The sequence below is a fragment of the Dreissena polymorpha genome, chromosome 11 (genome assembly GCF_020536995.1).
Source record: "Dreissena polymorpha isolate Duluth1 chromosome 11, UMN_Dpol_1.0, whole genome shotgun sequence".
Classification (NCBI taxonomy): Eukaryota; Metazoa; Mollusca; class Bivalvia; order Myida; family Dreissenidae; genus Dreissena; species Dreissena polymorpha.
In genome coordinates, this window is record NC_068365.1 from 58,259,518 (window position 1) to 58,331,606 (window position 72,089).

At 35.8% G+C, this 72,089-nt stretch overlaps 2 protein-coding genes across 10 annotated transcripts; both read left to right on the forward strand.

The window, feature by feature from the left end:
* Positions 1-15,779: 15,779 nt before the first annotated feature.
* On the forward strand, positions 15,780-37,755 carry LOC127850371 (cytadherence high molecular weight protein 1-like). Of its 8 annotated transcripts, XM_052383351.1 has the most exons (11): positions 15,780-16,007; positions 17,975-18,112; positions 18,342-18,479; positions 19,094-19,231; positions 19,800-19,937; positions 20,627-20,764; positions 23,802-23,931; positions 24,184-24,295; positions 24,548-24,667; positions 24,924-25,043; positions 26,069-26,199. In XM_052383351.1, exons 2-8 carry the CDS (start codon positions 17,983-17,985, stop codon positions 24,188-24,190), a joined length of 819 nt encoding a protein of 272 aa, XP_052239311.1. In that variant the 5' UTR covers positions 15,780-16,007; positions 17,975-17,982; the 3' UTR covers positions 24,191-24,295; positions 24,548-24,667; positions 24,924-25,043; positions 26,069-26,199. The 8 variants fall into 8 exon arrangements, 2 of the variants coding, with proteins under 2 accessions (XP_052239311.1, XP_052239312.1); XR_008035265.1 differs by lacking the exons at positions 15,780-16,007; positions 17,975-18,112; positions 20,627-20,764; ... (2 more) ...; positions 24,548-24,667; positions 24,924-25,043 and adding exons at positions 18,712-18,847; positions 19,464-19,599; positions 26,598-26,735; ... (1 more) ...; positions 31,765-31,907; positions 33,889-37,755 and having other exon boundaries at positions 18,341-18,479; XR_008035266.1 differs by lacking the exons at positions 15,780-16,007; positions 17,975-18,112; positions 19,094-19,231; ... (3 more) ...; positions 24,548-24,667; positions 24,924-25,043 and adding exons at positions 18,712-18,847; positions 26,598-26,735; positions 31,222-31,288; positions 31,765-31,907; positions 33,889-37,755 and having other exon boundaries at positions 18,341-18,479.
* A 21,789-nt stretch (positions 37,756-59,544) lies between these two features.
* Positions 59,545-68,018, forward strand: LOC127850932 (solute carrier family 22 member 13-like). Of its 2 annotated transcripts, none has more exons than XM_052384333.1 (9): positions 59,545-60,288; positions 60,648-60,853; positions 61,097-61,306; positions 61,582-61,824; positions 63,276-63,410; positions 65,597-65,679; positions 66,080-66,197; positions 66,518-66,590; positions 67,728-68,018. In XM_052384333.1, exons 1-9 carry the CDS (start codon positions 59,977-59,979, stop codon positions 67,878-67,880), a joined length of 1,533 nt encoding a protein of 510 aa, XP_052240293.1. In that variant the 5' UTR covers positions 59,545-59,976; the 3' UTR covers positions 67,881-68,018. The 2 variants fall into 2 exon arrangements, with proteins under 2 accessions (XP_052240293.1, XP_052240294.1); XM_052384334.1 differs by lacking the exon at positions 59,545-60,288 and adding an exon at positions 60,401-60,546.
* Positions 68,019-72,089: the final 4,071 nt, after the last annotated feature.

Consider the following 72,089-nt stretch of genomic DNA (forward strand, 5'->3'; position numbering starts at 1 on the left):
TAATTCTACACGATGATGAATTATTAGATATATTTCTAAATTCCATTTCCACCAACAATTCGGTTATTCCACTACCAGTTCACATGCTTCATACACAGTTGAAAACAACACTATTTCACTCAACAACCGTGACACATGTACTCAATTTTTCAACTTGTCTTCTACTGTTATTGTTGTTGTTGTACTTTTGAAAGTAGTTCGAAAGATGGCGACCATTAACCCAGAGATTGATTTATGAAATAAATCGTCTGCTGATCCAGAGTGAAGATTTATTTACTTATACCTTTAATATACGGTGTTGCTTTATATCAATAGAAAGGTTACACTCCACTAATACACACTTATGTTCGGTCGTCTGAAATCGATTTTATTTTTAAATGAAATATCATCAAATCGAACAAACTAACATTATACTAGAATGAAAATCCTTATCCTTATTTGAAGACGCAACTGTTAATATTCACAATTTTTTTAGTATATATGAAATTATTCATCGTGAAGTTAGGCATTTAACTGTTCATCCGTTTTCACAGACACTCGTTTCATTCAACAATCTTGAACTTGAACAAAAATTGAGTTTATATTTTGATGCTGCATTTTTGTTGCATTTCTAACAATAAACATATCATATTCTCGATTCATTTTTAGCTCACCTGAACTGGTGAGCTTTTGTGATCACTTTTTGTCCGTCGTCCGTCGTGCGTCGACCGTCGTGTGCCGTCAACATTTGCCTTGTTAACTCTCTAGAGGCCACATTTATTGTCCAATCTTAATTAAATTTGGTCAGAAATTGGTCTCAATGATATCTTGGATGAGTTTGAAAATGGATACGTTTGCTTGAAAAACATGTCTGCCAAGGGGCGGGGCATTTTTCCTTATATGGCTATATATGGCTATAGTAAAATATTGTTAACACTCTAGAGGCCACATTTATTTCTGATCTTCATGAAACTTGGTCAAAAGATTCATCCCAATAATATCTTGGACGAGTTCGAAAATGATGCCGGTTGGTTGAAAAACATGGCCGCCAGGGGGCGGGACATTTTTCCTTATATGGCTATAGTAAAACCTTGTTTACTCTCTAGAGGCCACATTTATTTTCTGATCTTCATGAATCTTGCTCAGAAGATTTGTCCCAATGATCTCTTGGATGAGTTCAAAAATGGTAACCTTGCTTGAAACACATGGCTGTCAAGGGGAGGGACATTTTTCCTTATATGGCTATATATGTCTATGGTAAAATCTTGTTACCGCTCTAGAGTCCACATTGTTTGTCTGATCTTAATGAAACTTGGTCTGAAGATTCATCAGAATAATATCTTGGACGAGTTCGAAAATGATGCCGGTTGGTTGAAACACATGGCCGCCAAGGGGCGGGGAATTTTTCCATATGGCTATGCTTAAACCTTGTTAACACTCTAAAGGCCACATTTATTATCAGATCTTCATGAAACTTTTTTTTTTTTTTTTTTTTTTTTTAACTGTTTTTTTTTTATTCAATATCATACATACAATGTAAACATGTATATGATCATACAACATAGTGATTGTACAAAGCAATAAAAATCCGACATGTTATACAAGATATGCTAATATAGTATTTATTTTTTTAGAGAGAAAAGAAAAGAACAACAGAGGAATAGTTATGAAAAATGATGAGGTGTATAAAGGCGGAAGAAAGCATACTGGGCTTGTGTGTTTTGTTGTATATTCACAATGGTCTTGTTAGATTTAAAAAAAAAACTAATAATAAAAATAAACAAAACTATTTTAGAGAGATAAACTAACATTAGAGTGAAATGTATATAAGTCATGAGAATTAAATCCGATTCCATTTTTGTTCAAAGATTTGTAATGAGTCATTTCTGAGGGCTATTTCTTTCTCAATCTGGATTTTTAGTTTAAGACTATGGACAAAACAATTAAAATTTGGTACTTGTTTTTGTACTTCATGTTTAAGATAAAATATTTCATCAATATAACCATAAAATTCACAATATTATTACAGTCTATTGATTTCAATGAGTTAATTCCGAAACTTACATTTAAGAAAGATAGTTTAACGTTTAGTTGATGTTGTTCAAGAAAAGATATTAATTGATTCCAAATAGGCTGGATGTGTTTGCACTCCCAGAAAAGATGTTCTATAGTTTCAATATTTTCACTGCAGAAGTCACACAGATTTGAGTTAGATAATTTGCATTTAAAGAGATATTTATTTGTAGCTATAATTCTACGGATGTATTTATATTGAAAATTTCTCAGTGTGCTTTCAATAGTTGCTTTATATGGCATGGTAAATATGTCTTTCCAATTAAGTTCATTTTCTCCATAAAGGACTTGCCATTTATTTTGGGTTTTGGAGTTTTCTGTAGGGTTTTTAATTTGTAGTGTGTAAAATATTTTATTTGTTTTGTTTTTTCTTCCAAGTATGTTTTCTACAAATGTTGTTTGAGTACATGGTGTATTATTTGTATTGATTTCAGATTTAATATGTATGGGTATGCTCTTGATTAGTGTGTAGTATTTCAGAAAATTATTTGAAGGTATTCCGTATATGTAGCATACATTATCAAAAAAGTAGAAATCCTTAATTCTGTAGTCATATAATTGGTCGACATATTTAATGCTTCGTTCAAACCAATCTTTATAGAAAAACGTCTTATTGTTTGAAGTTATGTCTTTATTGTTCCATAAAATATTTTTACTGCTGTTTTGGGTTTCTAGATTATGAGTGACATCACTCCATGCTGATAGAACATCAGACAGAAATATGTTTTCGTTTGCAATTTCATGTAGGATAGTATTGTTGATGTTACATTCAAAGAGTAAAGAGTCACCATATTTTTTGAGGATTTTCTGGTAGAATAATTTCCATTTACTCGTATTGGTACTATCTAGGTATCTTTTAACCCAGCTGCATTTGATTGCATTCAAGAATGAGTCAATGTTCGTTAATTGGATACCTCCATTTTCTACAGATTGAATTAACTGAGTTCGTTTTATTTTATCAGGCTTACCGTCCCATATGAAATTAAATATTGCTGATTTTATATCGTTAATAATATCATTTGGTGGATTTGGGAGGACTGTTAATACATAAATTAGTTTAGGAATTGCAAACGTTTTCAATACTGTGTTTTTTCCGATAAGTGTAAGTTTACGGTGATGCCATGATTTTAAGCAGTTTTTAAAATTTTGTAATTTAGGTAGTATGTTTTTAAGAACTGTATCTTTTTCATTATTTGTGAAAGTAATTCCTAACGTTGTGGCTTCATCGGATGTCCAATGAAATTTCATTTCTTTTTTATATTGGACATTACTTTGTTTTAATTTACCTACTCGTAGCACAGTACATTTAATTCTGTTTAGTTTAAGACCCGATGTCATTCCGTACAGGGTTAGCGATTCTATTAGGTTATGGAAAGAATCGTAATTGTCGTTTAAAAAATAAGTTGCATCGTCAGCAAATAGGGACTGTTTGATTTCTTCGTCAGGTTCTAGTGATATGCCTTTTATGTGTTTATTTGATTGGATGTGATGTGATAGATACTCGATGCAAATAATAAATAGCGATGATGAGAGTGGACATCCTTGTCGAACCCCTCGTTCGATGTTAAAACTGTTTGAAAAGAAGCCATTGTTAATGATTAAACTGTTAATATCCGTATAGAATAGTTTGACCCATTGAATGAGACTTTCACCAAAGTTCATATTTTCTAAGCAAGAGAAAATAAATGAATGATCAAGCGAATCGAATGCCTTTTCGAAGTCTGCAAAGAATATTAGACCAGGATCATTTGAATTGTTGAAATAGTTTATGCATTCTTGGATAAGACGAACGTTTTCACCAATGTAACGTCCTTTTATGAAACCAGATTGAGATTTTGAAATGATTGATGGTAATATTTTTTTTATTCTGTTTGCTATACTTTTAGTTGCAATTTTATAATCATTGTTGAGTAAACTAATTGGGCGCCAGTTCGATAAGGATTCTAAGTTTTTTCCAGGTTTTGGAATGAGTGATATTATACCTTGTTTTTGAAGCGTAGTTAGGTTTTCATTATTATATGAATAGTTTAGTGATTTAATTAAATGTGTTTTGATATCATTCCAAAATATTTTATAAAACTCAATGGTGATGCCATCAGATTCTGGACTTTTGTTATTTTGCATTTCTTTTAGTGCTAATCCACATTCATATTCATTTAGTAATCCGTCACACAATAGTTTTTCTTCTTGATTTAAAGCGTGATGTGTATTTTTAAAAAGGGTGTTATTTGCAACATTTTTTCGTTTATGGAGGGCTTCAAAAAATAAACGTTGTTCTTCTAGTATTTGAGTTCTGTTTGTTATATCTTTGCCATCGACTACTAATTTGTGTACAGTTTTTTGTTCACTTCTACGTTTTTCAATGTTTGCGAAGTATTTTGTATTTTTTTCATTGTGTTCAACATGCTGTGCACGCGCTCTTAGTATTATTCCATTGAGATGTGTATGATAAATTTCATCTAATATTTGTTTTTTTAACGTTATTTCATTTTCAATGTCGGTGGTATCGTTTGTGTTTGTTTGATGCAATTGTTTTTCAAGGGTTTCAATGGTTTTGATGGTTTCAGTTTCAAGTTTGTGTGTTTCTTTTTGTTTAAATGATGTGTATCTAATTGTTGTGTTACGTATATTTCCTTTAATTACTTCCCATAAGGTATTTGGGTTTGCATCTTTATTATTTTGAACTGTATTTAATATTTCCTGTTTTATTTGTGTTTGATATTGTGTATCTAATAAGATGCTGTTGTTAATTTTAAAGTATCCAGGGCCTCTTTCAGGTTGTATATTGTGCAGTTTAAGTTCAACTAGAGAGTGGTCAGTCATAAAACATGGTTTTATGTTACATGTTTCAATAATGTTGCAAAGAGACTCAGATATTAAAAAATAGTCTAATCTTCAAAATATTGTTGGTTTTGTGTTTGAGTGCCAGGTGAATTTGCTTTCGTTTGGATATATTGTACGCCAGATGTCTATCATATTGTAGTTTTCAATTATGTTATTTAAAATGTTTCTATTTTTAGGATGAGTATAAAGGTTGCCCTTCTTTTTATCTAATAATGGGTTAAGAACAGTATTGAAATCACCACCGACTATAATATTTTTATCTTGATTATTAGTTATAAAGGATTGTAATGTTTCGTAAAAAGTGGAATCATCTATGTTAGGGCCGTAAACGTTGATTAATGTTAATTGTGTTTCGTGTATTTTGATATCTAGTCTCGCTTGTCTGCCAATTATTATTTTGTTAAAATTATCGACTGTGATCCCAATATTATTTTTTATCAGAAAGGCCACGCCTTGTTTATTAGAATGTTGACCACTAAGATAGATGTCTCCGTCCCATTCATCTTTTAAGGTTTGTGTTAAAGTATGTGTCAAGTGACTTTCTTGTAATAGGATTATACTCTTTTTTTTCGTCTAACCATTTGAAGATTTTTATGCGTTTGTCTTTATTATTTAGCCCTTTTACATTTAAAGTACATATCTTAATCATTTAAAGGAGTGGAGGGTGATGTAAATGATGATAATTTGTGTATGCTTGTCCAGTTGGTCCCTATTTAAAAAAATGCCCAGTTGGTTTCTAGTATAAGACATAAGATATCATTACATACAAACGAAAAAAGAAAACAAAAAATATGGATAGAAACAGCTGAATAGTCCATAAAAAAAAGAAGCAAACAGAAATAATCACAAAAGTGAGAAGAAAACAACAATAAACGATTTGTCTCCAATAGAGACATACATAAGCGCACTTCGGTACACTGGAAATGCACAAAATAATTGAAATAGTGATCTGAGTATAAAAGTATATATATAACATCGTAGATTGTATGGTAACTTATAATAATAATAATAATATACCAATACAAAAACTACTAAATTGTGTGTGGAGGGTGGTTCGGTGCGTGTGGGTGTGTGTTTGTGTGTGTGTGCGCGCGTGTGTTATGCGCCTGTGTTGTGCATGTTCGTGGAAAGGAGTGTGCGCGCCGGTTCAGTTATGTGTGTGAATGCGCGCGTGTGTGTGTGTGCGAGTGTGTGTGCGTGTTTGTGTATGGTTTGTGTGTGCGCGGCTGCGTGTGTGTGCGTGCACGTATTCGTTTGTGCGTGCTCGTGTGTGTGTGTGTGTGTGTGTGTGTGTGTGTGTGTGTGTGTGTGTGTGTGTGTGTTGTGTGTGTGTGTGTGTGTGTGTGTGTGTGTGTGTGTGTGTGTGTGTGTGTGTTGTGGTGTGTGTGTGTGTGTGTGTGTGTGTGTGTGTGTGTGTGGAAGTGTAAACCCTACATTTGTAGCACTCAACACTCAACACTCACTCACGTATGTAGCACAACACTTTTATGTAGCACGCCAACTGCGTGCTACAATTGTTTTATGCTTTCTAGTGCTCAGAAAACTTTCAAAATACTAGAATATGTATACTTCGACATCGCCTCTGTCTGGCCTTAGGCCAATGCTACGAAGCATTGCACATATCGAACATATCGAAGCTTTATGAGTATGTTACTGTGCTACAAAAATGTGTGTGTCTTAACACACACAAACACGTATATGGCGTGTTATGTAGCGATTCTTAAAGTGTAAATTACCTGACTTTGTTTCTATTTGTTTGATGCCAGTTGATGTACTGAAAACTTACACAGATAGGAAAAAGAATAATCTTTTTGGCATTTACTTGTATTATTGTTATTGTGATACACAAAGAGCTACATTTGAATGTGTGTGTCCGTTTAAAACAAGCTACAAACGCGGTTCGACATACGTGTATACTGTCTACTCCATAGACCGGCTTAAGTACCACACTGGTTTCCCCACGTACTACCGCGGTAAGACTTATGGAAAAAGTTCAATGTAGATATATGAAACACAAACAGGACAAGATATGAAGGCAGAAAGCATTTCCTTCCAATACACAAAACCTCGAATTTTACTGCAGCAAGTAGCACCAGTGTGCAGGTGCTACATAGAACTAAATACTTGTAAACAAATTAGTATCAAAACAAAAAATCACCTTTAGTGGCCATAAGCAACATGCAAACTTAACAATGACACCTACACTAGCACACACGGGAGATATCTGGTGTCGTTACTGCTTTGGCTAAATTTTTCAGAATTCGTCAGTTGCAAATCAATAATCAGGTTTTGCTACTTCGACATACTTCGTGTTTTTGGTGTTTACACTTAGATATTAAAATGCTTGAAATAGTAAATACTTATCGGACGAACAAAGCGCTGAAATCGCAGTGTCTGTCTATTTACCGAAAACACCATAAACAGCATAGAAGAAACACCGAACACGCAATTAACATTGTTTTAATGAATATGGCGATCGTCGTAATGTTGACAAAAGATTTAGACTGTCAAAACAAAATCGATTACATTGTAATAAGAATTTCATAGACATGAGATATGGTTTTTGACAATAAGCCAGTCAACGTTTTCGACTGTAGTGAGTTCCGAAAACGATCGATGGCGTACTTTGTGTTCCCGAGCGTCTCTTCGTTATCACCGCTACCACATGAGAATGGTACAGTAACAATTCGCGGTAATTTAAGAACGCGGTTGAAACCTCAGCGCCTTGTTCGACGGATATAAACTTGTTTCTTAAATTAATGTAATCTTATACAAGCATACACGGTAAGAACTAAAACGCACTTGAAATGTTATCAACGGCGTATTACTATACTCGGATAATAGGTTTCGCAATTGTTACTTCTTAAGAGTTCACTGTTATATTGTTAAAAAATATTACTTTTCAAAATGATAAACATTCGCGTGCGGTAATGGATGGCGTAACGACATATTGCATTAATGTTTTTAAGCGGTCTTCAGAGTCAATACAATAACACTTCGATACACGAACTTAAATAACCATATGTAAATAAGCTTGACAAGTGGGCATTGTCGTACAAAATGCGTAAGTTTAATGAAAGTTATAGTTTCATGTGAATTAATGTCCAATCGCATGAATACCGTAATAAATATAAGAGTCGTTAAAATTTAAAAGTCTCGCGAACGCTACATTTGTAATTGTTAAGGTTCAACAAAATAAAAATGCTTAAATTTGATGTTTAAACTCACTTTCAAGTCTTCATTGCATCACAATTGTTTAATATTCGCACGGAATGGATGTGACGCATTCTCAACATTGTTTAGAAACGTTTTTTGTAAGCCGCTGAATATTCAAATACATTTTATAAACTATAAACGAAGCTCATTTTAAGTTGTCAGTGTTCGAAATCGATCGATAGAAATTCAATTTTGAACACGGTAAACAATCAATAAAATTATTTGTAATAAATAAAGCGCATTAATTATATATAACATAAGATGGTGTTTTATATTTCAACATGGTGTTTGAGATAAACGACTGCATTAGTCAAGCAGTAACTGTGCCTGCAGATTTTAATCAAATGCAGCAGCCGCGATTGGCATACACAAGAAGTGCGAATCAATGTTACAAAACCTGATATATTTCTTTAAATTTAAGTGCGCTTTTGCTTTGTGGTCTGTTCTATGCTCGTTGAAGATTACCGCATACTGTGTAAATAGTTCTTGACTGCTGTTTAATGTTTTAAGATTCGTTCTAAATGGTTGTATGGTTCTACCAACCCGACCGACTTTTGTTCTTGTTTGTTACCCTGAACTTGTTTCTAGTTATCCAGGTTGAGTTTCCGGTCGAGCTACGTTGCATTCGATCATATTTGTCGCGTTCTGAGAAAACTGGGCATAATGCATGTGCGTACAGTGCCGTTACAGATTAGCATGTGCAGACACATATTTACATCATTTTGTTTTTATACGAAACTCTTTATAACTTATGCCACACTATTGTCCATTAGCAAACAGGTCACTGTATCGTATCACTGGTAGTCTTTACCATATATCACATGAAACCGCAACGTACAAGTGAGGTGCTTTACGTTGGCGGTTCGAGCGCGTATGGGTACGCTTCCATCGTCATAAATGTCACGTGTGTCTGACCGTCGTTGTGGTATAACGTACCTCGGAGCTTTTTGCTCTTTATGTTGATGCTGTTCCGTTATTCCTAACGGCAGCAACATTTTTCTGTGGACACAACGTATACGTTTAGAACTTGGTTGGTCTTTCTTGACGTCATACACGGGAATTTCAGTGTTCGGCTGGTCGATTACCACATATGGCACATCTTCCCACTTGTCTGCGATTTTCTGCTTCCCGCGTTGAGTCACATTTCTTACTAAAACCAAATTACCTGGTACGATTTTAGCGGCTCTAGCTTTTGCGTCATAGACCATAGGCCCCACGTTGGGCGCCATTGTTGCCGGCCTAGCTACGCGCAATTTGCGTAGTTTGGGTTCGACGACAAACTATCGAATCAATCGATGTTTAAAGTTTTAATATATCGATAAAGGTATCTGCAGGAATATAAAATGTCCTGCACAAATAATATAATGTATCAATCAAAATAGAATGGCTGCAGTCCAGGTACATGTTAGTATACTTATAAGTACCCGGGGTACATGTAAGTAGTACCCGAGCCGACAATGACCAATCGAGCATTGAGCACTACTAAGTACTACTACTACTGCATACACATGTATAAATTTGTATCAATGCCGTATTTATGGAAATAAAATATTATTAAAGTAAGGCGAATGAACGTCATACGTTCTTTTTCTAAACGGCGTGAAAATGATCAAAAAAACGGCATCGACGTTCTTTTTGAGCATGAGTTTCGATAATATAGATGTCATTTTACAGAAAATTGACAAAAAATTTGAATAAATTGATTTACAAAAAAAGCCGACAACGACCGATATAGCGGTAAATTTCCCGGGTACGTTATATTTTATTTACCGTACCCGGGGTACATGTAAGTATACTTATGAGTACCCGGGGTACATGCAAGTCGTACCCGAGCCGACAATGACCAATCGAGCATTGAGCACTACTAAGTACTACTACTACTATTACTACTACTACTGCATACACATGTATAAATTTGTATCAATGCCATATTTATGGAAATAAAATATTACTAAAGTTAGGCGAATGAACGTCATACTGTTGTGTTTTTAATCCGGTTAGCTTTCGGTTCGGGGACATTACTGGTAGTCTACACAGAAATATATAATAAAGGGTGACTTACAACAATTATACGTTTCCTGGCTTCTTTAATGATCAAAGCAGTTCCACACGTCCGCTCGCATCAACGTCTCGTCTAGGAAGGGTCGTCTGGCTGCACTCTCACATACAAGAGAATCACGGACCCGCTTCTCGAGGAGCTCGGCCAACATCCACTAACATCCAAGCGTAGTCCAATAGAAGTTGGTTCCTTTGCACATAGACGACTCGTGCCCGGCACTACACTCCTCCCACTTTTCTCCTCTTGGGCCGCCGCCCCCCATGGTAATCGTACGGTCGCACCCAAGGCAGAAGAGACTGAGACTCAAATGGGACCATGATTTCCCCCTTCCCGCAGGCACAGGAGTGCCTTTGCCCAACGGGGTACATACAGGCCGCTGCATTCTAGCGGTTAGTGACCAATATGTTTCTTGCATATTTAAAATTCCATCACATTAGTTAATAAAAAAAAATTCTTGTCGGCTATCGTCCGACAATTACTTAATCAAGAAAAAACATTCTTGTTGGCTTCCGTCCAACAAGTACAGTCACTTATGTATTAGAATGTGGAGAACACACTGAGAAATAATGTACTTTACAAAAATAAAAACAAAATAAAAGTGTACATGCACCGGGTAACATCTCCGGTCATTCAAAAAATCAAAGTGAAGCTACCAGACAGTTGCCGTCAAGCACGGTCACATAAAAATTTAAAAAGACAAGCAAATATTGTTTAAAAGAAAAACTCCGGGAAATACCACTTCCGGCCCTTTTTAAAAAAACAGTGTGGAGTGTGACTGTGGTCGTCAAGCACTGTCACCTATAAAAAACAAACTCATGCGACAAACTTCTAGGACATTGCTTTAGCATATTGTTGGTAAAAAAGAAGTTCATTTATAGAAGTTACTGAAATAAATGACATGATACAGAAATGACGAAGTGATTAAAGTAAGATCGATTCACGAATCTTAACATGGAAGGATAAAAGATGACGGAATTGCCAAGACTAGTATATTGCAGGGAAAACCAAAGTATTTGTGTACAAATTTCCCGAATTTTCGCGGACCACAACAATAGTTACTACATCCGGTGGTGCGGTGTAACAGTGGCCGCTAGGCACTGTCACATACGACCACAAGGAAACATCCGTGAATGTACGAGAACATCTCAAAAAGAAGGAAGAGCTGTACCGGAACAAATCGGGGCAGATGTGCTTCGACATGAAATTCATGGCATAGCACATTGGCACTAAGACTTCCACGAAAACATTTCCAAGAGAAGGAAGAGCTGTTTTTCTGCACTCGAACATTCACGAGAATCACGGATCCACTTCTCGGTGAAATAGTTTTTTGTTTAATTTTAGTTGTCTTTCCCTCCAGATGTCAATGAAGTGATTATTCTGCAAAATGTACTTAATCTGTATACATGTAAAGTAATTATAGGTATTACACTTGGACAAAAATAAGATTATTTTTATTCTTATACTTTTAACCCTTTTGACAGGGTTGATAGTGATCGTCATGCACTATAACACCCTACCACAAGGAAAAAACCAGACTTAATAAGAACATACAAAAAAACATCGGTGAATGTGCGAGAACACTTTCACGGGAAACCACATCCGGCGGTGCGGGCTGATAGTGCTCGTCAGGCACCATCACAACCTACCACAAAGAAAAAAACAACTCATCTGCCACAGCATGAATCTTCCCTTGGCCTTTTAATGGAAAAAAACCCACTTCACGGGAAATAAACACATCCGTGAATGTGCAAAGCACTTTAAAGCGCTGTCATATAATGGAAATTACATGAAGTTTAATGCGGACGGCACCAGCTAATCTGGGACGACGCCTCACGCTCATGCATTAAAACCCCTTTTCGCAGAGCACTGCTCAGATTAATTTCAATTTCGTAATTCCGACAATATTGCAATAAAAACCCGAGTTAACAATAAGAAAATAGGACATATACCTATTCAAAACAATTAAATTAATTTACTCAAAATGTTTAAGAGAACTATTACTTTTATACTCCGCGTACACCGTAATACATGTACATTATCAACACCGCGAATAGGATAGAGTTTTCCAGTAAAGAAACATCAGAGTAGTAAAGAGGATCACAAATATTTTTAATTGTCTTCCAATAGTAGGCTATGTAGCCTATGCTAGACGTCTGATGCGCTACAAGCCGTCTAGACGTGAATTTACATTGTCTGCAGTCGAGGTCGCGTGATCAGTGGTGCGGATTTAAGTGCACCAGATGACCTGATGACCTGAATGTTTACAATGTCTGCGTCGCTGATAAAAATGTAAACAATGTGCCAAGAAATTGGGGTTTAAAGGGGCCTTTTCACAGATTTTGGCATTTTTTTAAATTATTCATTAAATGCTTTATATTGATAAATGTAAACATTGGATCATAAAAGCTCCAGTAAAAAATCAAGAAAAAAATTAAAAAAGGAAAAGAACATTGCCCGGAGCAGGTTTCGAACCAGTGACCCCTGGGGTCCTGCCAGAGTCCTGAAGTAAAAACGCTTAAGCCTACTGAGCTATTCCGCCGAGTACACATTTTTGATGTATTTTATACCTTATATAAGCAATCTTCGTAGTTTCACAAAATTTAACGACAAAAACAGAACTCTCCAAATTATTCAATTGTTTCGCGTTGCAACGCTTTATAATTTTTAGGTTTTAAAATCGTCAAAAGATGCATATAATGGCTATATTAGAGCATGGTTAATGTTCAGTATTACTGTTTCCTCACAAATATCATAACTAAAACGAAAACTTACGAATCTGAAACAATTTTTTTCAATTTTGTCAATTTACCAAAGCGTGAAAAGATCCCTTTAACGTCATATAGTTCAATGAACAAGATAAAGTGGTTTGTGACCCAAATTGTTCAGCTCTTGAAACAGACATAACTCAATGGATTATTATTATTATATTTATTTATTGCTTATTAATGGACAAACAATATGTAATTGTTGCACTGAATTAAATTGATTGATTGACGCACGAAAATGTCAAGAGACACTATTGATTGACGTATTTTGTTTTGTTTGTTTTGCACTTATTAATTAAAATGTCGCGTAAGCCGTAAAAAATTGCTTACCGGGTATACAATTAATTCGCCGGCCAGGAAATTCGAGTAATATTTCAATTGAAAATAGTTTACTCGTTTTTCGGGGCCAGGGAACAGAGAAAAGCCTGAACAGCCAGGACGAAAAAACCGGGAAGATGAAGTTCTAGAAGCGTTTATGAAGACAAAGTTTGGAAATGGCCTTGAAAAACAGCAGTGATGAATTTAGAGCGAAAGACGACGCATTTATTAATGTCTGCAAACAGCGATACCACAGAAGGGAAAGTGAACTTGGCAGTATCGCAGTCTTGGTGGTAAAAAAGCTAACATTTGCAACCTACAACAAAGGGTTGATGTGATGGTGAATACCTGCCCTGGCAGTCTCGACCTCACCATGTTGGCGACATCCAAGACTCTGCTAGCTCGAGGTTGTTTATGTGAGTATTATATTTAATGTCGTTGCTAGTGATTGCTGTAGTTGTAGACGAACCTCACGGAAAGCTAATCGTGAAAACCCTACAGAAAAGAAGTCGATGTTTATCAATAATGAAGTCAGATCGAATCACGAATCAAAGACGAACTTATGCGAACCATGTTTGTATAACACAAGGGAAAGGCCCATAACCGGCTCTCCACACTCAAATTTTTACAAATTAACTGCGCAAGCAATGTGAGACATTTGTCGATGTGCACATTGAATCACAATTTAACAAATTAACAAAGGTCTTTAAGATACAGTTAGATACTTTGAGGAGGAATACATTGAGCAGGAGCCTCCATGTAGCTTCGGCACAATTCCAACACCGGAGAGGAACTCCAGTTGGGGCGAGTGTCTGGATTTCGTTGGTTATACAACTTGAAAAAGGAAACATTAGAAATAATTAATTGTTCTTAAATCGGTTATCCACACAATCCACGAAAATTAATGTCACACGAGTAATAATGATTTTGCAGCAAGAGCTTAGCTAGCTCATTAATGCGCCCGTTGCACTGAAGGAAAAGCCCATTCTTTTGCTGGAAAAAGCTGCAGTTTGTAGTTTTTTGCTCAGATGGCAGAAGGTTAGTGGAGGTCCTACACAAGGAAGAACAGAGGCTGTTCTGCGTTCTCTTCGTCCGACCATTGATTCAGTTTGGAATACCGCTCAAACTCAAGGCGCGGAAATAGCTCAGTCGGTTAAATAGCAGGGTTTGGAGACAGAGACTGTTTTTGTGCTCTGAACGTCAACCTGCGAAACAGGAAGATGTCAGTCTCCGTGGAATAAAGCCATATCATCTGTAATAAATATAAACAAAGAAGCTGTTTCGTTCTGAAACTAGAGGGCGAACTCTATGTCAACAACTTCTCCCGAAAAGGAAAAACCAAAGGCTGTAGTCCTTCTGAAACTAGAGGAAGAGTTCTATGTATTATATAATAACCTAACCTTTATTATCTAAATAGTTAATGATGAATACTTAATATATAATAGTTTTATTTATTATTTTTATTTTAACTGGGGTCACTAACATGTTTTGGCATACAGAATTACATTATTGTTTACATTATTTTTACATTACATTATTCTCAGCAATGACACTTTAACAGAGGCAGAGTTCTACAGTGAGGGTTGTTTTGTGACCAGTGTGTAAATCTGCACAGTCTGCTGTTTACAAAGCACATCACCTATAACAAAAAGGGATACGTTCAAGTGGCCGGTGTCGTAGGCGACGGAAGAATTTCTATTTATTTGTGATAGTCAACACTGCTGGGACAGGAGGGATACTTATGGCCGGAGGGTTATTAGTGGCTAAGGGGTTATTTGTGGCCTGACAAGACACAACAGGGTAATTGCTTGGAACCACGGGGTCCGGCTGCAACAACAGACGCCCGGGGAACAAAGGCCCGGCAAACTGGGGAAGTAAATCGTTAATTTGGAGATATCCTCAACAACTCCAACCTGGGAGGGACGATAGCCGGTCCCCAATGTGAGGAACATAAAGGAAAGATAATTAATCCATGTATTATTGACAGGAGGCGCATATTTACTTTTCCTGCCCAGAAAAATGACTAAATAACTTAGGTAAATAACAGGTATACATACATTATTAAATAATTATTTATTTATGGACTTTTGTTTTCCTCCATTTACTTTTTGATATACTATTAATATGTCGTGTTATATGTATAATTTTAAATTGTATGAGTCTCTATCTTTGTGTGAGTCTTTATATTTGTATGAATCTTAACATTTGTATGATTTGGCAGAAATGGGTATTTCCCAGAGGAATTAGATATATGTATATACTGTACGACAATATGAATGTTTACAATTGGTAAAATTGCGCAAATTCTGCAATAACAATACTTCCACCCTCACTGCCAAATTTTTAGGCGGTACAGATTCTGGAAGTTAGACAATGTCTGTTAGCACATGCTTTGTGCATAATTTTTAATTGTATGAGTCTTTATATTACATTATTAAGAAAATGATCAAAATAACAGCGAATCCGATGCTTTAAGTGTGTTTTGTAACCCACAAACAAAGTGATTTATAGCCATTTCCAGAATGGCCGCTAAAAGAAATGTGGAGTTGGGCTTTGTCGAAGAAAAAGATATATTCCTTCTGAAAAGTAGATTCTTTCCTTCTGAAAAGTATGCGGTTTGCCCTCATGGCTGTCATTGAATCTACTTCCAAGCGCAGAGGAGCTGACATGTCGTGTTTGTTCGAAACCAACCGTGTTTCTTCTACAGTACAGGTCTACGCACCAGATTCTTCAAAAAGTTTCGCTTTCCATTGGTCAGTTTTCATATGTATATGCTGCAATCATAACTGTTGCAAATCGAATTACGCAGACAATTTGATTGTGTTCAGGTCTCAGCTGCCAAAAGTAAACGATTTTTTTAGTTGCCAGCCTCCTGCAGAGTTTCCCATCGAAAATGAGATAGATGCCTCTAAATATGCCAAGCTGTACAGGGTAGATGCATCTGTTACGATGCAACTAAATTTTCACAACTAAATTTTCACGACTAAAAAGTGGACAGACTGTTGTAATTAGAGAATTTATCTGGAAAAAGGAAGATCAACCTTGCATAGTTGCTACAAGAAACACTAAAATATTCACTACATCTAGTTAGTTCTTCTTGAATGCTCTGAGCTCTTTTTGAATGCTCTGAGCTGTTCTTGATTAGACCAAATTCAATGTCAAAATAATAAGTCTCAAGTTTGTCTATAAATTCGAATTCAATCAACCTAAAACAGCGTAACAAACACAATACCTGTTACCATCGATATAAATTTGCGTGTTGTTTGTTGATAAATGCTAAAAAGATTTTTTTTATAAAAACTGTCGTTAAACCGAAAGTCCAAGTTTTGAATTGACCATTATCTATCTTACGGAGGTTCCGTAGAAAGTCAGTGTATTACAATTGGTTGGTTAGACACAAGATCTGTCTAGCAGAGGATTCCGGTGATAAACAATAGCGTATTTTTGAATTCAGAATTTTCGGAGTACTCGGCTTTTTCAATTTAAAAAACGTAAACATTTTTATAAACTGTTGACATGTTTTAAACATTAGGGATTAATATGATTATTATTCGAACACACCACATCACGTAACAGGGCCCTAGTTTGGCCGTTTTTGGGGCCGAAATTCGGCCCCATTCCCCCCTTAAAATAGTATACTTTTTTCCCCTATTTCAACTAAAAATTCCCCCTCCAAAAAAAAAATATTATTTTTTTTTTTTTTACTTTTATACCTATGTTGCCAGCTGGTATTGTGCTATGAACCTTTGATAACATGTATATTTATGTAAATTACATTAAAATATAGCAATTTTAAGTGTTGAATGGTTGGTGATAAGATCTTCTAAAAGTCCCCTTTTCGCCCAAAACGACTCAAAAAAAACCCCTCTAAGGGCCCGGCCCCAATCCCCCAAAGTGTAGAAAGGGCCCTGCGTAAGTTGTTTTAATTTGTGCATTTGTAATATATATATGATCTGTTTGTGTTTATTTATGCCAGAAAATAGATCATGTTGCTAATATTACAGAATAAAGTAGCGCCCAGATTTCGGGGAGGAGACTTGACATGGAATATTCAAATAACCAGTTGCAACTCCCAGCGACCCGGAGTTTAGTGTTTTCATTGATCAGTCAATTTTATAATAAAGTGAACGTGCATGCAACTGGAGCAGGCCAAAAACATCACTAATTCTTATGTGTTGACAAGCAACTTTGCTTTGCCATTGTTTGAGGGATTGTTTAATTTTAATATTTTTAAATTTTTGACTTGTAGAGTTTCCCTTAAGGTTGACCGCTATGGGGCTTTGGGACTTGATGGCTATGCCATACCTTCCAATGAACCAATACAATACTAACCTCCCATGCATGTTGACATTATTTATTCCACATCACAATGTGCAAGTTATCAACAGCTTGTTTTATAAATGACCATGCTGTGCATGGTTATAAACCTTTATTGGAAGCAAAAATTACAAAAATACTGACTTCTTTAGAAATAGTTGCAGTTTTGGTAGTTTGAATGTATATACCAGTATGTAGATATGGTACATACATTAATTAAGCTGTGTTGTAGTAAATCACCTGATGAAATCAGTTTTCTGGCTTATAGCTGTTTAATTTAAATCAAATTCATTTAAAGAAAACTGCAGCAACAGCCCATAGATATTTAAAAATGAACATATCTGCTTGTTGTTTAAGATCAAATAGTTGTTTCAGATTGTTAAGTCAAGCTGTTATCTTTCAGAAAATGATATGCCACAAGCGATTGAGCAGCCATCAATGGACATTAGTGCTGAGCTGTCGACAGAAACTGTCAGTCATCATTTGCAGCCTCCTGACAGGCCTTTGGCTCAAAGAGACTCTGATATGGCATCAGACAATGGTATGTTTGTGTGTGTGTGTGTGTGTGTGTGTGTTAATGTAGCACACCAAATGTGCTACATAATAAGCAATCTTTTAGTTAATCACCTGATGGAATCCATTTTCCGGCTTATAGTTGTTTAAGTTTAAATTGATGTAAAGAATGCTGCAGCAACAGCCCATTGATATCTGCTTGTTGTGAAAGATCAAATAGATCTTTCAGATTGTAAAGTCGAGCTGTTATCTTTCAGAAAATGATTTGCCTCAAGCGATTGAGCAGCCATCAATGGACAGTAGTGCCAAGCTGTTGACAGAAACTGTCGGTCATCATTTTCAGCCTCCAGACAGGCCTTCAGGTCAAAGAGACTATGACATGAAATCAGCCAATGGTATGTTTGTGTGTGTGTGTGTTTATGTAGCACACCAAACATGCTACATATTAAGCTATCTTGTAGTTAATCATCTGATGGAATCAGTTTACTGGCTGATAGCTGTTTAATTTTAAATTCATGTGAAGAATGCTGTAGCAAAAGCCCATTGATAATTATGTTGAACACATCTGCTTGTTGTAAAAGATCAAATAGATGTTTCAGATGGTAAAATCGAGCTGTTATCTTTCAGAAAATGATTTGCCTCCAGGGATAGATCAGCAATCAATGGACTAGTGCTGAGCTGTCGACAGAAACCATCAGTCATCATTTGCAGACTCCTGACCGGCTTTCGGCTAAAAGAGACTCTGATATGGAATCAGAAAATGGTATGTTTGTGTGTGTGTGTGTGTGTGTGTGTGTTTATGTAGCACACCAAAAGTGCTACATGTTAAGTAATCTTGAAGTTAATCACCTGATGGAATCAGTTTTCCGGCTTATAGCTGTTTAAGTTTAATCAAATTCATTTCAAGAATGCTGCAGCAACAGCCCATTGATATTTATATTGAACATCTGCTTGTTGTGAAAGATCAAATAGATCTTTCAGATTGTAAAGTCGAGCTATTATCTTTCAGAAAATGATTTGCCTCAAGCGATTGAGCAGCCATCAATGGACAGTAGTGCCGAGCTGTTGACAGAAACTGTATGTCATCATTTTCAGCCTCCAGACAGGCCTTCAGGTCGAAGAGACTCTGACATGAAATCAGCCAATGGTATGTTTGTGTGTGTGTGTGTTTATGTAGCACACCAAACATGCTACATATTAAGCTATCTTGTAGTTAATCATCTGATGGAATCAGTTTTCTGGCTAATAGCTGTTTAATTTTAAATTCATGTAAAGAATGCTGTAGCAAAAGCCCATTGATGATTATGTTGAACACATCTGCTTGTTGTGAAAGATCAAATAGATGTTTCAGATGGTAAAAGTGAGCTGTTATCTTTCAGAAAATGATTTGCCTCCAGGGATAGATCAGCAATCAATGGACTAGTGCTGAGCTGTCGACAGTAACCATCAGTCATCATTTGCAGACTCCTGACCGGCCTTCGGCTAAAAGAGACTCTTATATGGAATCAGAAAATGGTATTTGTGTGTGTGTGTGTGTTTATGTAGCACACCAAAAGTGCTACATATTAAGTAATATTGAAGTTAATTAAGTTTAATCAAATTCATTTGAAGAATGCTGCAGCAACAACCCATTGATATTTATATTGAACACATCTGCTTGTTGTGAATGATCCAATAGATGTTTCAGATGGTAAAGTCAAACTGTTATCTTTCAGAAAATGATTTGCCTCCAGCGATTGATCAGCCATCAATGGACAGTAGTGCCGAGCTGTCGACAGAAACCATCAGTCATCATTTGCAGCCTCCTGAAAGGTCTTCAGCTCAAAGAGACTCTGATATGGAATCAGGCAATGGTATGTTTGTGTGTGTGTGTGCTTTTGTAGCACACCAAATGTGCTACATATTAAAGTGATATTATGTGCATTTTTCACTGTTGAATTGAGCTGAAAATAATTAACACGTCAAAAGAGTTAGTTAAAATGTGGTTACTGACCAATTATCTGCAACTCATCTTTCTACCAGTTGATTATAAAAAGTATATATTTTGTTCGATATTTTACATGACTCACCCAGTCCTCTAAGCCGAAATAATTCGTAAAACAAAGTAGTGTCTTTGTGTCGTATGAATGAATCTGCACTAACACTAGATTGAGATTCACATCGTAAATCGAATCTTGTGTGTCATCAGTTGTCAAAACGAAAGTACTGTTGATGTTTAAATGCATTATTTTTCTCTTTCTGGGATATTGTTTTAGTATGTTGATGCTGCATTAACAAATATAAGTGTATATGAAGTGAAAACACCAAAAATAAACAACGGTTGCGATAGACACCTATAAATGGTAATATGCCTATAATATCACTAAGCAATGTTGTAGTTAATCACTAATGGAATCCGGTTTCTGGCTTATAGTTGTTTTAGTTTAAATAAATGTAAAGAATGCTGCAGCAACAGCCCATTGATATTTATATTGAGCACGTCGCTAGTTGTGAAAGATCAAATAGTTGTTTCCGATTGTCAAGTCGAGCTGTTATCTTTCAGAAAATGATTTGCCTCCAGCGATTAAGAAGCCATCAATGGACAGTACTGCTGAGCTGTTGATAGAAACTGTCAGTCATCATTTGAAGCCTTCTGACAGGCCTTCGGCTCAAAAGGACTCTGACATGGAATCAGACAATGGTATGTTTGTGTGTGTGTGTGTGTGTTTATGTAGCACACCAAACGTGCTACATATTAAACAATCTTGTAGTTAATCACCTGATGGAATCAGATTTCTGGCTTATAGCTGTTTAAGTTTAAATTCATGTAAAGAATGCTGCAGCAACAGCCCATTGATATTTATATTGAACACATCTGCTAGTTGTGAAAGATCAAATACAGTCGAAACACGATGGCTCGAACTCTTTTGGCTCGAATTTCCGGTAGGCTCAAACTCTCATTAAAGCACCGAATTTTTGTTACTGTATATCCATATAAAATTTTGTCGAATGGCTCGAATTCGCAAGGCTCGAATTATCGGATGGCTCAAACTGTTGTAACAGTCCCGATCGCAATTTTCACACGTTCTTTTGTTCGGATGGCTCGAACTCGCTTCGGGTCGCATAAACTTTTAATCGAATAGGACTGCTTGATTAAAGGAACACAATATTTAGTATAACACCGGTTTCAAACATGTCATCGACTCAATCGTTAATTGATTTGAGTAAAAGATGACATTGAATAAAATAAAATATTGGTACATACAAGTTTTAAATATATATTTGTATTTTATGCTCCCCGAAAATTTTCGGGGATCATATAGTTGCCAGTTTGAAGTTCCTTCCTTACTTCCGTACTTCCTTCCGTCACACTTTTGTTACCATTTCTCATAGCACCTTCAATACTTTACCGATCTCTTTCATAGTTGGCATGTAGGTACCTTGCATTGACCTCTACCTTTTGATGAGGTTTGAGGTCACTCGGTCATAGTCAAGGTCACAGAGGCTAATAATAAAATACTTTTTCTGTCACACTTTTGCTACCGTTTCTCATAGCACCTTCAATACTTTACTGATCTCTTTCATATTTGGCATGTATGTACCTTGCATGGACCTCTACCTTTTGATGAGGTTTTAGGTCACTGGGGTCTAGGTCAAGGTCACCGAGGCTAATAATATACTTTTTCCATCACACTTTGTTTACAGTTTCTCATAGCACCTTCAATACTTTACCGATATCTTTCATATTTGGCATGTAGGTACCTTGAATGGAACTCTACCTTTTGATGAGGTTTGAGGTCACTGGATCAAGGTCACCGAGGCTAATAATAATATACTTTTTCCATCACACTTTTGTTACAGTTTCTCATGTCACCTTCAATACTTTACTGATCTCTTTCATATGTGGCATGTAGGTACCTTGCATGGACCTTTACCTTTTGATGAGGTTTGAGGTCACTGGGGTCATGGTCACTGAGGCTATTAATATACTTTTTCTGTCACACTTTTTTTTACAGTTTCTCATAGCACCTTCAATACTTTACCGATCTCTGTCATATTTGGCATGTAGGTACCTTGCATGGACCTCTACCTTTTGATGAGGTTTGAGGTCACTGGGGTCAAGGTCACCGAGGCTAATAATAGAATTTTCTGTCACACTTTTTTTTAATACAGTTTTTCATAGTACACGTACCTTCAATACTTTACCGATCTCTTTTATATTTGGCATGTATGTACCTTGCATGGACCTCTACCTTTTGATGAGGTTTGATGTCACTGGGGTCAAGGTCACAGAGGCTAATAATAGATTTTGCCTTCACACTTTTGTTACAGTTTCTCGTAGCGCCTTCAATACTTTACCGATCTCTTTCATATTTGGCATTAGGTGCCTTGCATGGACCTCTACCTTTTGATGAGGTTTTAGGTCACTGGATCAAGGTCAAGGTCACAGAGGCTAATAATAGATTTTCCCGTCACACTTTTGTTACAGTTTCTCATATCACCTTCAATACTTTACCAATCTCTTCCATATTTGGCATGTAGGTACCTTGCATGGACCTCTACCTTTTGATGAGGTTTGATGTCACTGGGGTCAAGGTCACAGAGGCTAATAATAGATTTTGCCTTCACACTTTTGTTACAGTTTCTCGTAGCACCTTCAATACTTTACCGATCTCTTTCATATTTGGCATTAGGTGCCTTGCATGGACCTTTACCTTTTGATGAGGTTTTAGGTCACTGGGGTCAAGGTCAAGGTCACAGAGGCTAATAATTGATTTTCCCGTCACACTTTTGTTACAGTTTCTCATATCACCTTCAATACTTTACCAATCTCTTCCATATTTGGCATGTAGGTACCTTGCATGGACCTCTACCTTTTGATGAGGTTTGAGGTCACTGGGGTGGGTCAAGGTCACAGAGGCTAATAGTAGATTTTTTTAGGTGGTTATTAACACATAGATTGACAAAGCGCATCATCTGGGAGCATCCATCAGTTTCACTGATATTCTTGTTATTAATTCAAAAGCAGAAAGTAGAACGAAGTGGTACAGAGTTTAAGCACTATGCGTACTCGTCAACTGAAGGTAAAAATGTTCGTAAACAACACTTTATTAGAAATTGGATGGGTCGAATTCCGGATGGCTCGAATTTTTGTTGCCGGTCCCGACAAATTCGAGCCATCGAGTTTCGACTGCAGATATGTCAGATGGTTAAGTCCAGCTGTTATCTTTCAGCAAATGATATGCCTTCAGCGATTGAGCAGTCATCAATGGACAGCTATCGACAGAAACTGTCAGTCATCATTTGCAGCCTCCTGACAGGCCTTCGGCTCAAAAGGACTCTGACATGAAATCAGACAATGGTATGTTTGTGTGTGTGTGTGTGTTTATGTAGCACACCAAAAGTGCTACATATTAAGCAATCATGTAGTTAATCACCTGATGTTATCAGTTTTCTGGCCTATAGCTGTTTTTAAGTCGTGCGTATTTTCTTTTTTGTCATGCATACTTTACGCAAATACGCATCTTATCTGGCCCTCTGGCCTATAATATCACTTTAAGCAATCTTGTAGTTAATCACCTAATGAAATCCGTTTCCTGGATTACAGTAGTTTAAGTTTAAATTCATGTAAAGAACACTGCAGCAACAGCCCATTGATATTTATATTGAACACATCTGCCAGTTGTGAAAGATAAAATAGATGTTTCAGATTGTAAAATCCAGCTGTTATCTTTCAGAAAATGATTTGCCTCCAGCGATTGAGCAGCCATCAATGGACAGTAGTGCTGAGCTATCGACAGAAACTGTCAGTTATCATTTGCAGCCTCTTGACAGGCCTTCGGCTCAAAAGGACTCTGATATGGAATGGTATGTTTGTATGTGTGTGTTTATGTAGCACACCAATCGTGCTACATTTTAAACCGTTTTATAATAAAACACCATATGAAATCAGTTTTCTTGCTTATAGCTGTTTAAGTTTAAATAAACTCAATTTAATAACACTGCAGCAACAGCCAATTGATATTTATATTGAACACATCTGCTAGTTGTGAAAGATAAAATAGATGTTTCAGCTGGTAAAGTCGAGCTGTTATCTTTCAAAAAATGATTTTCCTCCAGCGATTGATCAGCCATCAATGGACAGTAGTGCTGAGCTGTCGACAGAAACTGTCAGTTATCATTTGCAGCCTCTTGACAGGCCTTCGGCTCAAAAGGACTCTGATATGGAATGGTATGTTTGTATGTGTGTGTTTATGTAGCACACCAATCGTGCTACATTTTAAACCGTTTTATAATAAAACACCATATGAAATCAGTTTTCTTGCTTATAGCTGTTTAAGTTTAAATAAATTCAATTTAATAACACTGCAGCAACAGCCAATTGATATTTATATTGAACACATCTGCTAGTTGTGAAAGATAAAATAGATGTTTCAGCTGGTAAAGTCGAGCTGTTATCTTTCAAAAAATGATTTGCCTCCAGCGATTGATCAGCCATCAATGGACAGTAGTGCTGAGCTGTCGACAGAAACTGTCAGTCATCATTTGCAGCCTCTTGACAGACCTTCGGCTCAAAAGGACTCTCATATGGAATCAGCCAATGGTATGTTTGTGTGTGTGTGTGTGTTTATGTAGCACATAAAACGTGCTACATTTTAAGCCGTCTTTTAATAAATCACCATATGAAATCAATTTTCCAGCTTATAGCTGTTTAAGTTTAATTAAATTCATTTGAAGAATACTGCAGCAACAGCCCATTGATATGTATATGGAACACAACTGCTTGTTGTGAAAGATCAAATAGATGTTTCAGATGGTAAAGTCAAACTGTTATCTTTCAAAAAATGATTTGCCTCCAGCGATTGATCAGCCATCAATGGACAGTAGTGCCGAGCTGTCGACAGAAACCATCAGTCATCATTTGCAGCCTCCTGAAAGGTCTTCAGCTCAAAGAGACTCTGATATGGAATCAGGCAATGGTATGTTTGTGTGTGTGTGTGCTTTTGTAGCACACCAAATGTGCTACATATTAAAGTGATATTATATGCATTTTTCACTGTTGAATTGAGCTGAAAATAATGAACAGGTCAAAAGAGTTAGTTAAAATGTGGTTACTGACCAATTATCTGCCATTCATCTTTCTACCAGTTGTTTATAAAAAGTTTATATTTTATTCGATATTTTACATGACTCACCCAGTCCTCTAAGCCGAAATAATCCGTAAAACAAAATAGTGTCTTTGTGTCGAATGAATGAATCTGCACTAACACTAGATTTAGATTCACATCGTAAATCGAATCTTGTGTGTCATCAGTTGTCAAAACGAAAGTACTGTTGATGTTTAAATGCATTATTTTTCTCTTTCTGGGATATTGTTTTAGTATGTTGATGCTGCATTAACAAATATAAGTGTATATGAAGTGAAAACACCAAAAATAAACAACGGTTGTGATAGCCACCTATAAACTGTAATATGCCTATAATACAGCACCAGATAATTTTTTCAGCCGAGGGGTATTTCACTCATGAAATTTTTAATTGATGAGTAAAAATCAAAATCTGATAATTTTAAGGAGTAACTTTGTTCAAAGGATCAGAATTAATAATACACTGTACATGTAATGTTAACTCGCTATAACAAGCAGTTTGTACACAATAAAGCAATCACTTTTGTTTTATTTAACAGTTTTTCTGATTTTTTTTTGCCCTTGGCTTATAAGCAGCCATTAATCCCTTTTTTCCGTCTTGATTTGGCAAGCCACTGTTTAGCACACACTGTACAGCCACGATCAAAATCTAAGCTTGGCCCACAAAACTTGTTCATTATATGTGTATTTTGGCGCCATTTAAAAAGGTGCTTGAAGGTAAAAGTTTTTTCCATAGTGCCACACAAGAGATCAACTGATAGCAAAAATTATATGCTTGAAGTTGGGCGATTCGGGTTTTATCGAATGTAATGTCAAATGTTTTCACCATGAGCGTATATCGATGCTCAACATTGCAGCGGGGAGCCCGTTGTATCAACATCGGCCTCTATCGTGGGCCAACATGAAATGATACTGTTCTGACTGAGGAGTAAATGAGGTCGGGAACCACATTCTATACATAGATGGTGATATCACTACATTTTTACCGGTGAGGACACAGTATCGGAAACCAGTCATGTTTACATAAATTTAACTGCATGTATAAACGGTTAATACGCATTGAAATTGCACACGATGCGTTATCCGAATTTAGTCAGGAGTTTTTTTACTCAACAAAATTTTAAGTCGTGCGTATTTTCTTTTTTGTCATGCATACTTTACGCAAATACGCATCTTATCTGGCCCTCTGGCCTATAATATCACTTTAAGCAATCTTGTAGTTAATCACCTAATGAAATCCGTTTCCTGGATTACAGTAGTTTAAGTTTAAATTAATGTAAAGAATGCTGCAGCAACAGCCCATTGATATTTATATTAAACACATCTGCTAGTTGTGAAAGATCAAATAGATGTTTTCGATTGTAAAGTTGAGCTGTTATCTTTCAGAAAAAGATTTGCCTCCAGCGATTAAGAGGCCATCAATGGACAGTCGTGCAGAGCTGTCGACAGAAACTGTCAGTCATCATTTGCAGCCTCTTGACAGGCCTTCGGCTCAAAAAGACTCTGATATGGAATTAGACAATGGTATGATTGTGTGTGGGTGTTAATGTAGCACACCAAACGTGCTACATATTAAGCCTTCATGTTTTTTGTTAGCTCTATTTTATAGCCGAATCACAAAAAGTATACTTTTTCCCAAAATTTGCTTTAAAAATTCCCCATTGGGAAAAAAGCGCTTATGACATAGTCTATTTCGATTTTTAACAAAGCGTAGCCTGATCCAGTCTTGCACAGTTTTTAGCTCGACTATTATATATAAAATATACATAGTGGAGCTATCCTACTCACCCTGGCGTCGGTGTGAGTGTTAGCATGAGCGTAAGCGTGAGCGTGCAAATGTTAAAGTTTGCGTACCACCCCAAATATTTCCTATGTCCCTTGACATATTGCTTGAATATTTTGCAAACTTCTTTACCAACTTGACCCCAATTTATAAACAAGAGAAGACAACTGTATCAAGCATTTTTTAAGAATTATGGCCCTTTTTCCATTTAGAGTATGCATATTATTGATAAATCTAAGCTAAATTTAGCGTACCACCTGCAATATTTTCAATGTCCCTTGACATTTTGCTTTCATATTTTGCAAACTTCTTAAACAACATGACCCCAATATATAAACAAGAGCAGACAAATGTATCAAGCATTTTGTAAGAATTATGGCCCTTTTTATGCCCCCTTTCAAAGTAAAGGGTTCATGTAGTGATCGGACTGTCCATCTGTCTGTCAGTCCTTCCGTCACACTTTGCGGTTAGGTTTTGAAAAATGCTAATAACTTTTATGTCCCTTGAGATATAACCTTCAAATTTGGTATGCATGTGTATATAGACAAGGCCTTTCCATATGCAATTTTTTTTTTACCCCTGAGACCTTGACCTGGAACTTAGGGTCCGCGTTTAGGTTTCGAAATCTGCGTTTAGGTTTAAAAAATTGCTCATAACTTCTATGTCCCTTCAGATATAACACCTGCAATATTTTCAATGTCCCTGGACATTTTGCTTTCATATTATGCAAACTTCTTAACCAACATGACCCCAATATATAAACAAGAGCAGACAAATGTATCAAGCATTTTGTAAGAATTATGGCCCTTTTTATGCCCCCTTTCAAAGAAAAGGGTTCATGTAGTGATCGGACTGTCCATCCGTCTGTCAGTCCCTCCGTCACACTTTGCGGTTAGGTTTTGAAAAATGCTAATAACTTTTATGTCCCTTGAGATATAACCTTCAAATTTGGTATGCATGTGTATATAGACAAGGCCTTTCCATACGCAAATTTTTTTTTACCCCTGTGACCTTGACCTGGAACCTAGGGTCCGCGTTTAGGTTTCGAAATCTGCGTTTAGGTTTAAAAAATTGCTCATAACTTCTATGTCCCTTCAGATATAACCTTCATATTTGGTATGCATGTGTATATGGACAAGGCCTTTCCATACGAACACACATTTTTAGCCCTGTGACCTTGACCTTGAACTTAGGGTCCACGTTTAGGTTTCAAAATCTGCGTTTCTGTTTCGAAAAATGCTCATAACTTCATCAAAGAGTTTATAGGGGGCATATGTCATCCTATGGTGACAGCTCTTGTTGTCTTTGTAACTGAATATTTTGTAAAATTTTGTGTTTAGATCCACTTAACTTCTAAAGTATCAAAGCTATTGCTTTCAAACTTCAAATATTTTCTTACTATCATTAGGGTACTGTATCTGGCAAGTTCAATTGGACCTTGACCTTTGAATGACCTTTACTCTCAAGGTCAAAAGAATAAATTTTAGTTAAATTTCCATTTCTTCTTCATTTATGATCACCCCAAAAAAAATTATTTTGAAAGATTGTCCAATAAATGACCACACCCCACATTATACCCCCTCACACCCCCCCCTACCCTACCCAAAAAGATTTTTTTTCTATAAAACATGGTTAAAGAAAAATAATATTTATTTACTTTATTTTTGAACGACCGTCCAAACTTCCCACCCAAGCTATTGCTATCAAACTTAAAATTAAATCTTATTAGTTTGTTTTATGTCTTTACAAATGTTCAATAGATTGTGGAAAATATACCTGATCTATTATCTTGACCCTATTGAATAATTTGAACAATTTCCCTATGATGGCTTACGTTATGCTGTCAAGCACTGGAACAGTTGACCGCGCTGTCCTCTGACAGTAAGATTTTACCATGATTTGCATAACGTCTGCATTATTCCTGTGCCCGATATTATCTGTGTTGTTCAGGCTCTTATTATATTTCTGATAAAATTTAAGTGTTTTGTGATTCGGCTGAGTGGAAAACAAGTATGTTACACAATTTGAAATGTTACGTGAAAAAGATTCCAAAGCAAAAAAGTGGCCAAACAAAAACTGTTGATTTTTTTAAGCAAGCATCATTAAATAAAGTAACATTCAAACAATGCAAAGCGCTGACTGATATTCAACATGTTGAAACTAGGGAAATTAGTTTGTGACTGAAGACTTTGTGTGAGCTCTCTATGTGGAAAACTTTAGCATGATGGTGTTTGTGGTGTTTGGGATTAAAGATGTTGAAATCTTTCATGTAATTTTAAATCACAATTTATTTTCCCAATTTCTTGAAATGCTAATAAAATTCCCAATTTCAAAGCCATGGGCTATCTTCCCAAAATGCTTAATAAAACCCTGGCCTTCTTGTAACAAATCACCTGGTGAAATCAGTTTTCTGGCCCATAGCTCACCAAACGTTCTATATTTTAAGTTGTCTTGTAGTTAATAACCTGATGAAATCAGTTTTCTGGCTTATAAGCTTTGCTGTTAAAGTTTAATGAAATTCATTTCAAGAATACTGCAGCCCATTGATAAAATATCAAAACAACTGCTTGGTGTTAAAGATCAAATAAATAGATTTATTAGATAGATAAGTTGATTTTAACATGAAATGCATAGATTTGCATGGCAGCATGTTATATACATGCAATAAATAATAAAAACAATCTGCATGTATAAACAAAGCCATGTCAATCAACAGCATATGTTAAGGATTGCACAAAAAGGGGTTAGCCATTAAACCCTTATTTACATAGATGTTCCAAATGGTATAGTAAAGCTGTTATTTTTCAGAAAATGATGTGTGTGTGTGTGTGTTTATGTAGCTCATCAAACGTGCTACATTTGAAGCCGTCTTATAGTTAATCACCTGATGAAATCAATGTCTGGTTTATAGCTGTTTAAGTTTAACTAAATTCATTTAAAGAATGCTGCAGCAACAGCCCATTGATATTTAATAGGGATGGCAAAACTATTTGAATATTCGAAAATTCAATTGAATCGTCTGTATTGGAATTGCAGAGTTGGCATTTGAATATTTGCAACCTATTATTTCAATCGATTTTGTGCTTTTTAATTAATTACCCACAAGCTGCTAATTAATGACCCACAAGTTGCTTACTGAATACATCAACAATAACAACTAATTGCGAACCAAAATTAAAAGGGATTAACATGTTTGATAAGACACTCTTCCTGTCAAACTGACAACATGCTGTTATCAGAAGAAGGGGTATATTGTTTTGCTGGATGTTGGTCGGTCTGTCTGTCGTTGGTTGGTCTGTCAGTCTGTCTGTTTGTTGGTAGACCATTGTGGAACACGTGTGTTTGTTTATGTAGCACACCAAACGTGCTACATATTGAGCCTCCTTGTAATCAATTGCCTGATGACATCTGTTTTCTGGCTTATAGATGTTAATTTGAATTCATTTTAAGAGTACTGCAGCTACAGCCCATTGATATCAAATATGACCCCATCTGTATGGGAAATGGCATTAGACTGTTGTATGTTTTAGCTCACATGGTTAGCTTTTGTTATACCAAGATGTCCATAGACTTAAAAACTCCAGGCTGAATTTAATTTTAATCTTCATATTCATACAAAGCCCATGTAATATTATCTCATTTCTGTATGTACCTCCATTAAAGTCTACATTGTAGGTATATTAGTTTGAATACTCTATAGTCGAGCATTATCTATTAAATGGACAGCTCTTCTATAACATTTGAATTAATTGTCTTCATGTGATAAAATCGTGAGTCATTCCATACATAAAAAGCTGAGGAAATCAGTTGCCTAACCAAAAGCAGAAGATTGAGAGAACATTTATGAAGAATACTGAAAGGGCTTATTTTTGTTAATTGATTTTGGCATTCTCTAGTGTCCTCTACTGTAGCAGATAACTTTATCTGCAAGTGACAGTAGGGTTGTGCCTCAGATAAATGTCCTATGGCCTTCTTGTTAAATAAGTGTGTGTCTGTATCTGTCTGTGGTTATGTAGCACATAAAAAGTGCTACGTGTTAAGCATCCTGTTATGAATTAATTTTTTTGGCTTAAAGCAGATAAAGTTTGTATATAGAATGTTCCTGTAGAATACTGAAGCTTCAGACAATACATATTTGATACATGCATTACATCTGTTTGTTTGAAAGATAAAGACATTGCTTTCTCTTTATCAAGCTCATTCCATTATACATAACATCTGTTTTAGGCAATGAAGTTGTTGATGATTCAGAGTCTGATGTGGGATCAGAAATTTGGCCATTTCCATTTCTAAGGTAAGTCAGCTCTCCTATCATTTATTGGGAACATTGTGTGCTGATGGCTTAGTCTGTTGTAATTACCATAATCTGAAAGGCTCTGTTTGAGCTATAGTGTGTTTTTTATGTCATCCAATTTGTCATTGATTGCTCTAAATGAAAACTCCTCGGCAACCGCTTTGCCAACTTTATAGTAACGACATGAATAATCCTTGTGTGGTCTGTCACCCAAATAGCAAGGACCATTCCCCTCTATTGCAAAAAATGCATATTAGCTGCCAGAGCTGAAAAAAAGAAACATTCACAACATTTCCTGAATTGCTTGGGCCAAATTAAAGCAAGAACTATCACAAGCAACGAATTGTGTTTATTAAATTGCCAATCCAGCATTGTAAAGTCTGGAAACTAAGCACATATTTGAATATAAGCATATCTGGAAAATAAGTACTGTGGTTACTGTACCAATGTTTAGTTTGCACTTGTTTGGTTAACAGGTCCAGGAATATCCAAATTCATGAACCAGATGAAAAGGATGAATTCGAAGATTGTGATGACAATGTTCTGGATCCAGATTATCACCCTGAAGAAGACTCGCAGGAAAGTGATAGTGACTGTGGCAACCTGAGAGATAACTTTGGTAAGTTCTCCTTGTAGTGTGAAGTGAAAAGTGGGCAAGGAATAAGATTTAATTTAAATGTTTTCTACAGTATGTGCAAATGAGGTGTAAGGTCAGTGTCACATTATTAAAGGTCATGTTCAGTTTAATTATGTATCTAGTGTACCTTTTAACGGTTTTAAGATTCATATTCTTCTCAAAGATTTTTATGGGTCAAGAATTTCTAGTTGACCTTCTTGAAGCACCTTCATAGATAGACACTTGGACTGCTGCATGTGACTTAGAATGAAAACTTAACTTGGGATTCTATCAAAAAGGGCCATTATTTGGCTTAAATGCTTGTTCCAGTATGCCGCCAGAGCTTAAAACATTTATTGATTGAATTTTAAAATTGTTCATGTCAAGTGAAAACATGGCCACGGAAAGGGTGGTTTGTCATTTTCCATGTATATATGTAGTAAATAAAGCCAGTGAACACTCTAGAAAAACTGTTCTTATGGGTATTAAAAATATGGCCACCACAGTGGGTACGGTAATTTTCTAAATAAGCCTAGTGTAAATACTTTGGAACACCATCTTTTAAAGTCAGTCTTACCAATGTTTTGAAATATTTGCTGAAGAGTTTTAATCATTGCTTCTTTCCATCTCAGTCTCTCAGTTGAGCGATCCAGGGCCTATTGGCCCTTTTGTTAACTATATGTGTATATGACATTTTTAGCTCCACTATTATATATGAAATATATATAGTTGAGCTATCCTACTCACGTCGGCGTTTCTGTTCCCGTTAGCGTTAGCGTGCAAATGTAAAAGTTTGCGTACCACCCCAAATATTAGCTATGTCCTTTGACATATTGCCTTTATATTTTGCATACTTCTTTACCAACATTACCCCCAATCTATAAACAAGAGCAGACAACTGTATCAAGCATTCTGACAGAATTATGGCCCCTTCTATACTTAGATAATTGAACATTTTGCTAAAATTGCCATAACTTCTTTATTTATAATCACATTTGATTCATACTTTGACACCCACATTAAACCCCCCCCCCCCCCCTCCATGATGGCTTACGTTATACTGTCAAGCACTCGAATAGTCGAGCACACTGTCCTCTGACAGCTCTTGTTTTTTTATGCATCACACCAAATGTGCTACATATAACTAATCCATCTACTTGTTCCCCACAGAACAGTGAAAGTAAGCAATAGGTTTGCAGTGTAATATTTTCAGCCATCATTTTAATAGATGGTCCTGGGCCATGGTTAAATTTTTCTGTACAATTAGCAAATGGTTACATGTACATCCAGTTATTAATTTGTTTTCTGCATTTAAAAAAATGGTATGTAGATATAAAACAAGATGATTCTTTGCATTTTGCAGTTCATCCTGTATATTTATCAAGTGGTTATGTGCAGATTACAAGACATGAACTCGTTCTGTACACTTGTCAGGTTGTTATGTAGATGCATGAGATTGTTCTTTGCATTTGGCACTTAATGCTGTACATATGCTAAAAACTTTTTTGGTTGAAACTTTTGACATGCATTGATTAAAATAGATATTTTAAACTGCGGCCCTATATAATATGGCTCTGTATATATTACCTAGAAATGTCTTTTTATATGAAATCGAGAAAATAACAAATAATAAAATAAATGACGAGCTTTGGCACCTATTGGCGGCGCTCTTGCCTCTACTTTTTATGCCCCCAGTAGGGTGGCATATAGCAGTTGAACTGTCAGTCTGTCTGTCAGTCCTAAACTTTAACATTGGCCATAACTTTTGCAATATTGAAGATAGCAGCTTGATATTTGTCATGCATGTGTATCTCATAGAGCTTCACATTTTGAGTGCTCAAAGGTCAAGATTATTTTCACAAGGCAAGGAAAGTTATACAATCAAAAAATAAAAAAATTAATTCAAAGCGGCGCAGTAGGGGGCATTGTGTTTCTGACTTGTTATCTATTGTTATCCATGTTTTCATATCTATTTCTAAAACAGGGAAAACAGGGAAAAAGAAACAGGTGCATAGACCATGTTATTGTCAAGAGAATGCTGCATTGCTTGATGCATTTTCCTCCTACCTAGTCCCGAACTGCAGGCATCTACCTAGGGAAAACGGGAGATAATGAAAGTTCAGGACAACTGCAAAGCACTTGGAAACAGAACATGGATGAACATCAAGTATCAGCTGAAATAATGCAGTGTAAAATTTGAGTGTGATTGACACTTGATAAAACTTAGGAGGGGCATTTCTGAAATTCTGAGAATGTGTGCATATATTGTTAACTACTACAGCCTTCTCCCTCTTTAGACTTAGAAAATCAGAAAAATAGATAAGAAGTCTGCACCAGGAAGGTGATACTCTTGTTTTTGTGATTGGATGAATAACACATTTGGGAAAAAATTATGTTAAAGAAATATTCAATGGGACATCATCACATGGGTTTTGGGTCCTGATTCTATTATTGTTTCCTGTCTCATATTATTTGATTGAAATATTTTACTGATTGTAAAGTATTGTGTAAGGCAAATTCAAGAGTTTGTATGTACATGATGTATGTAAAAATATGTGTATGAGGGTCATTTAAAAAGTCTGCAGCATTGCCATATTTTTGTAATAACTTATTTAAAGGTATATATGTACGTTTGTCTGTCAGGTCAATCTTTTGAGTGCAACTACTACAGTTTTGCATGGATGGCTTTCAAATTTGGTAGAGCAACTAGACATGATGTAATTAATTATGTTTGATCAATAGTGTCGTATTTTAAGAACTGTTGCAGTCTTTTCCAATACCTCTTGTATAAGTGTATATATATGTTGTTTTTTTACATTAAAGTTAGAACACCCATTCATTTAATATAGGCTGATAAAGAAAGAAATTCAGCAATTTATCCATAACCCTAAGACTTAGGGCTTTGATACTTTGTGTGTGTTTTTCTAAGTTGGCTCACCGATTATTGTCTTCTACCGGTTTCACCGGAGGGGACTTGTGGTTTGTGCTCTGTGTGTCTGTCTGTCTGTCGGTCCATCACACTTTTCTGGATCCTGTGATATACTTTAAAAGTTCTTCATATTTTTCACGAAACTTGAAACATAGATAGATGGCAATAAAGATATTATTCAAATCATTTCATTTTGTTCCTACATCAAAAATTCTGGTTGCTATGGCAACAAATAAAAAAATCAATAAAAATTCTGACAATTGTGGAGCTGGTATGGGACATATATTGCTTGGCAGTAGTCTTGTTTAACATAAGATGATAAAGAAAGAAATTCAGCAATTTATCCATAACCCTAAGACTTAGGGCTTTGATATTTTTTGTGATTTTTATGTCCCCCACCGCTATATTGTTTTTGCCCTGTCGGTTGGTTGGTTTGTTGGTTGGTTTGTTTGTTTGTCCCAACTTTAACATTTGCAATAACTTTTGCAATATTGAAGATAGCAACTTGATATTTTGCATGCATGTGTATCTCATGGAGCTGCTTATTTTGAGTGGTGAAAGGTTAAGGTCATCTTTCAAGGTCAAATATATAGCTTCAAAGCGGCGCAAAAGGGGACATAGTGTTTCTGACAAACACATATCTTGTTTTGTTTAAGTTGGCTCACCCATTTATTTAACAAAGTCTGATGTAGAAAGAATTACAGCAATTTACCCATAACCCTAAGACTTAGACACATGTTATCATACCTCACAGAATATGCCAATGCACATTTCACCTAGGCCTATAATGCAGAACTCTGTATTATTTATATTATGGGGCTAAGTGACTGTTTGTAATAAAAATATGCCATGAAACTTCTGAAAAAGAACAAATGTTCAACCATTTAACAATGTTTTTCTAGTATATATCAATTTTTCAATAGTTACACTATATACATGCTGCTTGAAATTTGCTGTACTGATGATACATATAAACTGTACTTTAATTATTGTTCAAATGTTGTTCCCATTGTCCAGTCTTTTACAATGTAAGGTATTTTTGTATTGGTAAGAAACAATAAGAATTATTATGGATACGTGTTGCTAGTTTCAGTATAATGATAATTTTGAATTTTTTTTTACCAATGTAATAGGAACCTCATATGACGAATTTTATGTTATAAAAGAACAAAATGAAGATAAACCGCATGCTCAAATGTGAAAACCGCTATATCTTTCCTGACACCAAAATAATATGCTCTTGAAAAACCTTGAAGCAAAACTTTGTATAGATTTAAAGTAACGAGAATTGTGATGTTATTAACATTGTGTTCATATTCATATTCTGATGTTATTTTGAAAGGTAAAACATACTTAAAATGATATATTTGTATAGCTGATAGTTGAAAGTCCTTTAGTGTGTCAAAATATAAAAGAATTAACTCATGTTATTGTCATGGTTTAAAATGCTACGAATGATATTATTCTTTTATAAAGCGTACTGCCCAAAAATATACACTATGTCAATAGTCACTCTGAAGATTGACTCCATGTATATCTTTATATGTAACACGTTTTATATTGAACATTTGGTTAAATGTTTTAAGACATCTTTTTTATTAATCTTTCTAAAGGCAGTGAAAAGGTATTATACCTTAGCATTGGGCTGTGTAAAGCTTGAGCATTGGCTATAAATCAGTTACTGAAAGACAACAATCCTTTAAAATTAATCCCTTATGCTGGCTGTTACGATAGACTGCACATGTTTTCGACTTTGGCAATTTTGATATTGTTGGATAAGCATTTACCACAATTAAGGACGTGCTCCTGTTGTTTTTTTCAAAGTTGTAAGTCTAACATAGTTTTTAGTTTAACATAAGTTTATGTTTTGTTATTATAATGCGAAGGCTTTTTATGCCCCCGAAGGAGGGCATTTAGTGATTAGACTGTCCGTCTGTCTGTCCGTCCGTCTGTCTGTCCGTCACACTTTTGCGTTAAGGTTTTAAAAAATGCTCATAACTTCTATGTCGCTTCAGATGTAACCTTCATATATGGTATGCATGTGTCTATGGACAAGATCTTTCCATACGCACAATAATTTTGACGCCTTTGACCTTGAACTTAGGGTCTGCGTTTAGGTTTCAAAATCTGTGTTTAGGTTTCAAAAAAACGTTTTTCGGGGGCATATGTCTTCCAATGGATACTGCTCTTGTTATTTATTGAACCTTCACTTGTTTGTGTTAAAATGATAAGAAAATTCAAGCCTTAGTTTCTTTCTGTTGTTTTATGTATGGTATTATAAATTGCATTTTATTATTTAATAGCTCGGCGTTTTCGGAGAAAACCTGAGGTATTGTCATAGCCAGCTCGTCGTATCGTCCGCCGTCCGCCATCCGCGTCGTGCAAAAACTTTAAACTTGGCTCTAAAATCAAAGTGCTTCCACGTACAACTTTGAAACTTCACATGTAGATGCACCTTCATGAGTTCTACATGCCACACCCATTTTGGGGTCACTAGCTTAAAGGTCAAGGTAACTGTGACCTCTAATATAAAACTTTAGCATAGGCTCTAAAATCAAATTGCTTCCACTTACAACTTTGAAACTTAATATGTAGATGCATCTTGATGAGTTCTACATGCCACACCAATTGTGGGGTAACTAGGTCAAAGGTCAATGTCATTGTGACCTCTAATATAAAACTTTAACATAGGCTCTAAAATCAAATTGTTTCCACCTACAACTTTGAAACTTTATATGAAGATGCACCTTGAGGAGTTCTACACGCTTCACCCATTTTGGGGTCACTAGGTCAAAGATCAAGGTCATTGTGACCTCTAAAAAAAAATCTGACAAGCACTCGTAGCCGAGCGTTGCACCCGTTATGCGGTGCTCTTGTTTATTTTTTCAAAGGACCATGACTGGAATAAAAGCTGATCTCTCATCTCGTCTTGTGATTATTTCATTTAGGCTCACAGAGAAAATAAATTATTCTTAAACAGTTCAGTTATCAAAGAATAACAATATCCCGCCTTGTGTACTTACTTAAACCAGAGCAATCGTATTGTGATCTTCACTGAATCTTCAAAATTGGCTCGCTGTCTTGAAGATAAAAATCTGCCTTTTTAGGCTTGGACTAGCTTTGTAGTTTATATAACTAGAAATATTTATCAGAACCCAAAGTCAGTTAATACGCATGTAACAAGAGATGACTCTCTATTAACATGAGGTGATACTAATAATTAGTTAGGGGTGATCAATTTCCCTTATATTGCCAGAGGCTACTATTAGAAGGGTGGTCTTGTAACATGACAGAAATATAATAGTGTGAAACCCCATCCCCTTATTTTGGACCAGTGTACTGCGTACTGCATTCTTTTGACTTAGAGTACTGCAAACCATTAAATAGAGAAAACAAGGGGTATAAAATGCATTCATAGAAAAAATACTCTTCGGGAACGCTTGTTTATGATCGTGTTGATTGAAGCTGTTTCAAAATAGAACTTGGGAAGACAATTGCGCTCTTGATCTCTGCGTTTGCAAAGACGAAATAGTTGCGTTCCGACCCATTGCGTACGGCGTATACCAACCTTGAATATTTCGTACCACTAAGGTACGTTTCACTCTCAAATACGTGTTTAAACTTACCTGAGGTGGGCAGTGGTCCATCTTGTAAGGTTGTTCGAATGCTAGATAGTGAAGAAATTATTTCAATTATTATTTAAACCCAGACAATAAAAGTTCCGAGCCGGATAATTTCATATTGTGTGTTGATTTCGGGTGTTGCGAATGCAAACAAGTCTTTTTTCTGAGTAGCTGTTTTACCCGGCTTTCACCTTATATCACCTTTTACATAACGCCAGCAGACCCGAATGAATACAATTAATATATGCCATTGACTGATTTGAGCATCATTTTGCCGAGACATTCCATTGGCTGATTTGAGCATAATCCACTAGAACATTGGCAACATCACCGCGTTTTTTAGTTTAGGATGTAAACTGTTCAGTGTAGGTAGATGCGTACTACTCTCTACATCACCCCACATACACTTACTATATGCCTCTACAAAGCAAAGAAATTGCAAAAAAATGGCTGGAAATAAGGTTTTTTGTCACCAAAAAGAATTATAAAGTCACTGCTCATATAAGATTTCCTGGTCTTCTCCAGATGGTATTCATGTTTTCCAAACATGGTCATTAAAAACGCAAATTTCTCCACAAGAAATAGTTTACTGGAGAAACCCTGCTGAGAGGTTATTGCAGACATGTGTAAGTTTGTATAAATCCTTAAATTATTGTAGTGGCTTGCAAATTAAAGCAGTTTTTCTCCCCTAAATGCCTGAATATGGCCCATTTTGCCCGATCTTCTACTTCAGGGAGCCACATTTCTCTCATTTTTAAGAAAATTTGTCAGGATTTTTTCTACATGTAAGCCAATACCTTTGTTATCAATGTTAATACACAGTTGTTTCAAATTGGACTTGGAAAATTTTAATTTTTCCAATTTACTTACCCTATGTAAGTTCATGGTGAAATACCGAACACTGCTCCAATGAATTTACACTGCTCACAAGGTTTCGGGTTTCCTGGGGTATACATGTTCATACAAAACATACACTCACATTTTGGCCCAGTTACAATTACGCATTGCCGGTCAATTCCTTCCCCAAGACTTTCAGGATCAGTGTTGGGTCAGTAAATCGTCAGTGTAAGACGGAATGTACTATCAATAAATGCCTTATGTTGATAACACAGTCTTGCTTTTAAGATATAAAACTACACGAATTTTAGGGAAAGAAATGAATGAAAACCTATCGGTAAATGCCATTTGTCTTGTGAAACAAAACTACCGAAATATTAGTGTCCGTGATATAAGGGAAATCTGCAAGCCAGAATATGCTACCGACATTTGCCAGTTTGCTATACATAACACAGTTTGACTTAATAAACCACGTGAGGACATATATGATGTGATCTCACTTAGTAAAATTTGTATCTACGAACACTACTATGTGGTTTAATATACGTGCACATCATAACAAACATTTCATGCGGTGGATATGCGACTATTAAGTGAAAAAAGAAAACAACAATACTTAAATCTTTGTTTTTAAATTAATAACTTAGGAACGTAAATTTTCTACATTTATTTCAAAACCAGCATATACGCCAAATATATATCGAACCGCGTTTGTAGCTTGTTTTAAACGGACACACACATTCAAATGTAGCTCTTTGTGTATCACAATAACAATAATACAAGTAAATGCCAAAACGATTATCATTTTTCCTATCTGTGTAAGTTTCCAGTACATCAATCAAACGAATAGCAACACAGTCAGTTATCTTACACTTTAAGAATCGCTACATAACACGCCATATACGTGTTTGTGTGTGTTGAGACCCACACGTTTTGTAGCACAGTAACACACTCATGAAGCTTCGATATTAAGTTCTATGTAGCACCTGCACACTGGTGCTACTTGCTGCAGTAAAATTCGAGGTTTTGTGTATTGGAAGGAAATGCTTTCAGCCTTCACATCTTGTCCTTTTTGTGTTTCATATATCTACATTGAACTTTTTCCATAAGTCTTACCGCGGTAGTACGTAGGGAAACCAGTGTGCTACTTAAGCCGGTCTGTTGAGTAGGTGCTACTATGCACAGTATACACGTATGTGTGTGTGTGTGTGTGTGTGTGTGTGTGTGTGTGTGTGTGTGTGCGTGCGTGCGTGCGTGCGTGCGTGCGTGCGTGCGTGCGTGCGTGCGTGCGTGCGTGCGTGTGTGTGTGTGTGTGTGTGTGTGTGTGTGTGTGTGTGTGTGTGTGCGCGCGCACGAGCGCTCGCGTATGTGTATGTGTGCGTGTGCTGGTTGTGTAAAACGCGTGTGTGCGGGTGCGTGTGTGTATGTGTGTGTTTGACTGCGGTTGAGTGCGCGCGTATGTTCATGTGTGTTTGTAAGCGTGTATGTGAGTGTATATGAGTATACATGCATGTGTTCTGTCTTATTATTTTGCACTGTGTGTACCTGTATCTCGTAAAAAAAGTTGTAATAATTGATAAGCTTAGGTTACAATAATGACTATAACATGACTAATACAGTGACAAAATATGTATTCTTATACAAACATTTTGTGCTATTATTTGTCTAGAGGTTCACGACAGTTAAAAAGAACCTATGCACCTACTGTATTTGAAAATCATCTATTGATTATATATGTATATCTTCATTTATTGTTAAACACAATTAATGCAATCAGTACACGTTTTAATAAACTGTCGTCTACGAAACGTTTAACAAATATCAACATTACACGATATGTGCTAAGATCAAAGACATATACACGAAAACCTTCGTATGTCCGTCGCATTGTCGATCTGAAATATACGAAAAACGAAACCTACTTAGATCGACTGACGGACATTCCCACGTTTTTTGTTTGATAAGCAAACGTTTTTTAAGCATTTTGTACCTATAAAATGTAACTCTAGTATTTTCATTTTTACTGTATCTGGTCTGCAGTTAATCTAGTTCCGAAAACAAAATGAACTAGAGATACCACCAGATGTGTTTTTACTCATATAACACAATTATGAGCGTCTTACTCTCAATAAATATTTTAATTTTTATTAACAAAAATGATTACAAAAATGTGTTGCCCTATTTGGAAAGAATTTAATTGACAACATAAGTGATTTGGGTATGTATAGAGCAAATACAATATACTGAAAATTACACAAATTATATAAAACACATATTTTCTGTATTTTCTATAACACATATGTTCTACGCACCGCATGCTATATGCATAAATATAGAAATATAATAGTAGTAATATAACAGTAAGAACTACAAAATTGTGTGGGGTGGTTCGGCGCGCGTGTGTGTGTGCGTGTGTGTGTGCGCATGTTGCGCGAGTATGTAATGTGCGTGTGTTGTGCATGTACGTGTAAGGGGGTGTGTGCGCGGGTTCGTGCATGTGTGTGTATGCGCGTGTGTGTGAATGTATGTGCGTGTGTGTGCGCGTGTGTGTATGTGTGCGTGTGTACGTGCGTGCGTGTGCGCGAGCGTGCATGCGTGTGTGTGCGTGTTCGTATGCGTGTGTGTGCGTGCGCGTGTGTTTGTGTGTCTGTGGTTGAGTGCGATTTTCTATTCTAAGCAACGCCCGCTACATAATTAAATATAGATATAGATTAATATTTTTAAATATGCCACAGTTCATGCAAACAAAAATACAAGTAAACAATGCAGACAATAATTATGTATATGATAAGATTTTTTTGATTTTTTTATAGATATAGATGAATACCATTATATCTTTTCATAACTGAAATTTCATGACTTTCATAATAGGAAAAGGTTATTTTTTTATAGCTATAGATAAATATCCTTAAACCTTTCATAGTTCACGAAAACATAAATACAAGTATAACCGTACAGACAATAATTATGTACATAATAAGAAAATGTTACATTTTAGCACTTTAACAGTAGTGAATGTTCAGTTTCATATTAAATGCTGATTTTTCCGAAAGAGTACCAAAAAACATTACACAACGTTTATTCGTAGATTTTGCCTAGGCTTATTCAATCATGTAAAAAACAAATATTTATAAATCATAATATTTATCTTGAGTCTGTGTATGAATGTGTGTGTGTGTGTGTGTTGCGAATTACATTTAGGTAATAGAAACACAGTTACATGCACATTACATTTAGGTAACAATAACATAGTTACATGCAGTGTGCGTGTGTTGCGAATTACATTTAGGTAATAGAAACATAGTTACATGCACATTACATTTAGATAACAATAACAGAGTTACATGCAATATCAAAAACTTAATTGCGAAGGGGAACTACACGGTGGTATTTTCAAAGGTGATGGTTGCCATTTCCGGGACCAGAGTTTTGTCACTGTTCTATTGTTAATTTATGTTTGACGATTTGAGGCGCTGCCATTTGATACTTTTCGTGCGTACGTTGTTTTGTTTGTTGCGTAGGTTTTGGTTGGCCATGACTTTGCCATCCAGAGTTTGTATTTATCGAATGTCACTTGTTCGTTGCGCTCTTGTCCCCGATAACGAACGAATTGTTTCCCGTCGCGGGACCAGGCCTTCTCTACCAACTCCGGCTTTTTAAGGCGCAATGAAGCAAGAACTTCTGCATTGATTTTAGTCAGGTCTTCATTGATGTAAATGCCAGTACCTTTCAGAAGCTTGGCGCGTTTCATGATTTCAATTTTCGTTTGGCGCCTGACGAATTTAACAATGACTGGCCTGCATTTATGTTGGGCATATTTTCCAAGGCGATGAGCTACGTCGATATCCCTGGTCTCGATATGTGTGCCAAGCTTTTGATTCAACATTAAGACCGTTTCGTCGGCCACGGCCATTGATGCCTGTTGGTCTGTATCGTTGGAGAGGCCTGTGATACGTATGCTATTCCTCCGGCCGTATTGTTCAAGTTCGTTTAGCTCGGATGTGTGGCTGCAATCTCGGTCATATTGCGTTTTTTTCAGGGCATCTATTTCAACCCTTTGTTCCTTAATTGTTGTTTTCAGTGAATCTATTTCGTTTTTATTTTCAAAAAGGCTACCTTCCAATATTTCGAGTTTTTTAAGTATACTTCCTTGAAACTTTTCCTTTATTTCATCGAGAGTATCTTTTATTATTGTTCTAATTAAGGAAGTGTCATTTTTTGTCAGCACGTTTGATAACTTAGAGCTAATGTCATCGAGGCGCTTTTCAATTGACGTTTCCGTGTGCTCTTTCACGGATTTAGCCGCACCGCTTTGCACAAAGTCAGTCATGCTTTTTTGGTTTATTTTGTCCTGTTCTGTTTTCGATTTTTTACTGCTCTTTTTGTTTTTCTTGTTTTGTTTATTTGTGCTTGGTGTTTCGAAGACTGGTACTTCCCATAAACTAGCGTTGCTCTCGCTAGCTGTGGATGAGTGTTGCCTTTTGCTCATTATAATTATAGTTATGAGGCTGCATTAGGGTTTCCTCCGAGGACGTATAAGTGGTTAACGGTTTATTTGGCACTATGACACTTCTTTATTCTCAATTAGGCGATATGACGATTAGGCGATCTGGTCATGCGTGACGAGTTCACCGCACAGATCAGGTAGAAAGCTGACAGGATAAAACTTGTTTATCCGCTTTAGATAAGTTTACGATTGCTGTCTATATGTCTATATAACCTGAATATTATGCTACCCCACCCGCGCGAAAGTTAGGCGGGTGGAAAAGAAAATCAAAAATATCATCTAGAACACTTTTAACAAAAGCTTATTACTTGTCTCTCGTGAAATAGTCCATATTAATTAAATTAATTAGACAATCCACATTCACTCAGATCACTCGCGTTTATTTTATTTTATAGATTTCATTTTTGCATACGTGTTTACATTTTAGAACGGAACCGGAACATCTTCATGAAACTTGGTCAGAAAATTCGTCTCAATAATATCTTGAATGAGTTTGAAAATGGTAACCTTTGCTTGAAAAACATGGCTGCCAAGGGGCGGGGCATTTTTCCTTATATGGCTTTATATGGCTTTAGTAAAATCTTGTTAACACTCTAGAGGCCACATTTATTTCCAATCTTCATATAACTTAGTCAGAAGATTCATCCCAATAATATCTTGGACGAGTTTAAAAATTATGCCCTTTGGTTGAAACACATGGCCGCCAGGGGGCGGGGCATTTTTCCTAATATGGCTATAGTAAAACCTTGTAAACACTCTAGATGCCACATTTATTGTCCAATCTTCATGAAATATGGTCACATGATTTGTCTTATTAATATCATGGATGAGTTTGAAAATGGTTACGTTTGCTTTAAAAACATGGCTGCTAATGGGCGGGGCATTTTTCCTTATATGGCTATACATGGCTATAGTAAAATCTTGTTAACACTGTACAGGCCACATTTATAGTCCGATCTTCATGAAACTCGGTCAGAAGATTCATCCTAATAATATCTTGGATGTGTTTGAAAATGGTTTTGGTTGATTTATAAACATGGCCACCAGGGTCGGGGTATATTTCCTTATATGGCTATTTTTGGCTTTAGTAAAACATTATTAACACTCTAGAGGCCACATTTATTGTCCAATCTTTATGAAACTTGGTCAGAAGATTGGTCTCAATGATATCTTGGATGAGTCCGTGACTAATGAAGTTTGCTTGAAACACACGGCTTCCAAGGGGCGGGGCATTTTTCCTTATATGGCTATAGTAAAATATTGTTAACACTCTAGAGGCCACATTTACTGTCCGATCTTCATGAAACTTGGTCAGAAGATTCATCCCAATAATGTCTTTGAAGAGTTAACAAATGATGCCGGTTGGTTGAAAGACATGGTTGCCAGGGGGCGGGGCATCTTTCCTTATATGGCTATAGTAAAACCTTGTTTACTCTCTAGAGGCCACATTTAGTTTCCGATCTTCATGAAACTTGTTCAGAAGATTTGTCCCAATAATATCTTGTTATCTCAGGTGAGCGACTTTGAGCCTTTCATGCCCTCTTGTTTATTTCTCCTATTATTTTTAAAGGGCCTTTTAACAGATTTTGGCATGTATTTAAGTTTGTAATTGAATGCTTTATATTGATAAATGTAAATATTGCATCTAAAAAGCTCCAGTAAAAAACAAGAATAAAATTAAAGAACGAAAAAAAAAAACCTTCAACTGGGCTCGAACCTCTGACCCCTGAGGTAAACGTCTATCGCTAAGACCCCTCGGCCACCCGAGCTCATACAATGAGTGATGTATTTTATACTTTATATAAGCAATCCTCGAAGTATAACAAACTATAACGGCAACAATAGAACTCTCCAAATTATTCAATCGTTTCGCGTTGCAACGCTTTATAATTTTCAGGTTTTTAAATCGTCAAGAGATGCATAAATATGGATATTTTAGAGCACGGTAAATGTTCAGTATTACTGATTTCTCACAAATATCATTACTACAACGAAAATTTGCGAATCTGAAACATTTTTTTTTAATTTTGTCAATTTACCAAAACTTGAAAAGGCCCCACTAATAGGAAAGTACTAAAAGGAACAGTTAAATGTGAAACTATTATGTACGTGTCAGAATCGGTACTTATTCGTCATCAGGAATGTTGTGTACATGTTGTAGGGACGACTTGAATTATTATTTTGTTATGTCAATTAATCATTTGTCTTTGCTAAAATGTGTTTAAGACATAATTTAAAATGCAGCGGGATAAATCGAATACATTGTTGGTGCAGAGATGGGGAAAGTTTATCCGGTTCGGCCAGAAAAACAAAATAAGGCGAGCTAAAGCTCGCCCTATTTTCTTTTTCTAAGCCTCACCGGATAAACTTTCTCCAACTCGGCACCAAACATGTATTCTCTATGCCCTATTGTTTAACATACGTTTATTTGAAAGGTGATCTACAGCGATTATTATACGAAAGACACTTCAAGCCGTCAAATTTAAACATTTTTAAGTCCAGACAAAGAAATCGCCGATGTTGACTTTTGACATCTTAGTGTGACACTGAGCATGTAATTTAATGCAATCTAATTCACCGGTTTTACAGTGGGTTTTACAGCATCAATACAATAAATTGCCAATCTCGTTGAGTTATATGAGAGCAGAATTCAGTTCAAAAGCTTCCTCCTCCTCCTCCTCCTCCTCCTCCTTCTTCTCCTCCTCCTCCTCCTTCTACAATACTACTACAACGACTACTTCTACCACTACTACTACAACAACTACTACTACTACTAGTACTACTACTACTACTACTACTACTACTTCTACTTCTACTACTTCTACTACTACTACTACTATTATTACTACTACTACTACTACTACTACTACTACTACTACTACTACTACTACTACTACAACTACTACTACTACTTCTACTACTACAACTACTACTGCTACTACTTTTACTACTACAACTGCTACGACTACCATTACGACGACGACGACGGACGACCAACGGACGACCGACGACCGACCGATGGACGACGACCGACGGACGACCGAGGGACGACTGATGGACGACCAACGGACGTCCGATATTTGGACGAGGGACGACCGACGGACGACCGGAGGATGGACGCCGCCGGACGGACGACCGACATACGACCGGAGGACGGACGATGGACGACCGACGGACGACGCTGGATGGACAACCGACGGACCACGACCGGAGGACGGACGATGGACGACCGTGGGACAACCGACACACGACCGACTGACGACCGGACGACGACTGACGGACGACGACGACGACTTCGACTACTACGACGACGACTTCTACTACTACTACTACTCGGAAATCGTGTTTCATGATAACTGCTGTTACTGTCAATACTACTTCTACCTGCACTACTACTAATGATGTTGTTTGTGCTGCTACTGCTACCACCCCTTACACAAATAACCTTTATTACTCAGCGATAATATTTGATATGTCGAAATACTGACTTGTTAGCTGATAAGTTATTAAACGTTCTCTCAATACAACTTTCTCAATACCTATCCGGTTCATTTTTGGTTGTAAGTTATGTTTAATAGTTCATTTTTATTCTGTAATTAAAACAATCTTTTTGTCCTACTAGTGAGAGATTGAGAGGCATAGCGACTTTTGTGACAACATTGCTTTCTGTTTAAGTATCAGGGGTCAAAATTGTTTCTTTTTAAATGAATAAAAGAACAGCAATGTTCACATCCTAAATATCGATATTGCAGGAGTTGCATCCCTTGATGAAACGATTATAGAACAAGGTTTACAGTTTAGACTCTTGAGATGCCTTAATAGATAGTATAATGTTCAGTGGGTAAAATATTCAATAAAACAGCTGATAACTTTTTCCTTTGACATTTGACAATTTAAGTAAGATTGTTGTACAGCTGGATATCTATCCGAATATAATGTAATAATATCAGTTAACGAAGTCATTGTATGCGATGTCAATTTCAATTGACATTTTAGATTCAACATTTTAGGTGGTGGGGTTTGACTTCAATTCCAATCAAAATCAGACTTATGTATTAATTTTCGACTTTTTACTTGCTTGTAATCTTTGGTATATATCAATTGAAAGTGTTTCATGCCTTTCAAAAATCAAATAGCACAAATAATTTATGTTTATTATTTTCTTATAACTGCGTTTGAAGTCTTGTGTGATAGCTGGCTGTTGTTTTTTTTTTTACAAAATACGGAGTATTACCACATATGAGAAAATGAAAATGGAACAGATTTAGTTAAAACACTGGTCAATATCATATAGTAATCTATATTTGGACACAACAATATTTGTTATAAACATAATTTTATAACCTTCAATGCTTTCATGTTACACAATAAAATTACATCTAGGAACACATTTTAATGTAAAGATATATTTTATATTTTGAATTCTAAAAATGCAACAAAAAATGAGTTTATTAATCGCTGCTGAAAAAAATATTTTTAGATATCCATGTATAGACTTGTACTGAATAAAACGCATTATGTTATTAAATGCTTTAAATTAATACATATAAACATTAAAACAAAAATCTCAAGTTTACAACAAGTATTACATTTAAGAAAAAAAAATAGTAATATAATTCTCAACAGGGCTGAAACCAATGACAATTGGTGTAAAAACACTTACACCACTCGTCCATGCTTGCTAACAACGTGAGTAGTGTATTTTAAACGTTTAATAAGCAATCCTCGTTATTTAACAAAATATAACGATAGCAACATAACTCGCCAAATAATCCAATCGTTTCGTGTTTGTTAAGCTTTATAATTTTCAGGTTTTTAAATCGTCAAAAGATGCATATTATGGATATTTTAGAGCATGGTCAATGTTTAGTATTTCTATTTCTTCGCAAATATTATAAATAAAACACAATTTGCGCAACCATTTTTTCATTTTTTTCAATTAAACAAAATGTGAAAAGGTCCCTTTAACTGGTGTTTATGCCAGGGATGCCCTCATTATGAAGTGTCACCGTGATGTAACACAATATAGCTAAACAGACAGATGATTCCTTAAAAGACTGTGTATTTCATAATTTACATACGCCGTTCGTTTGTGTTTGCTCCCGTCATTTTAAAAAGTTAAACAAGTTAAAACTTTTCCTTTCAGCAACCTGTGGACAAGTCCATTTAGGACAGGTTCAACAGTAAGGAACTACCTGAGTTGCTTGCTGTAATCAAGCGTTTTTAGTATTTTAGTATGGACAATCCATATTGTTTTTCAACATATTCGGACATCACAAGTGTTACATTTTTATATCAATCACATGCTTATTATGCCCCCCTTCGAAGAAGAGGGGGTATATTGCTTTGCTCATGTCGGTCTGTCTGTCTGTCTGTCTGTCTGTCGGTCCGTCCACCAGGTGTTTTCCGGATGATAACTCAAGAACGCTTGGGCCTAGGATCATGAAACTTCATAGGTACATTGATCATGACTCGCAGATGACCCCTATTGATTTTGAGGTCACTAGGTCAATGGTCAAGGTCACAGGTGAAGGTCACAGTTACTGGAAATAGGCATTTTAAGGATTTAGCATGGTTCAAACAAGGGAAACAACTACCGTTTATGCATGTTCATTTTGTTACAGCATTTGCCTCCCTTTAATTCATTTAAAATCTCATTTTACAACAGAGAATCCAAATATGACCTGTAAATGAGCCCCATATTTACTGCCTGTGCTAGGTTACCTTTTCCCATTTGATCATTCTTAAGTATTGTTATTGTAATGCTATGTTACCACCACCACCACCACCGCCGCCACCGCCACTGCCGCCGCCGCTGCCACCACCGCCACCGCCACCGCCGCCGCCACCGCCGCCGCCGCCGCCACCGCCACCACCACCACCACCACCACCACACCACCACCACCACCACCACCACCACCACCACCACCACCACCACCACCACCACTGTTCACAATGATAAAAAACGTATTCACATAATGGCTGCTACTACAACTTATAGTTAGGGGGGCATGCATGTTTTACAAACAGCACTTGTTGATGTTGTTTTGATTTTCAGGGTATTTGTTGTTTTTGCCTGTTCCGATTATCAAATTTCGTGAAATGGTCGAGTGTAACAATGCCAATTTATTGTGTATCTGAATTTATAAATTAGACATTGTAACATGTATATTATGTTCGGGATAGAAGGACTATTTGCATAGTAACCAGCAACAAGCCTGATGTATCACAATACTTCACTGCACAAATCTGGATGACAAGGGTCTTGTGCGTTTCCCAAGAAATCCTACAGTATAGTGTGTGTGTTTTTTGTTAGACACTCTTTTAAAACGATCCGTCTGTATATCTGTGAAAAAAACAAGGCTACATACTTTAAATCCAAATTTCTCTACGGCCAAGCCGGCAAAGGTAAATATACATAGTCGCCTTCGTATCTTTCCATGCGTTTATATATGTCATAGCCGTACGCGCGATATAGCAAGAAAGACAATACGGACTGTTCATATCTGTGACAATCCCCATACACGTTACCATGAAGGCCACAACGATAATACTTCTTCCACCCATCATGTGGTGCAATGCAATCAATCACAAGGGCGCAGGCAATCAAGGGCTTGAGCATATTCTGGACAACAAACGGCGTTGTCCGCGCAATAAAAAATCCCGCCTGTATTTTGGAAAGGTTCCGGAAGGTGCATGCTTTCTCTCGGAAAAATCCGAACGTCACCGGAAGTGTCCGAAGAGCTACGGATCCGCCTTCAACTGTGCAGACGGCGAGCCATGTCGAGCAGACCAGATTAATCCATCCACAAGGCGAACGGATACTCTTTCAAAACCATCTGAAATGAAGGGAGAATATGTTGGTTCCTTGTCCCTAGTCAATGATTCCTTATTCAAGCTAAACGTATATGATATCAGCTTTACGAGAAAAAGTATGCATACATTTCTTAAGTAAATGTAAACAATACCAAACGTAATTTAATTCATGAATTAATTTACGAATAAGAAAAAAATAAATTGCATAAACAACCGTTGCTTTGTAGTAATATTGTATGTCCAGTAACTAGAATACATTAACTTTACGTATTACTATTAATGTTGGTGTTTCTGCTATGCGCTTGAATAGTATAAACGAAACTGGAATTTTCTTTTCCAAATTATAACAACAAAAAGTAAAACCTGTTCATTGTATTTAACATGAATTAATGATATTAATATTTATTATATAATAGATCTACTTATTTACTTATTTGTTTTTATTTATACTCCGGTCCATATATGCGGCGGAATAAGGAAATAGCATTATCTTACATAAACAATTTATTACAACGAAAGTAATGAAAAACATATAAATCAAAATCATCGCGAGTAAATGGTGGATATTACAAGTATTAATTCAAATACATTTCTAGTGACTGGTATTTAATGATAACCAAGTTGATTTTTAGCTTTTGAATAAGGAAAACGGAACCAGTTTCTCTAAATGTAAGTGGTTATTTTGTCTTAGTGGGTCACACAATTACAGTTTCGCAGCGAGAAAAATCGACATATAGAGCGAATTTTCAATACGATATAAACGCTTATAACTTTCGTTTTGAGATAGCTGGAAAGTGATCGGCATTTTAACAATCAATAAAATCAATAAACAATCAATAAAAGTAATAAAGGGTATAAAACTGCAAACAATACCTGTCTCGACAAGGACATCCCCATCATGTTTGCCACCCCCTCTATTGCCTACTGTATAGTAAAATTCTGGTACCCGATCTTTTCCTAATGTTTAGTAAAATAGTTTTATTTTGGTACCCGATCTGTACATACTGTTAAGTAAAAGGGACCGTCAACCGCGATTGACGAAAAAAGAAAAGTTCTAAAGTACCTTTTTTACCATTATTAGTTTATATTGATTAAAATATCACGACTGGTAAATTACATTACTTGAAAAAAAAATCATATTTTCAGTATATTCGGTAATAAAATTTCGCAATGTGAAATCGAAAGTACATCGCGGAAATAGGTGACATTACGATATACACACTATAAATAACGCAAGTAGATTCACAATTTTATATCAAAAATCACTTCACTACGCATGCACAATTGCATTCCTGGGTTTACCACGTGACGATGATGATCAACCTACTTGCGTTATTTATAGTAAACTTGTAGTTACCTGGTACCTGTACCCAGTAAAATTAATTACCGAATATACTGAAAATATGAAAACAAAACAATTTTTTTCAAGTAATTTAATATACCAGTCGTGATGTTATAATCAATATAAACTAATAATTGTAAAAAGTACGGTATTTTAGAACTGTTCTTTTTTCGTCAATCGCGGTTGACATTCCCTTTAAATTGTGGCTTACTTGTATCCGATCTTTACATACTTGTACTATATAATCCCATTGCGACAGCCGACTGAAGTGTCATGTTTTCTAACGCGCATGCACCATGCATTTTGCTGACTGACCATTAACATATGTTCTTTGCCACATGCCATTTGCTTATTGCAAAAGGACACTTGCTGATTGCGAATAACTGTTTGCTAATTGTCAGCTGTGTGTTGCTCCTAAATGACATCTGTTGATGGTGAATGTTGTAAAGCGACGTACAATTTGCTAATTGCTTATTGTATGTTGATATCATCCATGTCCATTATGGACCATAGTCGATCAGTGACTGTGGCCATAGGTGATTCAGTGTGAAAGCTACACGACTAATGTAGTCGATCAGTGACTGTAGCCAAAGGTGATTCAGTTTACAGGCTTCACGACTAATGTAGTCAATCAGTGACTGTGGCCATAGGTGATTAAGTTTACAGGCTTTACGACTAAACCTAAACACACAAACAGTTCAATAACATTGTTGAATTTGTACCACAAATATGTCATTACGCCAGTATATGAGCATGCACCTTCAAATAACATAACAAGCAGTATAATAATTGCACAGAATACATTAACGTCCTAAATTTAGAAACCGCCCAATGACATTGAGTTCTGATTATTGTTCTCATAAATTTATATTAAGGTACGTAAAGAAACCTAAAACTCCACATTGAAATACATGAATTCATTCAATGTCAAGTTAGTCTAGAGCGACCAAGCAATTCATATATTTGAACACCGAGGTCAACAAAGGACAGTCATTGAAGATTACAAATATAAACGAACTGGCTCGTAACAAAATGTTGTCCTTCGCTATTTCATATTGATAACACACAAAAACAAAAAAGTTCACTTTCATTTTTTGAATAAATAATAGGTACTTAAGTTACATGGCACATAGTTCTGCACGAAGTATTGTGAACTATATTATTACCCACATATATCGTCTTGTACTTGTATAAAAACACTGCTATAAAGTTTCGTTTTCAAACGCGACACAAAGTACGAAAGAACAATTATTTAAGTATCCAATGTTTGCCTCAGTTCAATGCCACATAGCTCTGCAAAATAATATCGCAAACTACGCATTAATTACGTTTTGCACTTCTGAAAAGTACAAACTACACATTCATTACGTTTTATATCGATATGCAGAAAACTGAAATATTAGTTTCCAACACAAAAGATACATGTGTAAGGATGTTATCTATTCAAAATTCGCCTTAGTTAAAAAGCATATGAATATCGCGACATACGCAATAATAGTGTCCTGCATTTCGAGATAGTATGACCAATATATCTATAAAGTTTCATGTCGATACCCAGACAACTAAGAGACTAATTTGCGACACAAAGTACATATGTGCAGCATGACAGAACAGCCGACTGTAAATTGCATAAAGAAGCTGCATTTCACAATACTTTGAAATTCAGTAAAAGATCATAATAGATTTATTGCTCCGATATTCATCATTTTCAATAGGGTCCGAGTAATACTGATATAAAAACACTTAACAAGTTTGGAAAGATTCAGACGAAAGTTGTGTAATCTTTTAAACAAGTGGAAATTGTTTATTTTGTCAAATTTAATAGAAAAAAATCTGGACTTATTGTCCCGATGTTTCTCATTTTTTTATGAGGTAAAAGTGCTCATTGATATGAAGACGCTGTAAGTTTGGAAGAATCTGATGAAAAATGTTGACATAATCACCTAACCAAGCAGTTTTCCACTTTTTTTAAAATTCAAAGAGACATAATTCTGAGCTTATGGTCCGATATTGCTCATATAGAGAGTTTGGGTTGGGTCCTCATTGATAAAAAAACCTGTGCAAGTTTGGGAACAATCGGATAAAAAAATTTGACTACGAACAACGATTTCAAAATTTTACCAATTTTTAAGAAAGATAACTATGGACGTAATGGTCGGATAATGCTAAAGGGCCAATACCACCTGGATAGTAATACGTGTCGCGCTTCGCGCTCTATATGTGGCTCTTTTAAAAAAACTCCGAGGAGTGCTTGACTCTAGGGAAACGGGTTGCTGTGACACAGCTCCTCCTTGATAAGCGGCTGCTTCCTTTATCGCAAATCATTGTTACAATAAATAATACGTGTCGCGCTTCGCGCTCTATATGTGGTAAGGATAGAACTTATGTCCTTTGATAGACAACCATAAAAATACATGGATAATAGATGTGTTGTTTGCATTTATTTGTTAATATAAAAAGATGTGTATTTTTTTATAAGATATTTAAGTGATGTAAGAAATTTTAATTAACGTTGTCACCACGCGGCATCCATTAATTTTAATAAAAATGTCCAATTGTAGTTAAATGGATTTTAAAATGTCTACATAAAATAAAGCTTTATTATATTTATTTACCTGACTGAAAAAAATGTCAGCCGCGAACTGTTCCGTTCGTGCCGGAACCCGGGATTGTACAAAACATAATAATTCTTTCAATATAAAATTAATGCATCCAAAAAATTTAAAGTTATTTTTGCTGGATGGAGCGTTTTACATCTGCCAAGCTTTTATATCTAATATTTTATGATTGTGTGCTCATTAAGCCTCTAGAATTCAAGTTCATTGTAGTTTGGTGTGACTGCGGCGTATTGGATATGGTGTCCGCTTAGCGAATCGGAGGTCTCGGTATTGATCCTTCAAGTGGAAGCGTTCTTTAAATCACCCTGTAGAAACCAAATACTGGTCCTACCCAGGATACAGATTTCTTAATTATGTCTCAATTCATATGACGCTGTTGATTCTTTTCATTCAACATAGTTTATCAAAATAATGTAACGTTTCAAATCAATTTTAATTGTCAGGATTATCAATGTATAATGATGTAGAACTGAGGGACAGCATACTTATTTTGTAATTGAAATATTTCATACATATAGGTATCTCACAGGGTTTTCTTTCACACACTTTTGTTGCCTACTTTAAATTATGTCGTCACAAAAAAAACTAGCAAGTTTTAAGCAATTCATCAATGACAGCTTAACAGATTTAACTGCAAACACTTAGTTTGTAGCTATATATTAAAGATTTAAATGCAAACAAAAATGTCATATACTGAGTAATCAATATTTTTTTATTTATGCATTCTAATTACACATGGAACAAACACAGATAAATCAGTAATAATATGAGCTTATTGATATGTCACTGATTGTCTTTTTAGGCTTAGCAAAAGCATGTAAATAATGTAAATATATTCAGTAAATTTATACAAACTTATATGGTATAAAACACTTCACATACATTATTTGAACGTAAAAGAATAGTAACACAATACATAATACTGAATCACTGTCATCAACTTACAAGAACGTTTACCTACATGTGCTTGCCAAGTGATAATGTGTTTTGAAAAACCATGGAATTAATGAATTATTTATTATAAACCATTCAGTGAATAGAGGAAAACAAGTATAATACAGCATATTTTGCAGTTTGTTCAATACAATATCGTAAAATTCTATTGCCTTTAAAATAATAAACAATACTGTTTTTGTACTGGTCAGCGTGTCATGCATTTATCATGGAACAACAAGTAACAGCCAAATTATGTAATTCACAATAAAAAGGGAAATCATATCAATGAATTAATTAATCAAGCCTGTTGCTACTGTACACCGTCATACTAAAAATGATCACAACACAGTGGTCTTGGTACTAAGTGCTTTCACATACTTGTCGCAAGTTTTTTATTACAAGTTGCCGGCACTGGTCGACAAACAGACTAAATTTGCATGGGAACAATCGTTTTTTGTCCTCAAATGGTTAATTCATCAACCCGTTGACAATGTTTGAACGTCTGATCTTTATAATGCCATAGCTGATTTTGTTTACAGAGAGACACATGTAAGCTCTCTAAAAATCTATGCAAGTTTACATATGTTCCATTGAACTAAACCAACAGAACCAATAAATAAGATACTATTACTAATATCTTTATTCATTGGAAACTTTGAGAGTTCAGGAATCCCTCCTTTGTTGGTTTATGGAAACCAAATCGGTCAGTTTTGCTCAACAGTCTCAGAATGGCTTGTGTGATACCCCCTATGCAGAGCAGCTTCATAAAAAAGAAAACAAACAGAAATCTTAACATTTTATAAAATATGCAGAACTTTTGTAAATTTCCTGTTGTTTTTTTATTTTGAAAGTCTGAAAGATTTTGGTACGAAAATCCAACAGTATTTAATTTAGAGGTTTAAGTCCTAATCTTTATACAATGTATAGTGATTTGTTACCTAACAGCAAATCGTCCAAGTGTGCATAGACGAAGTGTTTACAAGTTGAAAATAAGCTTAAATACTAAAAAGTTCGGAATATTGATACATCTTGTAAATAAACGTGTTTCTGATGGATTTAAACTACAACTTACTACAATATCGCTCATAATCACATTTAAACTGCTTCTTAGAGCGAATGGAATTCGGGTCACAAAATCTTATTTGTAAACAGCCCGTTTGCAGGGTGGCGCAATCGCAAAACCGTAGAAAGAGCGATACCGCGAGAATACAGATGCCGACTTCAATGGTTGTTCGGATCATTTTTTTAAACAAGCGTTTACTGATATATTAGGATAAAATTAAAAATAAGATATCGAATATATTGATGCAAATAAATTCAAAATAATTCTGTATTCATGCTAAACATTTTAGGCGGGTTATATTTATCAAAATTGTGTTTGGAAAAAGTTATTGCGATTTGTTGTAAACCAGTCTGGGACTATGGCTTTTTCCATAAAGACCGGGAATCAGAAAACAGGAAGGACATCAAATTAGATATAAAAAAGTCGTATTTTGGCGGTGAAAAACCTATAATGCAAGAAGATAGAGAACAATGCGTTTCAAAATAATGACTTGCCTAGCGTATTTGTTCCCGAGGTATTTATATACGTGTGATAAAGCAGTTGTCGAAGTGTCTATGTAGCTCTAGTGGTCTATGAATGCATCGCGAAAATATATGACGAGGGCAGAAAATTGTCGACTCTAATAGGTATGTCAAATACTCAAACAGAACATTGATACAAATAGCGGTATCACCATGGTTTAACTCATGCTTGGTAATGTTTACTTTTGATTCAAACCTTGTACTGTGTGCATATATCATGTAATGTTTTCTGTTGATTTACGGGCTTTATTAGCCTTTGCTCTGGTTATTATAAGCATGTTTGAGAGGTATATTATGGATTGACGATGTCCGTGTTGTATCATTGGCAAATCAACATGCATATATAGACTAGTTAGCAAGCAATTTATTATTTTTTCAAACGGTACCGCTTTTAAAACCGAAAGTAGGATTTCTATACGTATACGACCATTTCGACAAACGCGATTATTTTAAAGTTTTAAATGGCAAAAAAGACGGATTTCTACCTTGTTATTATCAGATATATTCTAATTGACATAGATAAAATTAAATCTATAGCCTAGTTAGCAAGTTATTAATTATTTTTCAAACGGTACCGCTTTTAAATCCGAAAGTAGGAATTATAGACGTATACGTCCATTTCGACAAACGCGATTATTTTTAAGTTTTAAAGCGCAAAAACGACGGATTTCTACCTTGTAACCACCAGTATATACTAATTGGCATAGATAAAAAATGTTTTTTATTTCAATTAAATTTACTATGCCATAAAAGTTGTAAGGCTTTAATGTTATTTGCGGATGTTTTTGGTTTTTCTGTTTTGAATAAGAGAGCATGTTTGTTTATTCTATGTTATAATACTTAAAAAATACAGAGATATATTCACTTCTTGTTTAATAGATAAATGCTTTATTTTTATGAAAACAGAAGCAGAACAAAGGCACATTTATAAAATTAAACGGAAATCCAACACAACCGGTTTGGTAAATGCAAAACACGTACGGCATTGGTAAGGAATTTCATACATACGGTTTGTGAACATTTTCCAAAGAGTACAGCAAAGATCAATAAATAAGATATGTGATGATTATTTGTAGATCCTTGGGTACAACGACTGTTTGTTTTCACACAAACCATTAAATATAACTACGTATTTTTTAAGCAATTATTCAAACAAAACAAAACAAAAGAAGAAAGTGTTTTCAAATACACGTCAAGGTCAACTTGCAACAAAGTGTGTGCGACTTTCAGGAGTGTCATTCCTACATATTTATATCAATATCAAACTCAAAGATAGTGCGACATCCTTCATTTCTTACGTTTATAATCCTCTTTTTGTGTATGCAATCCGTTACACAATTGTCAATTGGCCCGACTATAAACAAAAACCCTCACAGCAAGCAACCCGTACGTATGTAATATCGGACATGCTTTGAATACACTTTATTTCGCTTAAAAATTGCGGCAGTGGAAACCCGTTCACTTTAACACGCGATTTACCTGACAACTGCTTCTTGATCGATTGATTTTATACCGTGGCTTCCGACTATGTATAATGTAATGTCATCTACAATTGTAACGAATTATCCTTAAATGTGTTATCATCGCGTCTTAGCGTGTATTATGAAGGACGAGAAGGAAACGAAACAATCCAAAGTATGACAAATCATTCTTTTCAATTTACGTCATGGTCATTAAAGGGATCTTTTCACGCTTTGGTAAATTGATAAAATTGAAAAAAGTTGTTTCAGATTCGTAAGTTTTCGTTTTAGTTATGATATTTGTGAGGAAACAGTAATACTGAACATTAACCATGCTCTAATATAGCCATTATATGCATCTTTTGACGATTTTAAAACCTAAAAATTATAAAGCGTTGCAACGCGAAACGATTGAATAATTTGGAGAGTTCTGTTTTTGTCGTTAAATTTTGTGAAACTACGAAGATTGCTTATATAAGGTATAAAATACGTCGAGAATGTGTACTCGGCGGAATAGCTAAGTAGGCTAAAGCGTTTTTACTTCAGGACTCTGGCAGGACTCCAGGGGTCACTGGTTCGAAACCTGCTCCGGGCAATGTTCTTTTCCTTTTTTTAATTTTTTCTTGATTTTTTACCGGAGCTTTTACGATCCAATGTTTACATTTATCAATATAAAGCATTTAATGAATAAGTTAAAAAATGCCAAAATCTGTGAAAAGGCCCCTTTAACATAGTACAGTAACATATCGAACTGTTACACTAAACGACAAAATGACGTGTTGCACTAATTTTTGTTATCATAAATTAAAGGTCGCGGTCTGTATCGTGATAGACGCGTAGAAACGCAACCATCCAGACTACTTGTCAAGTTGGTTCAGGTCAAATAAGTATTAAATAAATCGTCCATCAAACACTTAACTAGGACCCTTTATTGTTCATAATATATAGAACATACATGTAATTAGATATAAAACGCGATATGAATGCACCCACGACTTTATATATAACTCCTCAACAATTATTGAAAGTTACAAGTTTATTACTGTGTGGATATAATATACTTCTATTATAGATTAGTATTTTGCATAACGAAAAAAGCGTATCTGATAAAAAAACATTTTTTGAAATTGTGCATAAAATTTGATCAAATGTTTGCATGACATGAATTTATCCGACGGAACATGAATTTAATTTGTATACGAGGTTATGTTTGATTTTTTTTCCGTAAAATTGCTTGGCAAGGTATATTAAACATAGTGAAAATATAGAGTTAATTCAATAGAACACGTTTACAATAATGCGGAACAATATTTGGTATTTTGTATACGAAACTCACTGACAAGATACAAATAAAAAATAATTACGAAAGAAGAAATCAAGGATAAATTACTATTTTTCGCGACCAGCCGAATTGGTGTTAATGGCTGCATCGAAGGAGAACGAAATTGAATCGGGTTGCATTCAAGAGGAGGCCGTTTCTCTTGGAAATATCATCAAAGAAACTGGCGACTTCGGGACTTTCCAAATAATTGGAACGTTTATTAGCTCGTTAAATCTCCTCGTTCTTTCATGGAGCATGATGACCATGGCTTACAGCGCGAGTGTTCCGAACTTCACCTGCGTGGTATTCCAAAATGGAACCAATCTGACGTCATCCGATACGTGTGATGTCAACGGGACAGTGTGTGACATTATAGAATACGACCCCAACTTGCGCACGATCGTTAGTGAGGTATTGAGTCCATGTTAATTAATTATCAATGATATGAATCTAAATTTTGTGGTAACATTTAAAAACAACCCGTTTGGAATGTACTCAATTACGAAATCGCAACGAGACATCACTTATTAACGACCAGACAATGTGTTTATGTGTTTCGAAATGTTCAACAGTATTTGAGTTATATAATCGCAAACACTTATGCAAGGTTCTCTACTTGAGTCCTAGGTTGGGAGGAAATGCCCACGAACAATCATTGTGCTAGCAATGGTGAGTGGTGATGACCGGAAAGGTATTAACGTTATAATCAATTGTCACTGTCTATTATAATTTACTTCGACATAATATTATTTATATTCCAACTTCTCCAGTGGGGTCTCGTCTGTGACCGGCAGTGGGTCTCGCAGACGATCACCACCATCCAGATGTCGGGCATGCTGGTGGGCGGGATCTTCTGGGGTCACGTATCAGACGGGATTGGCAGGAAGCCAACTTTCTTCCTGAACGTGCTTGTACTGGGAGTGGCCAATCTTATCTCGTACTTCTCGGTGAACTGGCAGATGTTCGCTAGCATGAGGTGACACCAAAATGCCTGTACAATTTCTTTTTGAACATAAACGTTCAAATTGTGTTAAAACACAACCATCCTTTAATACAATTAGACGAATTTAGATTTATTACGATAATTTGGAAATATTAAACAACACATTGAACATGATTTGCATTCATATACAAAATCTATTTTTATTTGGAATTTAGGATAAACGATGTTGAACGCATGATACGGTTATCAGAATATCTTTTCAAAAAAATATCATAGGTTCATAATTGGTCTTGGCTCTACGGGATTTATGGCAGCACCGCTAATGTTTGAGTACATTCGGAATAGATGGCGCGTCTTCCTTCTCCTCATTCCAAGCTTTTCATTGTGGGCAAGTGTCATGGCGGCATTCTGCTTCTGGTCACGTGACTGGAAATTGCTCAATATTTCTATCGCGGTGGCCGCGGGGGTTGCGATGTTTGGCTGGTTGTAAGTATATGTTTTGCATGTTGTGTTTGCTGTATTGTGTTCAGTGGGTTTGCCCTTATTTTTCTTTTATTTCAGCTGTGTTAACTTGATTGTTTTGCGATGTATTCGGAACGGTTCGGTGTGCTATGTATTGCATTGTTTTGCGTTCAATTGCTGATTACTTTGGGTTAGCACGTGTTGCATTATGTTTTGAATTTGTATAAAATATACATTTATTCATGTCAAATTCATGCTAAAGTCTAAGCCAGTAATGTAATATTTCACTGTTGTTTCAGCTATTTTGTTGAAAGCTTCCGGTGGCTCGTTTCAAACGGAAAAATACATTTAGCGCAAGAAGCAATCAGAAAGGTTTCACGTGTGAATCGCAGACCGGAACCTAATCTTACAAAGCTTACGGTTGTCATCGAAAGAGAGCAGAAGGAAGCCGAAATGACGAAATCACTAAGGGTTTATTCAGTATTAGATTTGTTTCGAACGCGCCAAATACGGAAGACAACACTTTTGTTCGCTTTAATATGGTATGATAAATAATTTGTATAGATATTTTCCGTAAACAATATATTCTAATTAAGTATATTAACGATTTGTATTCAAGTTCAAATTCTTATTAAATAAATTGAACAAAAATACAATAAGATGTGTCATAGACTCGTTGTTTGGACACATACGATTGTATTGTGCACATGTTGTACCTTCGACCTCTAAGTGTGACCTTGACTTTTGAGCTAGAGATACCGTGTTGCTCGCGATACCCCGCATCCACACGGTGACCATTGTTTGCCAAGTTATTTAAACAAGACGGCCATAGACCATTGGTCCATCATCTTAGACTTTCGGAACTTAACTATTTGAGCATCTTTTGCGATGTTTCCGAAACCACATTGAACTTTGTCGATTCATCATTAACACATGCCTTAAAAGCAAGTTTCATAATAATTGGACGCAAAAAGCTACATCCACAGCGTTAACAATTTTTACTATAGCCGTATATTGAAGCTCGTCAAACACGGCAGTGATATAGAATAAATTATGTTTCCTACAGGGGGGTATCGAGATTTGAGAAAAAAAGGGCGTGGCAGGGGACCATCAATCAAGATTTCATGCAAAATAATAAACTTCTTTGCCTTGAGGTTTAATGGGAGAAGTAATTTGTTTAATTTTTCACTATATACAGTTAAAGTAAACGGGACAGGCCGGTTTTAATCCTATGGGAATTGTTTAAACAAACCCGCAATCGGATCATCATACGATGTTACGTGACAAGTACCCCTTGCCATGCAGTTTCAGATTAAGCTTTTACTATATACATATAAGGGGAATAAGTACACCCAGTTTAAACCCATGGCATGGTTAAAGCTATATTTGTAAGATGGCACATGCCAGATAAAACACCTCTTGGCCTTTGCCTTGCGGTTTGAGAGAAGAATTTTGCTTCAAAGTAAATATATATATATATACATATATTTATTTATTTATTTATATATCATGTAGCCAGGGTGCCGTTGCCATATGTGCTTTGAACGTGAACAAACTTGTAAGAAGACCAATAGCCGATGTGGCACACCAAATAGTAAAAATACTTACCCGTGTGTTTTCAGAGAATAATAGTTTTCATTTAAGCAAAATCTATTTAAGCTCTGGCGACCAACATATGCCAAGTTACCGGTAGATCTTTGAAAGACGTAATCTAAAGAGCATGTGTAAATTTACCTAGTGATTAATGATAAGAATTCGCTTTACGAAAAAAGTTCAAGGACTCACAAACGCACTGACTGACAACGAACAATACGGTATCCTAAACGCTCCCCACTATGTGGCTACGAGCGGTTATAAATGACTAGTAAATACATAAGTTATTATATTTCTGGACATATGTATTGTCGGACTAATGAAGCATTGCTTTGTGAAATGCTTCCAACTGTTTGGGGAAATGCACAGCTAATTAAATAATTTTCTAAATTGCTTGCAGGCTGTTCTCTTCATACAGCTACTATGGTATCGCTTTCGGGGTGCAAGAGCTGGCTGGTGAATTCTTCCTTAATCTCTTTCTCGTCAACATCATCGACATACCCGGCAACTATGTCGCGGTCCTCTTCAACACATGGTAGGTATTTATGTTCGATGAGTTATTATGTAGAGAGGATGTGTGAATTGTGTAGCTTTCCACCATTCAGCTTAGTCGTGTACTCTCATAATATTAATCATGTCATATCAAAGCATTGAGTGCGGTACGGTCTATCGATTTTTACTCGATTCCAGTACGGACACTAAGTTATCTAACTTGAACTTCTGTTATAATTCGTTAATTCATCTTACGGTATATCGGTCTTTAAAAATTGTTGAATATTTGAAAATCAAACAATTATGTTAAGGAAAAACAGACGAAAGATACAAGAAACCAAGGTCTGTCAACTTTCATTTTCGCTGTACACAGGCGAATTATTGTGAACACATCGGTCTTACTGACCCGTGTACTAACGCGAACGGAATTGTGGGTAGCACTTCTTTTACGAGTGAAAAGTGAAAGCAAAAGTAGGTCAAGTAATCGTGCTTCTGATAATCGCTATCAGTCTTAATAGAGATTCAAAATCGCATTTAAACATAATTAAATAATATTTCTTGAAACAACATTCCGTTTTAAACACAAAATAAACGAGAGCGCCGATGGCGCTGAAAGCATAGTTGCAAGATACAGGGAAGTTGCTGCTGAAGTAAATGTTTAGGTCAAAATATACTAAATCGTTTCCTTATATGTTTCGATGTAAAAGCGACAACTTTGAGCGAAAATAAATACAACATTTTGCACATAGAGACCCCCATAACCATACCTTTTCTTGACGGGCATTCTTAGCTGAATCGATTTAAGCAATAAAAAAGGTATGTCATGTTCAAACCAAAAAAGAATTCGACTCAAATCAAAATCGACTGTTTTTGCACCTTTTTTCGGCCATTTTCTAGTGGATTGTAACCGTTTGCAGTGCCATTTTTTTACTTAAATCTCCAACCGTATCCTTTTTCAGGGATTTAGTAGTGAACACATATGCTTACCCTATCAATATCTCCAAACGATAAAACCAGAACAACACTCTAAAGTGTATAACATGCCTTCGAGGAAAATATGATGATTTGTTTAGAGTACAGCCCTTCATGACTCCTTCAAACTCGATTATTAAGTATATTGTAACCTTAACGATTTCTGACATCACGAGTCGCCCCCTTGTTGTTGCTACCAAAATGTTCTATTTTTAGAAACGGGAAATCCAAATAGTGACGAATGTGAATGGTTACAAAATGACATAACTATGAAAATAAATACGTAGAATTACATTATTTCACGTTTACCATTATGCAACCATCCGTTTTCTTTTCCGACTTGATACATTTACAGCTTTCCATTTAATATTTTACAGACACAACACTCGTCCAGAATTCGCGCGAATCCATTAAATCCGATGCCACATTTAAACTGTTAGCTCTACTCGTAACGTTAATTTCTGGCTCAAAGTAAATCATTTTAACTTCAATTAACACATCTCTATTACTTTCAAATTCTACTTCATCAAATCCATAGAAAGGCAGGTCAGAATCCATGTCATAAATCAGAAAACATTCATCGTACTCCGCCATTTTGTTTTACACATTTTCAAAGAATAAAAGTGAGTTATGCCCCACTTCCTGCTGAGAATATGTTAATTTCTATTTATAATTAACCGATGAAATGTTACATATCCGTAAACAAGGGCCTTATGAATCCAGTTATGTAAACATTTGACCTCTCCCAGAACAGAAATAGTAATTAGGTGTGAGGTCACTATCAACAAGAACAGAATTGTTTTACGAACGAAATTTGTTTTAGTTTCTTAGAAGGTTTTTTCACGTAAAACGGTCTTAGAAAAATTCACTAAAAACGGTGTCAGCAATATTCTTGGAAGAAAACGTTAGAAAAATGTTTGAAAATTTTTTTTGTAAGAATTACCATATACTATATTGAATAGATATTTCGTCTGATTTTTGATCAGGTAAGGCTTTATAATGGTCAACCATTCCATGTCGGTTTTCGAAATGTAGCTTATACCTTAAGCATAGGTGCGTTGCACCTATGCTAAAAACGAGTTTTCTTTCATTATTAAAATTTCATTCCTTCGCTGAACTGCTTTGACGGAAGCAAAATTACCCAAACCAGTGGAATGTGATGCTTCATAGTATAGAGGTGACAATAACGTAGTGACGTCATCATCTATGTCTATGAGTTTGGGTGGTGTCCTTCTATTAAATGATTCAACTTTCCAGGGAAGGTCGGAAGTTGACGTGCACAGGCTTATATGCATTGGGAGGCGTGTTTGGGTTGCTCGTTGGAATATTCAAATTTATTAGTGAGTATAACACCTCGGAATCGGGCTGACCGGTGAACGCAGTGGTTAGCAAATCGACTACATGTTTATACTTTTGATTCTAGTACATGTATATGCTTAGCCTTTTACACTGTTTCGCCCCCTTTTCAATTGATCCTTAATGATCAATCTCATTTTACCGATCGATACATACATTAGTTAATTATTGAATCTTATTATCATAATTGGTTCATATTTGCTTCCAAGTAGGGTCTAACTTTTTTCTCTTTATAATAAGGTGCAATCCTGCACAAACCAGAAAAATAACTGTTATTACATGTAGAGACCATCGTAACAAAAGCAACCACAGACATTAAGCCAATTATGTTCTTTTCCGTCGAGAATACTTTCAATTTATCAAAATATCGCTTCGTCTCTTCAGACCTGTCCATTTCCGGTACAGCACTTAATGCGCTCGCACTAAGCGCCAAGCTGTGTGTGAGCGCTGCGTGGGATGTCAACGAGTTGTGGTCTCAGGAGTCCTTTCCCACGGTCGTCAGGTAAGTGTGGTTGCAGTTGAGATCGGTGTGTGCGCTGGAAATGTGTGAGCCAAAGATTTATTTGTAAAGGTATTGATCTGTCTTTTGTTAGAGCGTTGCTTGTGAAATGAAGAATGTATGACGGGCAAATGAAGGCTTTATGTGTGTGTGTGACTCTAATGCAGTTTAATTTCGTAAACATAAAGCTGACAGTTGTTCAAATCTTTAAAATTCATAAATGAGTTACATACATAATCGGAGTTACATACATAATCGAGGGAAACAATGTGCATTTAATTTGATTTGGTGTTCATAATTTGAATGTTGTTGTTTTCACGCAGATTTATTGGCGGAGGGTTCATCAGCTCCGTATCCAGGGTGGGATCGATGGTGGCCCCACAGATTATAACGCTGGTAACATGGTGTCATAGACTGTTGGCATTAGTTAATAGGATTTCGTAAGGGTTTAAAGATATCGGTATTTAATGAACTACTTCTTTATTGTGTTTTAGTTGATATCGCTTGGGGAGCAGTGATACGTCCTGTTATCGATTTGGCATACTGTGGCTTATATATAAGGCCGAATCGAAGACTATACAAATAATCTATACAGACATTCGTTAATTTTTGAAGACATAATACATAAAAAAGTAGGTTACTTGATTGAAATACAGGTTTCTTGTTAAATTCCATCTCTTTGATACAAACGCTATCATAAATAAATAACTTTTAGCTTATTTCTCTATACGGTATGAGCGTTTTGATTGTTTCCTTTTTTATTTTACCCCCTCCCCCCTTTCGATCTCTTACTAGTAGTACCCTTGTTTATTGGCACTCTGTTGTGGTAAAGTGTGTTTACCAGCGGATAATAAGAACACTTCAGAGAAAAATTACAAGAAGCTTTAGTTCTTTTATCTATGACAAAAAGGGAGTATTCATCGGATCAATAAATTAAGTGGGATACTCCAAATATTTCATACACAGTTCATATATTTTTTTGCACTAGTGCTGGTTCATTGTTCACAGATTTTTGAATGTCTTTAGCTGTCCCTGGCCCACGTAGTGTCTTAAAAGATCGCAGAAAACAAACCCAAATTAAAAGTATATCACGTAGATTAATAACAAGAAAAAAAGTTAAACTGTTGGGAATCGAAAACGGGCCCTCTAGGTTATAGAAAACACAATTATCGTAGTTAAAGTACACGCAAAAAAAACGCCAGGTGTAGTTGATAATCTGGAGTAATCATTGTTACATATATCAGAATAATCATATTAATGCATTAATAATGTCGCAACAGTGTTGGTTATTAATTAACCTTCCTGTCGCTCTGATGGGTACTATATAACCACCTTACCACCGAAACTACGCAGTCTTTGTTTAGTTGTCGATGATTTGTGTTTAGATTGAACATATTATTCGGCATTGTACCATAATGAAAATAACAATGAAAGGTTTACATAGCGACATCACTACCGATAATACATAATATTTTAAATTGCTTACCCAATCTCACAAGCATCCAATTTAAGTTTATTATTTTCTATATTCAGAGTCGTGATATCAAAGGACTGCTGTATCTGGTTTGCGGCATCGTCTGTCTATTATCAACTGGCCTGTGTGTATTGCTGGACGAAACAAAGAACCGCGACCTTCCCGACCAGATTCAGCGCCATGACACACGCTCTAATAAGCGCGGAAAATGAAGCACACGAAGAAATACTGACATTTTTGAAACGCGCCAATTTTTATAGCTTGGAAAATCCTGAAATTTGCCCCCATATTCACATGAACGTGAGATTTAAAAAAGTGTTTGCCTTTTATACTAAGAAAATCACATATATCCTAAATGTTTATGTATGCTAGCTTCCCTCAAATGACGTTGTACAACGTACGCAAGTATAGTGTGCGTGTTTGATGCATGCTAAAGAAGCCGAAAGCCTGCTCTCAGGTTGATCGAACGATTGACAACAGTGCCCTCTTGACGAGTCACGGATACATTTGCCTGTCTTGCGGAGACCGTACTGACAACTAATTTCACTGATTGTGCAATAAGTATGCGTTTGCCCTTCGTCAACATTTTCAGCAAACATAATTCACTTTGGCATGCCCTTATTTTAAAGGTTGCCATGCATCAGACGCGCATAAATCATACGATTTGCAGACACGACTGCGATCTGCTTAAATATGCGCATTGAATCCCCATTACCATTGGTAATGGGACTATATAGGAGCCACTTTGTCGGTCGGTCTGTCGGTCGGTCTGTCTGTCCCGAAAATTTCATCCGATCTTCACCAAACTTGGCCAGAAGTTGTATCTAGATGATGTCTAGGTCAAGTTTGAACTTGGGTCATGCCGGGTCAAAAACAAGGTCACGGGGTCACTTGGTGCGTTTTAAACCGAAAGTTTGTCCGGAGACAACTATGTCATTTATCGTTAGATTTTACAATGACTTAGTACATGTGTTCACCATCATAGGACGGTGTGTCATGCGAAACAATTAATTCGATATCGCCAAGGACAAGGTCACAATTTGAGTTCAAAGGTCATAAATGACCATAAATGATCTTGTCCGGGCCATACGTATGTAATTCATTGTAAGATTTTAAAATTACTCAGTTCATTTGTTCACAATCATTGGACGGGGTGTCATGCGAAAGAATAACGTCGATATCTCCAAGGTATAGGTCACACTTGGAGTTCAAAAGTCAAAAATGGCCATAAATGAGGTTTTCCGGGCCATAATAATGTCATTCATTGTGAGATTTTTAAATGACTCGGTACATTAATTTTGTTCACAGTCATTGGACGGCGTGTCATGCGAAAGAATTCAAGAGTTCAACAGTCAAAATGGCCATAATTTGCTTAAATCTACGCTATGACTCACCACACTTTTGTTGATTGCTGTACTTGTCCAAATAATCCGGGCCCGGGCGACACTCGTTCATTCAAGGATTGTCCTATCCATAATATGTGATGTACATGTGATTACTTCTTCTTTAAATGGTATTATTTCCATTAATTCTTTCATATTTCACAAATTGCACATGGACAAGACGATGTATTACTTCGCAGTAGACAAAAGTAGTTCGTCTAACTACGAATGATAATGCATGGCATAATAATTCTAAAACATCGCCATAAATTAGCTTCTCTTGTTTTGTGAAGACAGCATTCAAAATATTCTGTGTCAATGCAGCATGTGGTGGTATACTCTAAAGCTCTAGTTTACGTTGGAAACGCGCTGTCTTCAATATTGTGAATACACTTGGAGACTTTTCTATCGCAAGACATTTCAAACTTAAATATCTCAGTTATTAGTTAAAATGATGATTTTACGTGCAATAATTTGACTACATTCTGAGCAAGCTCACGGTGAAATCATTCATCCGTGAAGATTGGACGCTTAAGCACTTGGGGTATGTATGGTTTCATCTGTTTGCACGTGGAAACGGTAAAACACATTAATATTCTAAAATTGTTTCAATTTTATCATTTAAGGTGGGATCTTTCATCATGATATCATGAAACTATTTTTGTGGAAAAGTATGGCTATCAAGCAATGTTTATTGATTGATCGTTCAGTATACATGTTGTAACCAAAGATTATACTGCTTTTAAGTCAAAAATCGTCTAAATGTTTAGCGTGCACTTCCATGGATTCATTTACTGCTTTAGCAAACCATTAGTTTAATTGTTCGAATGAAGTATTGTCGTAAAATACCATCGATTGATTTCTATAACAAATAATAAAACATTTAAATATGTGAACTATCTAAACACTCTTCATGCATTAACTGTCTTATAGCGAGATACCCTAAGTCATCAGGAGACTTTTAAAAAACAACACAAGATTCTTGAAGCATCATTTAACTTAATAATCAACATACAAAACAAGTTAAATAAAAATAACTCATGGTTAATTAAAAGAAACGGTAATTAACATAATTAAAACATGTAAGTGTCTGCAAAAGAATACGTTAAATAAACAATAATAATTTCTGAGACAGCAGATCCACATTTCAGAGAGGATGATTGCTAGATCAAGATCAGTCTAAGCTGACGCTGATCTTCTAAATTAGATAAGCCGAATATAACAACAGTTTCTCAAAAGATAAAAGACACATGTCTTTTTTGTGAGCATATTCGCTAAACTAGACTTAACTTAAACTTATATTTGAAATAGCGGCATCGACCGACGCGTATCCCCACGCCGCATGTTTGACCCAGGGGTCAGATCAAAACTCAAATTAGTGAACTGTCGCACATATGCTCATAGCTACCATGTGTTTAAGTTTGAAAGTTCTAGTAATAATAGTGTAGGAGGAGATAGTTGACAGAAAGGACGAAAAGGCAGGCAATTTTGGGTTGGTATGGCCTATGTGAGGGGCCCTCGGGTGGGTAATGTGGACATGGATGGTCGAGATAGACCGTGTTTTCCTAAGAGATGTTAAGTATTAATTCGAAGAAAATTTGTGAATTAATGAAGAAGTTATGTTAAAACTAAATTTTGGGTTGGCGTGGTCTATGTGGGCGGGGCGCCCCAGGGTTGGTAATGGGGCCTTACATAGTTGAGATTGACTGTATTATCATAAGAAATTTTGGATACGAAAAAAATGTGGATTCTAAAATTTTGGGTACAAACAATTAAGCCAAACAAATTGGGAACGAAAACAAGATTTGGGTACGAAAACAAAATTGAGTACGAAAAAAAGTTGCCCCTGGTTGCCAATTTCAGCGATTTATATGCTATTGTCCCAACATCAGTAGATGATATTTGTCGTTTTTAGTAATCATCTTTTTTAGAAGTAAAAAGTGAATTATATGTTTTAATTATTTAGTGAAACTTATTTTATTAAAACATATAACATTTTTTTTATCAGAACATTGTACTTATGATTTGTCATAATGAATTTAAACAATAACTTACCAAATATATTTTTTACTTATGCATCAAATATCTTCGCCAAAGACTCAGCTACAGATTTTGGTACTTTATATTGAACCCTTTCGCTAAACTGCATGGCCACGGTTGCCATAGTAAACAACTTATGAACATTAGCATTAAATGTATTTGCAGCTTGAATTCCAACAAATATCCACTGCCGTATTTTGTTTTAAGATGTTGACTGAACCAATGCACCTGCAAGCATAAATCACGCCAACAATATCATTTGCAAATATTTTAATACGAGAATTTGCAATGAGCAAATCAGATGAAATACATGATGTGCATGTTTTGCGACAAAAGAACAGTTGTATTCATCAAAAGGGAACTTCCCTGTCTGTGTTTTTCATGCATATAAGTATATTGTCTTCATGTATTTTCTGTAAATGCGAATTATTTATCTGCCACAAATACATACGCTTTTTAATATTCAATGCAAAAAATCACACAATTCACTCAATACTACAGAATATTACCGGAACTAGATTTACTTGCGTACACCTCTCGTGAGATATAACTAAACACACTGAACACGACTGATACAAGCTTTCAGAACACTTTTCCAAAGTGAAGGAAATTCTATATGTTGTACTGATTAATATGTTCGTACTAAAGTTTTCTAATTAATTGTATTCCTGTCTGTATCTACTGTATCTATGAGTTTTCAATTTTTATTTTTTTTACCCCAGGTTCAAACTACCGGTTTGCCAATATTTAATTGGGAGAAATATCCTGGCCAAGTTTCATTACTTTAAATATAGTTAGAAAACCACCAAAGTGGCGTCTATGCTTATAAATTTCGCGATGAACACTGTTCACCCCTAACAAGACTGGCTACAGGGTTTGTATTATTTATTTAATATGAAACTGCATAAAATGTTAGTTTTTTTATAACATTACGTACCATTCGGGTATTGCGAAAAGGAAATGACGCTCTCAGACGCCTGCGCTGGTACCGCAATCCCT

Bases quoted from the DNA above. Each gene is read 5' to 3' on its own strand.
- LOC127850371 (XM_052383351.1), top strand. From the start codon at position 17,983: ATGCCACAAGCGATTGAGCAGCCATCAATGGACATTAGTGCTGAGCTG. The intron at 18,113-18,341 runs GTATGTTTGTGT...GTTATCTTTCAG, and splicing joins TGATATGGCATCAGACAATG to AAAATGATTTGCCTCAAGCG. The intron at 19,232-19,799 runs GTATGTTTGTGT...GTTATCTTTCAG, and splicing joins TGACATGAAATCAGCCAATG to AAAATGATTTGCCTCCAGCG.
- LOC127850932 (XM_052384333.1), top strand. From the start codon at position 59,977: ATGGCTGCATCGAAGGAGAACGAAATTGAATCGGGTTGCATTCAAGAG. The intron at 66,198-66,517 runs GTAAGTGTGGTT...GTTTTCACGCAG, and splicing joins TCCTTTCCCACGGTCGTCAG to ATTTATTGGCGGAGGGTTCA. The intron at 66,591-67,727 runs GTAACATGGTGT...TTCTATATTCAG, and splicing joins CCCCACAGATTATAACGCTG to AGTCGTGATATCAAAGGACT.